We start from the raw sequence: 72089 nt of genomic DNA, 5'->3' as shown, positions 1-72089 counted from the left end.
TGACAATTTGGGCACTGCCCGAGCCCGAGGGCCCCATGCCACTAAGGGGCCCCATCAGGGTTGCCAGCCTCAATAAAACCAGGGTCAGTATGTCAAAATCGGCTTTTTTTTTTTTTTAAATCCCAAGATTATACATGCCCGGCCTCTCCGGTACCTTTTCAGTGTGTGTGTGTGTGTGTGGGCCCCATAATCTCCTATTTCCAGGGGCCCCATAATCTTCTCCTATTGCCCGGGGGCCCCATCAGTTCTCAGTCCGCCCTTGTATGGGATATTTATTAAAGTTTCTAAAGGTGCTTTTACGCAGGCATGGTGCTCCTTGAGTATGAACAACATGCTTACAAATATTTACCAACAATGACTGTGTTCATAGTTACATAGTTGATAAGGTTGAATAAAGACACCAGTCCATCCAGTTCAACCTTTATGGATGTGTGTTTGTGTGTGTGTGTGTGTTTATGTCAATACCATTTCCCATATGCCTGTATTTCGCACTCGCTAAGTTTTTTTTTTCCAAACTATTCCCACTTCCACCACCAATTCTGGAAGGGAGTTCCACATCCTTACCACTCTGGCAGTAAAGAACCCTCTACACAGTTTAAGGTTAAACCATTTCTCTTCCAATTTCATTGAGTGGCCACGTGTCTTTCTAAGCTCCCTGAAACTAAATAGTTTTTCCCTATGCTAGAATCACCATTGAGGTATTTGTATACCGCTATCATGTCTTGTCAAGCATCCCTTCTGCTGGGAGAATACGTTTAATATTTGTAGTTGTTCCTCGTAACTGAGGTACTCCAGTCCCCTTATTAGTTTTGTTTCTCTTTCTGGACTTTCTCAAGTTCCAGCACATCCTTCCTGCGGACTGGTGACCAGAACTGAACAGCATACTCAAGATGCAGCCAGACCAGAGCTTTTGTTAAGCGCTGCGACAACTGTTGGCGCTATATCAATCCTGTATAGTAAATACCATTTTTAGTGCATGCTTATATTCTGCTTTCTTTGTTGCAGCTTGGCATACTATATCTTAAAGGATCTATCATTTATGATAAAGAACAGTGGTCCACTCACTGCCATTAAAGCGGGAGTCTGCCGGGAGTTCCGCCGGTTTGTTTTTTTTAAAAGCCAGCAGCTACAAATACTGCAGCTGCTGACTTTTAAAATAATGACACTTACCCGCCCAGCGCGCCCGCGATGTCTGCACCCGAAGCCGATCTCTCGATCGTCTCTCGGGTGCTGCCGCCGCCATCTTGGGTATGGGAATCAGGAAGTGGAGCCTTTTGGCTTAATTTCCCGGTTCCCTACTGCGCATGCACGAGTCGCACTGCGCAATAAGGATGGTCCCCGCTATCTCTGGGATCCGTATGTTTCCCAGCAGGCAGCGGGAGACTTTCGGAAAGGGGCGTACCTTCTGCAGAATCTACGCCGGAAGTGGGTGCAGATACCTGTACAGGTACCTGCACCCCCCTCCCCCCTGAAAAGGTGCCAATTGTGGCGCTGGAGAGGGGGAGGATTCCAATGAGCGGAAGGTCCACTTTAGGGTGGACCTCCGCTTTAAGGTATTTTAAAAAACCTGTAAGACAAAGGGATAGATAATTCATTATGAAATACTTACCTTAGAACGATGCCCTGCAGTGCTGCCTGCACTTGGCTCCCACGGCCGACATCTTTCACCAGAGTTACTTTTGGGTTTGTGAGCTTCGGCACGGTCATTAGCCAGAGCCACGATGACGACACTTCTGCGCATGGCACCAGTCACGGCATGGGTAATGAAGAAACTGCATGATGTCGGCAGCAGCACATATAGTAATTATTTCCTAAACCAGGGATATGCAATTTTCGGACTTCCAGCTGTTGCAGAACTACAAGTTCCATGAGACATGGCAAGACTCTGACAGCCACAAGCATGACACCCAAAGGCAGAGGCATGATGGGACTTTGCAACAGCTGGAGGTCCTCTAACTTCATATCCCTGTCCTAAACTGTGCAAGTTTAGGAGATATTTACAGTACCTACAGGTAAGCCTTATTATAGGCCCACCTGTAGGTACAAGTGGTGTAACAGTTTACAACCACTTTTAACTGGTAAATGTTTGCAGGTATGGATCTCACAGACCTTCAAGTCTGTGAAAGGGCATAATTCTTTGTATTAGAAGGAGAAATTGTAACCACAGCTACATGTGCTGAGGCATGCACATGGCTCCTGGACTTGGCCACTTTCCGTGTCCTTGTTCCTTCTCCAGACATAGGCCCAATTTGGCAGTCTTTGTATGGAAAGAGAACTTTCATATCCCCTGTTACAACTATGATGGCGAAAAGACAATGGAAGATGTTGTGTTGGATAATTAAAGTACAACCTAAGGGTGCCTGCATAGCAAACAATGGCATGGTGTCCTTGCTGCTGGCTTCCTAGTACCCAATGCCACCCTGGGGCATGGCTGCCAATGTCCTAGCAACCAATATACTGTAGTTGTGCAGACCAACCTCAGCATCCTAACATCTAACAATGAAGAGGCAAAAATGGCTGCCTCAGGCAGCATTGACCCTGTCTGCATGATCTCATAGGCCAGGGTTCTCAGTTATTCCTTTCTTGTCTTGGAGTTTTACAAAGTTACATCTTCTGTAATATAGAATAAACTAATATGTCTACTGAGATTTTAGACTACTAATGGGTGAAAAATGCAGTTAGATTTGGATACTTAAAGTGATTGTAAGGGTTTGTTTTTTTGTTTTGTTTTTTTCATTTAAACTAACAAACATATCATCATACTTACCTCCACTGTGCAACCCGTTTTGCACAGAGTGGCCCCGAACCTGCTCTTCTGGGGTCCCCCTGGCGGCTGTCATGGCTCCTCCCTGCATCAGATAACCCCCAAGGGGAAACGCTTCCCCAAAGGGGGTTACCTTGTGGGCGTGCTCCTGAGTCCAGCATTCGGCTTCCATAGCCGCCCCCCAGTCCCCGCATCATTGGATTTGCTTGACAGCAGCAGGAGCCAATATCTGAACTATCAATATATCCAATCAAGAGCTGGGAATCCCGGGCAGAGAGACAGCACGTCCCCAGCGGGTCAAGTTCCAGGGCTCAGGTAAGTAAAACGGGGCTGGGGGGCGGTCACTGCCAGGTGTTTTTTCACCTTAATGCATAGGTTGCATTAAGGTGAAAAAAAAACGAGGGTTTACAGTTCCTTTAAGGTCTCACCACTAGAGTTCTAGGTGTCGGTATCATTAGATACTTGCATTATTATGTTGAGGAATTTTTGTTTTAATTTTCTTGTGGAAAAAAAAAAATCAATTACATGTAGTAAGGCTGCATGTATAAAGCCTATATTTTAATGGTCTATATTCTGCAATACTCACCACCTCTCTGGTGCGGTCCCCTGCAGTAATGCCATTCTGCCTCAAGATGTCATCAGTCTTCTGAATTGAATGAATGACATCCATCGCCATTCAAAATAAAAGACTAGGGAGTCTCTGAGTGTGGGTTTTTATGGGCTCTGCCCCCTGAGGGAGTATCACCACAGTGCCCTGCACTCAGTCTAATGATGCTGATCAACCACCCAGCATCAGAGAAGACTAATGCCATGTACACACGATCAGACTATCCGGCGGACAATGTGATCGTGTGTTCGCTCAGGAACATGTCCCGGTCACAGTGTGTTGAACACCCTGTGACCGGGACCCCTCACGGGGCTACCCCGGTCCTGGAACCAGACCAGACCACACGGGTCTCAAGAAACAACTCCGGAACCCCAAACACACGACCCACACCTCTTTTAAGTACCCCTTCCCAGACTCCTCAGTGGGCCCCGGCACTCCCACTGATACCTAAACATCCAACCAGACCGGGTTCTGGCCTGTTATGTGCACCTCACCGTTCAAATGACCAGGCACAACTTCCAAACACAGCCTGGCCAGACTGTTGTTAAGGCCTACCTACACAATTAACCCTCAGAACCGTTATTGTTCTGAGGCCAAAAACTAAATTTGCATGCGTATGACATTTGATCCCAAATGTCATCCGCTACACTTACAAAAGTAAAAACAAAATATATACAGGTAATGGGGATTGGCTGGTGGGGAGGGGCAGGAGTTGGGGAAAACCCTAGTGAATGGGATAAAATCTAGGCATGTTTACGGGCCTTGATTCAAGCTAAGGTTTGTAAATATACCCTTATGTTTCTTTAGCCACCAGGTAAAATCTGTCTCTTGCTGCTGCTATATATGTAATTAATAAGAACTCTACAGTTCACATGAATACTTCTGTGCCATATGAGTCGCTCTCCCCTTTCTTGGCACATGCTTGTGATAAAGCGTGCATTTTCCTGATGTAGCTGTACTGCATACCAGGGTTTCGTAACGAATAAGAATAAATGGCTTTTGTCTGCAACAAAATATAATACCAGTCCATAGGATACAGGGTGTACTGCCATCAGTAAGTCTGGTTTTAGCTGGAACATGTCATTTTGGACTCTAATGCTAATATCTTAATCAATGTAATAGTGTGAAAGTAAACAAATCAAATAATTGATGACAGTTTATTTGGCATTTAATTTACATTTAGGTCTATGGTTTAATTGGAAGCCTGGAAATAATCCTGGTTTCAACAAAGGGTTTATTCGGTCTATAAATCATTTTCTTTACTGGGATGACATGGCAGCATGCAGCAAATATTCCCCACAGCCAAAGTCTTTCAAGTCATGGCCTTAAGAAAATCCATTTATGGTCAAATATGGCTACAAACACAGGCCCAGATTACAGGTCCGATCACCCTAATGCCACTAAAATGATGCTACTCTAATGCTTTAAGTAGATATGTGATGGTATGTCGCTGTCTGCAGCCCATCTTTACATTAACACTGGATGGTAAGCTGACCATGGGCGCTGTTGAAAAATGTAACTGAAATTATGTTGTTTGGTCACTAATATTGGATACACTTACCCTGGTCTGTAGAAGTTGTCCACTAATGATTATGTTGTACTAGATCCAAGCCTGTGATGCCGCATACACACGACCGGACTTTCCGGCAGACTAGGTCCGATGGAATCAGTCCATCGGACAATCCGATCGTGTGTGGGCTAATCCAACCGTTTTGCATAAAAAAACTAATCGGACGGACCTAGAAATAGAACATGTTTCAAATCTGTCCGGACTCAATTCCGGGAATCGGGAAAACCGTTTGTATGCTGGTCCAACGGACCAAATACAATGCAAGGGAAGCTATTGGCTACTGGCTAGTGTACTTCCTTTTTTAGTCCTGTCTTACGTCATCGCATTCAAAACAAACGGACTTAGTCCGTTCCTGTGTGAGCAAGTCCGTTTGGAAGGAAGGAACTCCGCCGAAAGTCCGTTAGGAAGACCGTCGGACCTAGTCTGCCAGAAAGTCCGGTCGTGTGTACGTGGCCTAAGGCCTGCTGACAAATTTCTGCTCTGAAATTCCAAGGTTCCTCACTTTCTTGCAACAACGGAAATGGTTTCAATTGCCAGACTAATTTTGTTAGAAGTTCGGAGAATCTCAACTTTACTGTTCATTGTGTTCAAGTCTAAGGAGGAAGGGAGCACAAATCATAATAGAAAATTATCTTCATTTCAGGATGAATAGGCAAGCAATTGTTAAAAATTTTTTTAGGATGTACTTTCATGGATGACCTGTGGCAATGTCAAAAATTTTAAAAAAATGTGTTCTATATAGCAAGAAAAGGGTGCATGCATGCAGGTGTAGGAGAGTGGTGGTGGGATCTAAGGTGGAAGTGTGCAGGTACAATGGTGGGCACAGAGGATATGGGCAGGCAGGCAGGCATTGGATGAGAGTTTGTGGGTGTTATACGGGTGCATGAAGGAAAGCTGGGTAGGGGGTGTGCAGCCATTGGGTGTGAGTGTGCACAGGCACCATGGTAAAGGAGGGGCTTGCTGCAGGTGCATTGTTAAATAGTTACAAGTACATGGTTGGTAAGGAATAAAGACACCACTCCACACGTGTGTGTGTCACTGTTATTTTCAATATCCATGTACAATCACTAAGTGTGTTAGATGTGTTCTAAGAAACACATCTTAGCCCTTGTACACACAGTCGGACATTCCGACGGAAAATGTCCGATCGGACCGTGTTGTCGGATAATCCGACTGTGTGTGGGCTCCATCGCACTGTTTTCATCGGAAAATACGACGGACAAAGTTTTTTTTTTTAGAGCTGGGTTATAAAACTTTCCGACAACATGATCCGATCGGACTTTGTCCGATTGTGTGTAGAGAATTCCGATTGGACAAAGTGCCACGCATGCTCAGATCAAATTCCTAGCCCAATCTATTGGCTACTAGCCTGAACGTACGATCGGATTTTCCGACAACTTTGTCCGACCGTGTGTATCCAACACAAGTTTCGGACAAAATCCGACGGATTTTGTTGTCGGAATGTCCGACCGTGTGTACAAGGGCTAAGAGTTTTTAAATTTAATTACACTCTCTGCTGACACCACCAATTTTAGAAAGGAGTTTCAAGTTGTCCAATTTCATTGTGACCTTATGTCTTCACGTCCGGCTTCTGTCGAAAGGGCATGCTGAAAAAGCAGCAGTCAATAGGCATCCGATCAGCGCAGGCAGCCAATGGCTGACTGTTGTGTTTTGGCTGGTGGGGGGGGACAGTCACCCTGTCAGAACACAGTAGCTCAGCAGGAGGATCGTTTTACTAACATTGCATAGTTAGTACAGCAAGCTCCCCGTGAGCTCCCTCGTTTTGTTTGTTCAACCAACTGGGTTGAATTAAAAAAAAAAAAAAAAAAAAAAAAATGGCCTGTGTACACCAGACATAAGTTTAATGTTTGTAGACATTTCTCATAACTAAGATCTTCCAACCCCCTTATTAGCTTTGTTGCCCTTCTCTGGACTCTCTGCAGTTCAAGCACATCTTTGCTGAGGATTGGTGACCAGAACTGGACTTCATACTCAAGATGTGGCTAGACCAGAGTTTTGTGGAATCATGGTTTTATTGAGTAGATACCCTGTTGCATTCTAATAGTCTGCTGGCCTTGTTTGCTGCAGCTTGGCATTGTATGATATTCCTAAGCCTGTGATCTACTAGGACCCCCAGATCATATGCCATTTCTGATTCCCACAGAGGTTCTCCCCCTAGCAAGTAACTTGAATTCATATATTAAGCTCCAAAGTGCATTACTGTCACGATCAAGGGGTCAGTCTCAAAGACCAGTTGCTATAGGAGTGAGAAGCTAACACAGAAACCATCAAGATAGGAACACAATAGACCAATGACACACTTTTAAAACTTGTGCTTTACGGGTTCCCTGATAGCAAAGTCAACGTCCCTGATGTATGCCACTTTACACAATGCCAGTGGCACGGGGCACCAGGGAGCCAGAGTGTTATGGGATACTGCCTTTGGCATGACTATTACGGATAAGCAATGGCGACAAGCCACTATTTTTGCTCCTAAATGCTCTATTGGTACCAAACTACAGGAAATGTCTTACAAGGTCCTCACGCAATGGTATGCCACACCCGTTAAAGTGAAGAAATGGTTCCCGATGTCCTCAGACCTTTGCTGGAGGTGTGAACAAGATAGAGGCACAATGTTACATGTGTGGTGGGACTGCCCCAGGCTGAGACCTTTCTGGGATGGGGTGTGTGGGTTAATTAAATTATCACCGCCACGTCTCTTTCCCTAAGTCCCCTATGTTGTTTCTTACATATTACTGACCACTCCATTAAAAGTTACAAAAAGTCGTTGGTAAGGCACTGCTGAATGCGGCAAAAAATTTGATTCCTAGACACTGGAAACCAAATATTGCCCCATCCATATCAGAATGGCTTCATTCTGTGACAGCTATATACCACATGGAAGAAACAGTTGCCATTGCGAATGAATCCATTGAAAAATTCGACTCTATCTGCTCCTCATGGGTGGCTTTTTGCTACTCAAACCGCTATAAATTACTAGACACAGGTTAAGGATGGTCGGACTCAGTGGCGGAATTATAGGGGTCGCCAAGATCGCCATGGCGATCGGGCCCCTTGCTGCAGGGGGCCCTTGAGGGCCCCCTGTACTCTTCGTTAGGAGGGAAGGCTGAGAGGAGCTCCCCGATCATCAGCCGAACTGAAATCGGCACTGTGCAGGGAGCTCCTCACATTAGGCTTAGTGAAAGCCGTGTGTGCTCTTTGTCTCCCCCTAGAGTGCAGTACCTGGCAGGAAGAGCAAAGGTAAATGTCTGCCATTTTTTTTTAATAAGACTATCTACTGTATTTGTGTTTGTATGTGAGCATGCTTGTATATGCTTGTGTGTGAGCATGCTTGTGTGTGAGCATGCTTGTGTGTGTGTGTGAGCATGCGTGTGTGTGTGAGCATGCGTGTGTGTGTGTGTGAGCATGCGTGTGTGTGTGAGCATGCGTGTGTGTGTGAGCATGCGTGTGTGTGTGTGTGTGTGAGCATGCGTGTGTGTGTGTGAGCATGCGTGTGTGTGTGTGTGTGTGTGTGTGTGTGTGAGCATGCTTGTGTGTGTGTGTGTGTGTGTGTGAGCATGCGTGTGGGTGTGTGTGTGTGTGTGTGTGAGCATGCGTGTGTGTGTGTGTGTGTGTGTGTGTGTGTGTGTGTGTAAGCATGCTTGTGTGTGTGTGTGTGTGTGTGTGTGTGAGCATGCTTGTGTGTGTGTGTGTGTGTGAGCATGCTTGTGTGTGTGTGTGTGTGTGAGCATGCTTGTGTGTGTGTGTGTGTGTGTGTGTGTGTGTGAGCATGCTTGTGTGTGTGTGTGTGTGTGTGTGTGTGTGTGTGTGTGTGAGCATGCTTGTGTGTGTGAGCATGCTTGTGTGTGCGCGTGTGTGTGTGTGAGCATGCATGTATGTGTGTGTTCATATATGTATGTGTATGTATTCATGTGTGTGTGCATGTGTTTATCAGTGGCGGTGCATCCAAAAGGGTGCACAGGTTCCACCCCCTCTATGACCAATGGATAGATCTATGCATAGCATAGCATGAATCTATCCATGGCCACTGCTGCCATCCCCATATTTAGGTGTTTGGTCCCTTTTGGGGTGCCGGGTGCCTGAATTACAGCGGCTGTTTTTTTTTTTTTTGCAGCACCTGATTAGAGCCATGGGCTATAATAGGCTTCAAAATAGGTGAACTGCGAGCGCCATGCTTGACGCTCAGTCTACCCAGGTGTGTTAGAAAAGTGAATTAATATTCACTTTCCTAACACTGAACCGCCTCTCCACCAATCAGGTGTGCGGGTCTTTTACCCATCACCCGATTGGCTGAAACGACAGACACAGCTATTGGACGCCCATCAGGAGGAGAGGACGGGAGATGAGGATGGCAGTAGATGCATGGAGGACCCCGCTCATAGCCGTTACCCGCTGCCCCACCAAGACAGGGTAAGTGGCGGGCAGACAGGGATTCACAGTGGCAACACTTGATGGGCACAGCGGTGGCATTTGATGGGCACAGCGGCAGAGCTTGATGGGCACAGCAGCAGAGTTTGATGGGCATAGAAGTGACATTTGATGGTACAGTGGTGGCGTTTGGTGGGCACAGTGGCTGTAATTGATGTTTTTTAAATCGGTTCCTTTATATGCGGCCACCCACTTGGGACTGGGCCCTGGTGTTCCACCATCGGGCTCTGAGAAAAGAGCCCTGTCCGGGGGCCAGGGGGCTCGCCATTGTTTCCTGCATCGGGGCCCTGAAGGTTCTAGTTAAGTCACTGGTCGGACTCATGATCATCTGGGCTATACTCTATTTTCTATGTAGTCTGAACAGTTGGTTGCTTTTTCGCTGTTTGAGATGTTATTCATGTAATACCTTATATGATGTCTGAATGTCATAACTGTCAATACCCAGGCGGGATATCTCCACTTTTGAAAGTTCCCTTTCAACTCTCATCTCTCCCCCCCCCCCCCCCCCCCCCCCTCCTTAACAGTCCCCGCTCCTTCGTCTTCCCAATTAAATATGCAGGTCATGCTGACTTTGCAGAAGTCATTTCTGGCTGTGATGCGTAATCTGTTTGGAGATGTTGCTGCGGTTATGCCAGTCCACAGTCATTGTTATTCTCACTTTGCTCTTGTATCTTTACCTTTTTATGTTAAATTTCTTTACAGTTGCATGATATATTTGAGCTTAAGCGAACTGTCGATCTCTATAATCTGTAACTGTTGCCTAATAAAATTCTATTGATATAAAAAAAAAGATAGGAACACAAGCAGGTCAGCCTGGGCTCATCTTAGGTACGGCATCTACAGTGCCTTGAAAAAGTATTCATACTTCTAGAAATTTTCCACATTTTGTCATGTTACACCCAAAAATGTAAATGTACTTTTGGGGGATTTTATGTGAAAGACCAACACAAAGAACAGTGGTCCACTCACTGCCATTAAGGTATTTAAAGAGGTTTTGTACCTCTGGGGGAAAAAAAAACCTGTAAGACAAAGGGATAATTCATTATGGAATGCTGACCTTAGAACGATGCCCTGCAGTGCTGCCTGCACTCGGCTCCAACGGCCGACATCTTTCACCACAGTTACTTTTGGGTTTGTGAGCTCCGGTGCTGTCTTTGGCCAGAGCCACGATGACGACACTCCTGCGCATGTCACCAGTCACGGCATGGGTAATGAAGAAACTGCATGATGCCGGCAGCAGCACTTGTAGTGAATATTTCCTAAACCAGGGATATACAATTTTTGGACTTTCAGCTGTTGCAGAACTACAAGTTCCATGATACATAGCAAGACTCTGACAGCCACAAGCATGACACCCAAAGGCAGAGGCATGATGGGACTTTGCAACAGCTGGAGGTCTGCTAATTTCATATCCCTGTCCTAAACTGTGCAAGTTTAGGAGATATTTACAGTACTTACAGGTAAGCCTTATTATAGGCCCACCTGTAGGTACAAGTGGTGTAACAGTTTACAAGCTGGTAAATGTTTGCAGGTATGGATCTCACATACCTTCGAGTCTGTGAAAGGGCATAATTCTTTGTATTCGAAGGAGAAATTGTAACCACAGCTATGCACATGGCTCCTGGACTTGTTCCTTCTCCAGACATGGGCCCTCTTTGGCAGTCTTTGTATGGAAAGAGAACTTTCATATCCATTGTTGCAATTATGATGGAGAAAAGACAATGGAAGATGTTATGTTGGGTAATTTTAAAGTACAACCTAAGGCTGCCTGCATCCATCCTGCATAGCAAACAATGGCATGGTGTCCTTGCTGCTGGCTTCATAGTACCCAATGCCGCTCTGAGGCATGGCTGCCAATGTCCTAGCAACCAATATACTGTAGTTTTGCAGACCAACCTCAGCATCCTAACATCTAACAATGAAGAGGCAAAAATGGCTGCCTCAGGCAGCATTGGCCCTGTCTGCATGATCTCATGGGCCAGGGTTCTTAGCTATTCCTTTCTTGTCTTGGGGTTTTACAAAGCTACATCTTCTGTAATATAGAATAAACTAAAATGCCTACTGAGATTTTAGACTACTAATGGATGAAAAATGCAGTTAGATTTGGATACTTAAAGTGATTGTAAGGGTTTGGTGTGTTTTTAATTTAAAATAACAAACATATCATACTTGCCTCCACTGTGCAGCTCGTTTTGCACAGAGTGGCCCTGAACCTGCTCTTCCGGGGTCCCCGGGTGGCTCTCACGGCTCCTCCCCACATCAGATAACCCCCAAGGGGGAAAAGCTTCCCTGAATGGGTTACCTTGTGGGCGCGCTCCCGAGTCCAGCATAGCTGCCCCCTGGTCCCCGCATCATTGGACACTTGACAGCAGCAGGAGCCAATATCTGCACTGCTATCAATATATCCAATCAACAGCTGGCAATCCCGGGCAGAGAGACAGCACGTCCCAGGCCGGTCAAGTTCCAGGGCTCAGGTAAGTAAAACGGGGGGCTGGGGGGCCGGTCACTGCCAGGTGTTTTTTTACCTTAATGCATAGGTGGCATTAAGGTGAAAAAAACGCTAGGGTTTACAACCCCTTTAAGGTCTCACCACTAGAGTTCTAGGTGTCGGTATCATTAGGTACTTGCATTATTATGTTGAGGAATTTTTGTTTTAATTTTCATGTGGAAAAAAAAAATCAAATACATGTAGTAAGGCTGCATGTATAAAGCCTATATTTTAATGGTCTATATTCTACAATACTCACCACCTCCCTGGCGCTGTCCCCTGCAGTAATGCCATTCTGCCTCAAGATGTCATCAGTCTTCTGAATTGAATGACATCCATCTCCATTCAAAATAAAAGACTAAGGAGTCTCTGAGTGTGGGTTTTTATGGGCTCTACCCCCTGAGGGAGTATCACCACAGTGCCCTGCACTCAGTCTAATGATGCTATCGACCACCCAGCATCAGAAAAGACTAATGCCGCGTACACTCGATCGGACTATCCGGCGGACTTAGTCCAGTGGACAATTCGATAGTGTGTTGGCTCCAGCTGACTTTTTCTTCCCAAAAGTCCACCGGACTTGGCTTTTAGTGGACAACCCGTTTGTCTGTGTGCTAGTCGGCGGACTAAAACCAACGCTAGGGCAGCTATTGGCTATGAACTTCCTTTTTCTACATCATCGTGTTCGAATCCGGCTGACTTTTGGAGTGATCGTGTGTGTCCAAGTCCGTTCGCTTGAAAGTCCGGTGAACCTCAGCTGCAAAGTCAGCCGGATTGTCCCCCTGACTAAGTCCGCCGGATAGTCCGATCGTGTGTACGCGGCATAAGAGGACCCTGTGTGTTAAGTGACCAGTCTGAAGACATCTGGAAAAGGTAAGCTTATGTAGCGGCCATAACCCATTGCAGGGCAGCCTTGACCTTATGGGCTTACCAGTTACCTTCTCTTGGCCTGCTCTTCCACTTCTACGGGTTCCCAGGGTTGATACCCAATGACTTGAACACTGACACAGATGAAGTCCTCTTTAAAAGGTTTTATTTTGCAGTAAGAACTCTCAATTAACACAGTCTCTTAGGGAACAGAGGGCACGGGTGAAGAACTCAGGCACCTTGAACTGCAGGTCTAGCAAAGTGTATATTTCCACCCAGAGAGCAGCCACTCGCAGCTTGGCACTTCAAGGTTGAACAGATCTCTAGCCAGAGATCATGGCAGTCAGCATGTTGACTCAAACTTGAACAATCAACTAGAGGTGAATAGGAACCTTTTTCCTCGGTACCTGGAACGTTTCCCGTTTCCTCAATGGTACTGGAAAAGTGTGAATTCATCAATGTCCTTCTCAACTCGGTAACCAGGCACTTCTCAGGATGCCACTTGCTGGTCCTCCTCCAAAGAGCCCTCCCCGGTCACTTCCACGAGCTGCGGTGTCCCTCCAAGCCGAGAACACACCCGGACACTTTAAATCCTCCCTCAGTTACTGCGCCTCGGACCAGCATGTTTCGAAACTCTGGAACGGACGGATCCATACCCAGACCAAACAGGTCTATCAGGGGCCACTGACAGGAACATGTTGCGGGGTGTCGAATACCACGTGACCGGGACCCCTCACGGGGCTACCCCGGTCCTGGAACCAGACCAGACCACACGGGTCTCACGAACAACTCCGGAACCCCGAACATGTGACCCGTACCCCTTCCCAGACTCCTCAGTGGGCCCCGGCACTCCCACTGATTGGCTCCGAGAAGGCCAATACCTAAACATCCAACTAGACCTGGTTCTGGCCTGTCATGTGCACCTCACTATTCACATGACCAGGCAGAACTTCCAAACACAGCCTGGCCAGACTGTTGTTAAGGCCTACCTACACAATTAACCCTCGGAGCCTTTATTGTTCTAAGGCCAAAAACTAAATTTGCATGCGTATGACATTTGATCCCAAATGTCATCCGCTACACTTACAAAAGTAAAAACAAAATATATACAGGTAATGGTGATTGGCTGGTGGGGAGGGGCAGGAGTTGGGGAAAACCCTAGTGAATGGGATAAAATCTAGGCATGTTTATGGGCCTTGATTCAATCTAAGGTTTGTAAATATACCCTTATGTTTCTTTAGCCACCAGAGGTAAAATCTGTCTCTTGCTGCTGCTATATATGTAATTAATAAGAACTCTACAGTTCACATGAATACTTAAATGCCATATGAGTCGCTCTCCCCTTTCTTGGCACATGCCTCTGATAAAACGTGCATTTTCCTGATGTAGCTGTACTGCATACCAGGGTTTCGTAACGAATAAGAAAAAATGGCTTTTGTCTAAAACAAAATATAACACCAGTCCATAGGATACAGGGTGTACTGCCATCAGTAAGTCTGGTTTTAGCTGAAACATGTCATTTTGGACTGTAATGCTAATATCTTAATCAATGTATTAGTGTTAAAGTAAACAAATCAAATAATTGATGACAATTTATTTGGCATTTAATTTACATTTAGGTCTATGGTTTAATTGGAAGCCTGAAAATAATCCTGGTTTCAACAAACAGTTTATTTGGTCTATAAATCATTTTCTTTACTGGGATGACATGGCAGCTAGCAGCAAATATTCCACACAGCCAAAGTGTTTCAAGTCATGGCCTTAAGAAAATCCATTTATGGTCAAATATGGCTACAAACACAGGCCCAGATTACAGGTCCGATCACCCTAATGCCACTAAAATGATGCTACTCTAATGCTTTCAGTAGATATGTGATGGTATGTCGATGTCTGCAGCCCATCTTTGCATTAAAACTGGATGGTAAGCTGACTAGGGATGGCCGAACTGTTCGACCGGCAGTCGGTTCACGGCGAATTTTGCGTGTTCGCGATTCGCCCGCTCGGCGGACTATTGCCGCTGTTCGCCCGGCGGACATATGTGTTTACAGTGTGAAAGAACTTTGACCCATGATGACACATCCATCATGGGGTACAGGACAGCCAATTGAGACATTTCAGCACATGGACAATTGGACATACCCCCTACCTTATAAATAGACCTGATCTGGCGGCCATTTTATTATTCTTATGTCAGTGTAGGGACATGACGCTGTGTGGAGCAGGGACAGCCTGTAGTGACACAAATCGCTAGCTATTAGGTCCACAAAAGTCCTTTTAAGGACTGGTATAGGTGTAATACAGTATATAGGGTTCAGTGCACTGCTGTGCTGGTGATTGCAGCTGTCTTTTGTCAGTGTAGGGACAGGACGCTGTGTGCAGCAGGGACAGTCAGTTTAATCGCTAGCTATTACTATTAGGTCCACAAAGGTCCTTTTAAGGACTGGTATAGGTGTACAATATATAGGGTTGTGATGCACTGCTGCTGACTTCTGCGCTATTCTGCAGCAGTCTTTTATCAGTGTAGGGACTGAGGTACAGTCTGCAAATCACTAGCTACTACCCTGTTTCCCCTAAAATAAGACCTAGCGTGATTGTCTGTGTTGGCTACAATATAAGCCCTACCCCCCAAATAAGCCCTACCCTGAAAATAAGACCTACAAGGACTTTTACTAGGGCTTATTTGGGGGGTAGGGCTTATATTGTAGCCATCATCGACAATCACGCTAGGTCTTATTTTAGGGGAAACAGGGTAGGTCCACAAAGGTCCTTGTAAGGACTGGTATAGGTGTACTATTTGGTGTGCAGTATATAGGTGTGTAATAAACGTATAAAATACTTGCACATATAGAAAGCATAGTATAGTGCATTTCCACTGTGCAGCATTGGGACTGCTGAGCAGTTCTGCAGCGATACTGCAAAGAGTGACAAATGCAATCCAAAAAAAAGTATAACTGGTGTGATAGACCAGTGGCCCCCAAAAAGGACAGATTGAATCAGGGTGTTATATACCTTCTTCCACATACATACTGCACTTCTCTAGAGACTTTTGTCACAGGGTCATTTAAAAAATGACAGGCAGAGGAAGAGGCAGGCCCTTCCGCAGGAGTGGTAGGGGTAGGGCAAGAGCAACAGGCTTGAGCCAAAGTGGCAAATTGCAGAAGGTGCGTGCGATTATGTCAAAGGACGCACCAGACTGGGTTGAGTGGCTCACTCAGCCTTACTCTTCTGCACCTTCCTCATCCTCTCGATCTGCACCCTCTTCTTCACTCTCTGCTGTGTGCACCCCCAAAGACACTACCACCAACACCACCACCACCATATACCTTCCGCTTGAGTCACAGGAATTATTTTCCTATCCATATCAAGACATTTCCGATGCGCAGCCACTCTTGGTATTGGATCAGGAAGAGGAGGTAGCAACAACCGCCACTCAGCAATCTGACGACAGTACCCAGATCAGCCCAAGGAGGAGGTTGGTCCCCGCTGTTGCTGCCTACTCCGAGATCTCGAATTATAGCGGTGGGAAAGGTGACATAGATGATGACGTGTCTAGTGATGTCACGTGGGTGCCCACAAGAGAGGAAGAGGAGGGGAGTTCAGAGGGAGATATGGACCAGCAGATAGGGAGGAGAAGCAGGAAGAACTTGCATTGCACAGGAGGGACAAAGCAGACTGCTAATGTATCAGGAGCAAGGCATCAACCATGTACGGTCACATCTGGCGCTCCCAGGATGCCGACACATGGCTCCGCAGTGTGGGCTTTTTTTAACGTGTCCACTGCTGACAATAGTGTTGCCATCTGCAATCTTTGCAGTCAACGTATAAGTCGCAGTAAGCCCAACACTCACCTAGGGACAACCGCCTTAAGAAGGCACATGAGCTGCCATCACCGAGCCCAGTTGGAGCAACGGAACACGCAAAGCCACACTCCAGGCTCTCACCGTCCAGCGTCGTCTTCTACTTCTCCTTTCTCCTCACAATTATCCTCCACTCCACCTTCCATCACGCCGTCCTCACGTTTTTCTGCAAAAAGGCAGGCTTCCATGGGCCAAATGTTGGAGCGTGAAAAAAATGATGACGCCGGATAACCCTCTTGCCCAACGGTTGACGGCTGGTTTGTCAGAACTGATAGCCCGTCAACTACTGCCATATAAACTGGTGGACTCGGAGGCCTTTCGAAAATTTGTGCCCATTGGAACACCACAATGGAAGGTCCCAGGAAGGAAGTATTTCTCACAGAAGGGCATCCCAGAGCTATATGGCCATGTTCAGCGGCAAGTGAATGTATCTCTGGCATACTGTGTCGGTGCCAAGATACATCTGACCACAGACACGTGGTCTAGCAAACATGGGCAGGGAAGGTATATCACTCTTACTGCCCACTGGGTGAACCTTCTGACGGCTGTCAAGCATGTAACCTGTGGCACCCGTGTAAATTTGGTTTTACCGCCTTGGATTGCATGCAGGCCTGCCTCTTCTTCTCCTCCTCCAACTCCATCCTCCTCCCTCTCCTCCTCGGCTGACTCCTCCTTTTCCGCTGCTAGCGTCTCTTCCGCTGCGCCGTCCAAGCTCCCCAGAACCTATTCGACATGCCAGGTGAGACGTTGCCATGCTGTGCTGCGTCTGTTGTGCCTAGAAGCCAAGAGCCACACTGGCCCTGCACTCCTTTCAACTTTGCGTCCACAGGCAGATCAGTGGATAACACCGCTCAATTTGACAGTTGGTAAAGTGGTGTGTGACAACGGTGCCAATCTGCTTAGCGCATTGAAACAGGGAAAAATTACGCATGTGCCATGCATGGCACACGTCTTAAACTTGGTCGTGCAGCGATTTGTTGTCAAATACCCTAGGGTCCAGGACATCTTGCGGCAGGCAAGGAAAATCTCGCCCCATTTCAGAAGATCTTACACTTGCTGACATTGAGCGGCGACACAATCTGCCGGTCAGACATCTTATTTGCGATTGCCCGACGCGATGGAACTCGCCCTTCTATATGCTTGATAGGCTGCTCCAGCAGAAACGTGCAGTTAACGTCTACCTGTACCAACTCTGCGGCAGAACAGGTTCTGGGGAGCTTGTGTTTTTTTTTTTTTTGTTTTTTTTCACCGCGCCAGTGGCTGCTCATGCGCGACGCATGCGGACTTCTGCGACCATTTGATGAGATCACCAAACTGGTCAGTCGCAGCCATGGCACCATCAGTGACATCATACCTTATGCCTTCTTTATGGAGCGTGCATTGCATCGTGTCATTGATCAAGCCATGGAGGAGCAGGAGCAGGAAGATGAGGAAGTAGCAATGCTGGATGAATTCCCAGGTGAGGCTACTCTATCTGAGACAAGTCAACAACAGGAGTCTGAAGAGGAGTCAGAGGAGGATGGTGCTGGGGCGGATGAGGAGGAGCAAGAAGAGCATGCTTTAAACCTTTCTGGGATCCTTGTTGTTGTGCGTGGATGGGGAGTGGAGGACGACATTATCCTGGATGTTGAGCAGGAGCCAGGCCACCACACCGCTTCCAGTTTGGAGCATGAAGGCCCCCATTTGCACTAGTGTTTTAATAGGGACCCCGTATAAAAAGCATAAGGGTCAAGGACCAGTACTGGGTGGCAACGTACTTAGACCCCCAGGTACAAACACAAAATGGCGGAAATGTTACCACCGTCACAGAGGGCTGTCAAAATGGAGCATTTCCAGGCCTTGCTTTGAGAAATGCTGCATTCTGCTTTTGCGTGCGCTGGCAGAGGAGGAATTCCCACTCCTAGTGAGAGTTGCGGGTACCAATCCAACAGCGCCTGCAAGAAGAGGGTGGTTTGAAGATGCGTTGGTGACTTCTGATATGAGGTCATTCTTTCAGCCGACCCATCAACAGGTCTCATCCAGATCCAGCATCAGGGAACGCATAGACCGACCAGTGTCCGACTACATCGGGTTAACGGCCGATGTGGATGCTCTGAGGAGTGATGAACCCCTGGACTACTGGGTGGGCAGGCTTGCCCTCTGGCCTAAGATTGCCCAATTTGGCTCACTTCCTTGAAAAAAAAAAAGCACACTGTACTATATACCCGTACCCTCCTGTTTGAAGAGGTTGAGCGGTGTCATATTTTTGGGGCCCAGCAGCGAGTTGCTGGTATCAGTGCTGCTGTCAATGCTCTAAATCACGGTGCTGGTGTCGGTGCTCTATATCACGGCGCTGGTGTCGGTGCTCTATATCTCGGCGCTCTATATCTCGGCGCTGGGGTCGGTGCTCTATATCTCGGCGCTGGGGTCGGTGCTCTATATCTCGGCGCTGGGGTCGGTGCTCTCTATCCCGGTGCTGGTGTTCATCTCACCCACCCTCTTCATAGCCTTCCCTGACCTTTCCTCTCCTCCATTGCCTCCATGCGCTCCTGAGTCCTGAATTGTCAAAATTTCACAGATAAAAAAAGAATGCTTGTAGTTGTCAATCCCAGATTCACTTCATACATGTGTTATGCCAGTGGCCATGTGGTGGGACTATGTGTGCACAGCTAGTAAGTATTTTGTGGCTGAAAATATGACCTGTAGGTTTTTAAGGTTCGCCTGCCATTGAAGTCAATGGGGCCCGCCGCAAACTTTGTGGTCCGCAAATTTTTGGCTGCATTCGCGGTTCGCGTTCGCGAAACGTCCCATCAGAAGTTCGTCCATCTATAAAGCTGACCATGGGCGCTGTTGAAAAATGTAACTGAAATTATGTTGTTTGGCCACTAATATTGGATACACTTGCCCTGGTCTGTAGAAGTTGTCCACCAATGATTATGGTGCACTAGTTTCAAACCTGTGATGCCGCATACACATGACTGTACTTTCCAGCAGACTAGGTCCGACGGAATCAGTCCATCGGACAATCCGATCATGTGTGGGCAAATCCGACCGTTTGTCATAAAAAAAATAAAATAAAATCAAACGGACCTAGAAATAGAACATGTTTCAAATGTTTCTGGAAAACTGTTCGTCTGTATGCTGGTCCAACGGAACTAAATACGATGCAAGGGAAGCTATTGGCTACTGGCTAGTGTACTTCCTTTTTTAGTCCCGTCTTACGTCATCACGTTCAAAACGAGCGGACTTTCAAACGGACTTAGTCTGTTCGTGTGTGAGCAAGTCCGTTCGTTCGGAAGGTCCGTTGGAACTCCATCGAAAGTCAATCGGGAAGACCGTCGGATCTAGTCTGCCAGAAAGTCCGGTCGCGTGTACGCGGTATAAGGCCTGCTGACAAATTTCTAGTCTGAAATTCCAAGGTTCCTCACTTTCTTGCAACAATGGAAATGGTTTGAATTGTCAGACTAATTTTGTTAGAAGTTTGGAGAACCTCAACTTTACTGTTCATTGTGTTCAAGTCTAAGGAGGAAGGGAGCGCAAATCATAATAGAAAATTATCTTAATTTCAGGACAAATAGACAAGCAATTGTTAAAAAAAAATTTTTAGGATGTACTTTCATGCATGACCTGTGGCAATGTCAAAAAAAAAAAAAATGGTTCTATATAGCAAGGAAAGGGTGCTTGCATGCAGGTGTAGGGGAGTGGTGGTAGGATCTAAGGTGGAAGTGTGCAGGTACAATGGTGGGCACAGAGGATATGTGCATGCAGGCGGGCTTTGGATGAGAGTTTGTGGGTGTTATACGGGTGCATGAAGGAAAGCTGGGTAGGGGGTGTGCAGCCATTGGGTGTGAGTGTGCACAGGCACCATGGTAAAGGAGGGGCTTGCCGCAGGTGCATTGTTAAATAGTTACAAGTACATGGTTGGTAAGGAATAAAGACACCACTCCACACACGTGTGTGTGTGTGTGTGTGTGTGTGTGTGTGTGTGTGTATCACTGCTATTTTCAATATCCCTGTACAATCACCAAGTGTGTTAGATGTGTTCTAAGAAACACATCTAAGCCCTTGTACACACGGTCAGAGATTCCGACAGAATGTGTCTGATTGGACCGTTTTGTCGAATATTCCGACTGTGTGTGGTCTACATCGGACTGTTTCCGTCGGAGTATCCGACGGACCAAGTTTTCTAACTTGTTGGTCAAATTTTCCGACAAAATGCTCCGATCGGACATACTCCAATCATGTGTAGAGAATTTCGGACAAAGTGCCACGCATGCTCAGATCAAATTCCTACACCAAAGCTATTGGCTACTAGCGTGAACGTAGTCCCGTCGTAACCAAATAACGTCATCGGATTTTCTGACAACTTCGTCCGACCGTGTGTATGCAACAGTTTCGGACAAAATCCGACGGACAATATCTGATGGATTTGGTTGTCGGAATCTCCAACCGTGTGTACAAGGGCTTAGAGTTTTTTTAATTTAATTACACCCTCCGCTGACACCACCAACTGTAGAAAGTAGTTTCAAGTTGTCCAATTTAATTGTGACCTTATGTCTTCACGTCCCAGCTTCTGTCGAAAGGGCAAGCTGAAAAAGCAGCAGTCAATCGGCATCCGATCAGCGCAGGCAGCCAGTGGCTGACTGTTGTGTTTTGGCTGGTGGAGGGGGAGGGGGGCAGTCACCCTGTCAGAACACAGTAGCTCAGCAGGAGGATCGTTTTACTAACATCGCATAGTTAGTACAGCAAGCTCCTCGTGAGCTCCCTCGTTTTTTGTTTGTTCAACCAACTGGGTTGAATGAAAAAAAAAATGGCCTGTGTACACCAGACATAAGTTTAATGTTTGTAGACATTTCTCATAACTAAGATCTTCCAACCCCCTTATTAGCTTTGCTGCCCTTCTCTGGACTCTCTGCAGTTCAAGCACATCTTTGCTGAGGATTGGTGACCAGAACTGGACTTCATACTTAAGATGTGGCTAGACCAGAGTTTTGTGGAGTTGTGAAATTATGGTTTTATTGAGTAAATGATTGAGCAGATACCCTGCTGCATTCTAATAGTCTGCTGGCCTTGTTTCCTGCATATTGGTATTGTATATTCCTAAGCCTGTGATCTACTAGGACCCCCAGATCCTATTCCATTTCTGATTCCCACAGAGGTTCTCCCCCTAGCGAGTAACTTGCATTCATATGTTAAGCCTCAAAGTGCATTACTGTCACGATCAAGGGGTCAGTCTCAAAGACCAGTTGCTATAGGAGTGAGAAGCTAACACAGAAACCATCAAGATAGGAACACAAGCAGGCCAGCCTGGGCTCATCGTAGGTGCGGCATCTACAGTGAAAGGTATTCATACTTCTAGAAATTTTCCACATTTTGTCATGTTACAACCAAAAATGTAAATGTACTTTTGGGGGATTTTATGTGAAAGACCAACACAAAGTGGCACGTAATTGTAAAGTATAAGGAAAATATTATAAATGGTTTTCAATTTTTCTTTTTTACAAATATCTGAAAAGTCTTCTTTGCAAAATATCTCAAGCTCTGTCAGATTGGTCAGTCTTGTCAAAGAATCTCAATTGGAGAAAATCTCTCATCAGTCTTTAGCTGGCCGAAATTCCGATCGTGTGTACCCGGCATAACAGGTTTTCTTAAACCTTAACCGCTTAAGGACTGCCGCATGGCAATGTACGTCGGCACAATGGCACCGACAGGTACAAGCATGTACATGTACATGCTTGCCTTCCAGTGGGTGGGGGGTTGGATCAGACCCCTCCCGCTGGCTGCGGTGGTGCGTTTCGCTTCAGGAGCGATCCGGGATGAGTGGATGGCCGTTGGTTTCTGGCCATGCCCTGTCGATCGCTCCTGGCGAATGAGAAGCTTCCCCCCTGCCTGTGTAGTGTAAACACAGGCAGGGAGAAAGTGATATAATTCCCCTCGGGGGGGGGGGTCTTTTTGACCGGACTGCGAGGAGAACACCTAGTAAGTGCACCAAACACTACACTGACATGTAGGTACACATAGGCACACAAATCACCCCCCCTCCCCCTCCCAGTCACAGTGTCACTGATTGCAGTGTTCATTTATTTACTGGTCACTGCATTTAGTGTCAGTTGTGACAGTAAAAAACTGTCAGGGCAGTTAGGTCCAGGGTAGCCCCTTACCCCCCCCAATAAAGGTTTTAACCCCCTGATTGCCCCTAGTTAACCCTTTCACCCCCTTTTGCCAGTGTCACTAAGCGATCGTTTTTCTGAACGCTGCATTAGTGTCACTGGTGCCGCTAGGTAGCTAATTATTTTTTATGTTCACCGCCAGGTTTTTATAATGTTAGGTACCCCCATATACTACCTAATATAGATTTTAACCCCCTGATTGCCCCTAGAGTTAACCCCTTTCACCAGCGATCACCGTATAAGTGCCACTGGTGACGCTGGTTAGCTGTTTTTTTTTTTTTTGTGTCATTATTCAATCACTTGGGACAAAAAAAAAATATTCAATGGGCTCAACATGCCCCTCAGCAATTTCCTTGGGGTGTCTACTTTCCAAAATTGAGTCATTTGGGGGGGGGGGGGTTTGTACTGCCCTGCCATTTTAGCACCTCAAGAAATGAGATAGGCAGTCATAAATTGAAAGCTGTGTAAATTCCAGAAAATGTACTCTAGTTTGTAGACGCTATAACTTTTGCGCAAACCAATAAATATACGCTTATTGACATTATACGCCTAAAGACATGTGGCTGAATACATTTTGCCCTAAATGTATGATTAAAATTTAGTTTATTTGATTTTTCTTATAACAAAAAGTAGAAAATATCTTTTTATTTTTTATTTTTTTCAGTCTTTTTCCTTTTTATATCGTAAAAAATAAATATCGCAGAGGCAATCAAATACCATCAAAAGAAAGCTCTATTTGTGGGAAGAAAAGGACGCAAATTTCGTTTGGGTACAACATTGCATGACCGCGCAATTACCAGTTAAAGCAGTGCAGTGCGAAATTGTAAAAAGACCTCTGGTCCTTAGGCTGACAATTGGTCCGGGGCCTAAGTGGTTAAAAACATACAAAAGGTGCAGCGCTAAAAACTGACAAAGTCCTTGACAAGAAATTCCACAAAGAGTCCAATAAGTGTGGGGTCTGAAATAGAAAATCTTGTGAGATTCTCCACCGACAGATGCGCACACACACTGACTGTTACCATACAGAGTGGACCACTACATACAGTGGTCGAATGCACTTGTTACAGAATCAAAATGATCGAACAACAGCACTCTTGCACCCTTGTACAGACTACTTCTACTTCATATGGCCCTTAAAGGATCTATCGTTCCACCGTAGAAAAAAAGCATGTCATAGTGTAATACGTTCAATGTAACGTTTATTAACCACTTCAGCCCTGGAAGGATATACCCCCTTCCCGACCAAGCCCTTTTTTGCGATAAAAATAACAAAATATACCGTGCTGTCTACACGATAGCAGCCAGCACAAAAGTGAAAAATAAATAGAAATATATATGGAAAATGTTCAGCGCTAAGCAAATAATGATCAATATCAAACATAAAATTGACATATGGAAAAAATGCAATATAAATAGTGACAAGTGTTCCATTAAAAATTTATGTCCAACGTGTAAACAAAAAAAGGGGGACACAGACCAGTCCCAAATGCATAGCGTAATTCCGTAAGGAATATTTATTGTTGTAAACCTAAGAGTTGCACTTACATTTAGAGTAAAAACAAGCACTTCAAAATAGTAACCAGGTGATCAGTGTATCAACCCGGGGTGTTTCGCCTAAATAAACTCCCCAGATGATGCCTATTTAGGCGAAACGCGCCTAAACGCTGCACCTTTTAAGTTTACCGTATACACATACTGAGCATGAATTCCCTGGTCATTCTGTAAAGCCTGTTTGACCCATAGGGTGTACACCTGTATGAGTCTATCCTTTCTGGTAAGCGACTGGTGCTTTTGGTGGCGGATCTTCTATGTTACCTCTGTCACATTTTGGATGTTCACTCAGGATTTCTGTGACTGTTTCCCCTTTTTACGTTTTGAACTTCACCCTTTTGGAATACATTTGGGACTTGTCTGTGTCCCCCTCTTTTTGTTAACACGTGTCACTATTTATATTGCATTTTTATTTTTGATATTGATCATTATTTGCTTAGCGCTGCACATTTTCCATACATATTTATTTTTTTGCAAAAACAGCACTGCATAAATTTAACTGACAATTGCGTGCTCGTGTGAAGTTGTACCCAATCAAAATTGTCCCTTTTTTTTTCCCACAAATAGTGCTTTATTTTGGTGGTATTTGATCAGCTCTGTGTTTTTTTTTTTCGTTTTTTTTGTTTTGTTTTTTAGGGGGTTTTTGCGTTCTTAACAAAAAAAGAGCGCCAATTTTTTAAAAAAAAGCTGTATTTTTTTGCTATAATAAATATCCCCAAAAAAATATAAAACAAATTTCTTCTTCAGTTTAGGCCCATATGTATTCTACATATTTTTGGTAAAAATCACAATAAGCGTCTATTGATTGGTTTGCGCAAAAGTAATCGTGTCTACAAAATATGGGATAGATTTATGGCATTTTTTTTATATATTTTTATCAGTAATGGTGACGATCTATGATTTTTATCGTGACTGCGACATTGCGGCGGACAAATTGGACACTTTTGACACTATTTTGGAACCATTGACATTTGTACACCGATCAGTGCTGTAAAAATGCACTGATTACTATGTAAATGTCACTGGCAGGCAAGGGGTTAAAGACAAGGGGGCAATCAAGGGGTTTGTGTCCCCCTCCCCAGCATGTTCTAACTGTAGGGGGGGGTTGGGCTCACTAGAACATTGGGAGCAGTAGATCCCTGTCATGTTGCTAGGCAGAACAGGGAAATGCCTTTTTTACATAGGCATCTCCCCGTTCTGCCTCTCTGTGCCACGAAGACTGCGGGTACGCTCCCGCTAGCCGCTGATGACAGAGTGACGTACAGATTTTAATAAATTTTACTTTGAATGTATTACACTATGAAGTGCTTTTTTATTTTTTTATTTTTTTTTATCTATGGTGGGACGAAACATGCATTGGGGTCCATATGAAGTGGAATCTGTTCAAGGGTGCAAGAGTGCTGTTGTTCGATCATTTGGATTCTGTAACAAGTGCATTCGACTGTATGCAGAATCAGTGTGGGTGCTTCTGTAGGTGGAGAATCTCTCACAAGATTTTCTATTTCAGACCCCAGACTTATTGGACTATTTTTGTTGAATTTCTTGTCAAGGACTTTGTCAGTTTTAAGTGCGGCACTATTTGTATGTTTTTATTTTAATATTCGCCACCAGTGAATTGTGTCAGCTGCCCATCTTGGCATTGAATCGAACCAGCTTCCCTGTACCTGCTCAAGAGTATCCCCACAATATGACGCTGCCACCACTGTTTTCACGATGGGGATGGTGTGTTCGGGGTAATGTGCAATGTTAGTTTTCCGCCACAAATAGGCCAGAAAGTTAGTTAGATTTTGGTCTCATCTGACCAGAGTACCTTCTTCCACATGTTTGCTGTGCTCCCAAATAGTTTCTCGCAAACTACAAATAGGACTTCTTATGGATTTCTTTCAACAATGGCTTTCTTCTTGCCACTCTTCCATAAAGGTCAGATTTGTGGAGAGCACGACTAGTTGTCCTGTGGACAGATTCTCCTACCTGAGCTGTGGATCTCTGCAGCTCCTCCAGAGTTACCATGGGCCTCTTGGCTGCTTCTCTGATTAATGCTCTCCTTGCCTGGCCTGTCAGTTTAGGTGGATAGCTGTGTCTTGGTAGGTTTGCTGTTGTGCCATACTTTTTCCATTTTCAGATGATGGATTGAACTGTGCTTTGTGAGATGTTCAAAGCTCGGGCTATTTTTTTTTATTTTTTATTTTTTTATAACCTAACCCTGCTTTAACCACTTGCCGACCGGGCCATAGCCGAATGATGGCTACAGTGTGGTCGTATAATTTTCGGAGGGTGTACTAGGACGTTGCCCCCCTGGGGCAGGCACCCAAGAATGTCAGTGACCGTCTGGTCTCCCAGATCTGACGGGCCACACCCATGCCACTTCCATGCCACATCGGGACTAGAAAAAGGAAGTTCAATAGCCAGTAGCCAATAGCTTCCGTCTCGTAGTTGGATCTGAGCATGTGTGCGTTTTTGCGCATCGGAATTGCATTCACACAATCTGAATTTCCGATGGAAAGTTTTTCCGTCCGGAAAATTAAGAACATGCTCTCAGATTTTTTTCTGGAGGGAATTCAGCCAGCTAAATTCCGATGGAGCATACACACTGTCACATTTTCCGGTGAAAAGCTCTCATCGGTCTTTTGCTGGCCGAAATTCCGATCGTGTGTACGCGGCATAACAGGTTTTCTTAAACCTTAAAAGCATACAAAAGGTTCAGCGCTAAAAACTGGAAAAGACCTTGACAAAAAATTCAACAAAGAGTCCAATAAGTGTGGGGTCTGAAATAGAAAATCTTGTGAGATTCTCCACCGACAGATGCGCACACACACACTGACTGTTACCATACAGAGTGGACCACTACATACAGTGGTCGAATGCACTTGTTACAGAATCCAAATGATCGAACAGCACTCTTGCACCCTTGTACAGACTCTACTTCATATGGCCCTGATGGCTACAGTGTGGTCGTATAATTCTGGGAGGACGTACTATGATGTCCTCCCAGAATCTAGCTTCCGCGTGCCCTCCTGGGGCACGCACCCAAGAATTTCAGTGACCGTGGGGTCTCCATCTGGCGTGCCACACTCATGCCACTTCCATGCCACATCAGTGCTTGTCCATGCCACTACAGTGCTGCTACAGTCACTCACAAATTTTGTAATAGGTAGTCAAATTAGATTTGAAATGTATGTCCCTATTCACCTGATGGTGCTCCCTGCATCTGTGTAAGTCTCGCACATGCTATCGCCATACTCAGGACTAGTAGTAAAATATATTTTGCGGTGTCATTTTTGCTATGTGCATGCTATGTGTTAGAAATATCTTATAAATGGACTTATGTAAAAGAATATGCATTTTCGTTTTATTTCCACATTTTCTAAAAACTCGTGGAAAAAAATCACATTAAAAAGACTCATTATGCCTCAGAATATATGTTGGGGTAATTTTTTGGGAGTTTCCATTGTCCTGGTGCTCCAGGGCCTTCAAAAGTGTAAGGTGTAGAAATTAGATGTGTAATTTATGCTCCTAGAACGCCTGATGGTGTACCTTGCATGTTGGAGCTCCGTATGTGGCCAGTCTGTGTAAAAGCCTCACACATGTGGTATTGCTATACTTGGGAGAAATAGCAGAATGTATTTTGGGGTGTAATTTGTGATATGCATATGCTGTGTGAGAGAAATAACTTGTTAATATGACAATTTTGGTAAAAAAGAAATCTTACTTTTGCAAAGAATTGTGGGGGAAAAAATCATAACTTCAAAAAAAAAATCACAATGCCTTCTTACTAAATACCTTGGAATGTCTACTTTCTAAAAAGGGGTCATGAAGAAAAATGACTAATTTGCAACATTTTGTAACAGACAAAAATATTTTATTTTTTTATAGCGCAAAAAAAAAAAACCCAGAGTTGATCAAATACCACCAAAAGAAAGCTCTATTTGTGTGTGGGGAAAAAATGACAAAAATTGCATATTGGTACAGTGTGGCATGACTATTTGTCTATCAAAATGTGAGAACACCGAAAGCTGAAAATTGGCCTGGTTAGGAAGGGGGTTTAAGTGCCAATGGCAAATGGTTAAACTTCTCCAAAACGTTATCCCTGACCTGTCTGGTGTATTCCTTGGCCTTCATGATGTTGTTTTGCTCACTAAGGTTCTCTAACAAACCTCTGAGGGCTTCACAGAACAGCTGTCTTTATACTGAGATTAAATTACACACAGGTGGATTCTATTTATTTACTAATTATGTGACTTATGAAGGCAATTGGTTCCACTAGATTTTAGTTAGGGTTATCAGAGTAAAGGGAGCTTAATACAAATGCATGCCACACTTTTCAGATATTCGTAAAAAAAAAAATTAAAAGCATTTATGTGCCACTTTGTTTTGGTCTATCACATAAAATCCTATTTAAAATACATTTACATTTTTGGTTGTAATATGACAGTTTCAAAGGGTGTGAATACCTTTTTTAAGGCACTGTAAGATCACAAGTAAGACAAATTGTCTAACAACATATATTATCTGGGGGTGGGACTACTCCAATTCTTGATGCATTTCCCGCAAACAAGTTCTGCTTCTTCAGGAGTCAGGATGGAGTATTGATTGTATGTAAGGTATTGAGGATGCTGGGGAATTAAAAATGATTGTCATCCTAAGACCAAGGCTGTTTCACATTGTAAATGGGAGGAAAGGACCTCAGGGGGACCATTACTAATATGTGCATTGGTAACACCCTCTGTACCTCTGTAGAACATCAGCACTTCCAATAGCGAGCGTTTATCTCTATAGATGAGCAAATCAAATAACTCTGAATCTGAGCAAATATAGTATAATAGAGGGTATTCAATAACAAGGGCACGTGTAAAGGAACTCTCTCCACTAGGTGGCTATTCACCCATTAAAGGGGATAACCTTTTAGCCCTTGTACACACGGTCGGACATTCCGACAACCAAATCCGTCGGATTTTGCCCGAAACTGTTGCATACACACAGTCGGACAAAGTTGTCAGAAAATCCGATCGCACTAAATGTGATGACGTTATTTCGTTAGGACGGGACTACGTTCAGGCTAGTAGCCAATAGCTTTGGTCTAGGAAATTGATCGGAGCATGCGTGGCACTTTGTCCGATCGGAATTCTCTACACACAATCGGACAAAGTCCGATCGGATCATAGTGTCGGAAAATGTTATAGCCCAGCTGGAAAACTTGGTCCGTCGGATACTCCGACGGAAACAGTCCAATGGAGCCCACACACTGTCGGATTATCCGACAACACGGTCCTATCGGACATTGTCCATCGAAATGTCTGACCGTGTGTACAAGGGCTAAGACATCAGCACTTGAAATAGGGGTCAACCATCTCAGTATAGGAGCAAGTATAGCGCTTGAGAAAACATTTAATACTGATAAGGGTATTATCAATGAACCCACTCCACCGGATCGCTATTTACTCCCTCATATGATGTGCACTGGTAACTTCATCCCTCACGTAGGCATCTTGTTGGTGGTAAAAGTGGCATATACTAGAGGGAGCAGGTGTTTTAAAAGTCTGCTTGGTATATTGTTTTTGGGTTCTCTATACATGTTTAAATCTGATTTAAAATATAAACATCTAAATGCAGGAAAAGGTGATCTGTGAGTGTTGTTTTTACTTCCCAGAGAACTTCTCCTGCATTTAGGAAAGCTGAACGCAGGCATGCCAGTTTGCATGGGGGGGCAGGTTCTTGCGCTACATACTTGTTAATAAATCCAAAGCAATTTGTGTAATCGGGTTGCAATGTGTGTGGTGAGCTTAAGTGCTTCTCTGCTCCTGTTTCAGCCATCTCCTCAGCTTGCCTGCTCTCAGATCCTTGACTATACTTTGCAAACTGCCAGGGCTCAGGCAGTAGGCTGATGAGAAGACAGCTGAAGCAGCAAAAAAAGCCCTTGTGCTGGATCTCCAGCTTTGTGACCAGGGAAGGAGATGGGTTCTATGCAGGGTGCCAGCAATCCTGTGACTCATCCAGGTTTGCTGGCAGCTATATCAGTAAGGGAAAGAAGAGATTTATGGAGTGTGTGAGGGAGTGCAGCAGGTGAAGGGATGTTCCAATCTCTGATTGCTTCTAAGCTCTATAACCTGGCCAGAGTGATCAGATTTTACAGAGGAGAGCAGACTGCTATTGTTGTGGACCTCTCGGCTTCCTGGGCCCAATCCAAAATATGGCCTCCAAGCAAGAGGCTGGAGTGAATACTGGATTTCTGGAGAGTGGTAGGGGCAGAACTGTTAGCTGATTGGCCAATAGAGAGGAAGAGGTGGAGAGTGGAAGATGGGGAAAACTCTCTACTAGAGGCAGGAAAAGAAACTCGGAGTAAGACATTATCCTTAATGAGACAGTGAAGCTGGGCAGAGGGGAAAAAAAAACTCCAATTTAGCTTTATATTAAATATTAGGGATGAGAATAGTACAGTGTGTGAAAGGGAGAGCAGGTAGGTTTTGTAGTATTCATTTAGTTTAGTGCATAAACACAAGCTAGAGTCAGTGGTGGTAAAGTGTCTATATCCTATTTAAAGAGGGATTCCACCAAAAAAAATAAATATTAAAAGCCATATAAATGGACACTCACCTGTCCCGGGTTCCAGCGATGCCGAGGCCGATCGATCGCTCGGCTCTCGGCTGCTGCCGCCACCATTCTAGGTGAGGGAATCAGGAAGTGAAGCGAATCGGCTTCACTTCCCGGTTCCCTACTGCGCATGCGCGAGTCGCGCCGCGCAATAGGAAATCTCTGCGCTGTCACTGGGAACCGTGTGTGTCCCAGCAGACAGCGCGGCAGGGCAGGAAATGGCGTAGACTCCCACGGGAGTCTATGCCCGGAAGTGGGTGTAAATACCTGTCTTTGACAGGTATCTCCACCCCCCTCCCCCCTGAAAGGTGTCAATTGTGACACCGGAGGGGGGGGAGGGATCCGATCAGCGGAGGTTCCACTTTAGGGTGGAATCCCGCTTTAATCTCCAACACTGTTTGCTGTGAAAGAGCATTGGTTGTCAATGGATAATCCCCACGCAAGACACTTCTGAATATGATTTACAAGTGTTCATATGAACAGCCCCCCCCCCCCCCCCCTTAATTCATTAAGATATTTCTAATGCAGAAAATTGTCAACCAAGTAATCTTTATTGAATATCTCCATGACTTCATATTTTATTGCAAAGAGAAAATAAGTCCCAGCGTGCAATACTGGGCAAGCTAAGTTTAGAGTATCTGTTACATTAACTCCAAAAATGTGTGGTCCCAAAGACAAGACCCCGTGTTAAATACATTTTTTTACTCAAAAACAGAAACTGTAAAAACAAAAGCACCAATCGTCATACATTTTACATGCCATAATGTGGCACCAATATATTATATATTTGACTCCGATGACTTGTAGGAATTATTTAGCCTATGAGGTGTGTCCTTGTCTTGAGATGAAGCTTTGATCAGGGCACTGATGGTGTAGGCCTCCAGCTCAGCACAGAGATTTTCCTGCACGTGCATATTCAGCACAGGTGCGGCCCAAGTTAACTCCTTGCAGCAGCAAGTCTGTCACCTTATCCAATCCAATACAAGTGGTTAGGGGTGCCAGGAATCCATATAGACCACCAAGGAAGATGCTCAATGGCCAAGCCAAGAAAATCAAGACCACAATCCAAAATATGCACCATAGAACACATGTACAGGTAGCCATTGTGTACCTACAGGGGGAAAAAAAGCATAACATGATAAATACTCAACTAATCAAAAGTATTTAACATAACAGATGTTTGAATAATTCTGAGCTCAAATCTGAGAAAATCACAGCAAGAAAAATTAACAATGACAAATACTTCACATGCATGTGGTATAATAAAACCACCTTTATTTAAGGCTTTGTTAAATACTGAAAAAAATGTGGTGAATAAAAAAAAAAAAGGAAAATAGATTTAAATAAACATGCATAGTTTCTTTTCTTCCTCCTAGATAAAATCACATGGAACCAGCTACGCAGACCACAGAGGTCTAGAAAACAGAAGTACCTCATAACTGACTTTTATGACTCTTGTAATGGTGAAATGTTTACAACACAGTCAACGCATGACCCTGCAAATGGAACAGCGCTGTCAGTCATAATCCTACTGTGAACAGATACTGGAGCTCCCAATGTGTATAGTATGGTAATTCTCTGAGACAATATAATTGACCAATTTTAACTGCATGTATGAATTGGTAGAGAAGACATAAAGATCACATTGCCCTAAAGCCATTTAGTGAGCATATCTTGAACTAATTAACATGGGTTCTAAGTTTTTGATGGAGTTTGGGAGTGCAGTCATCCACTAGCTTTTTTTTTTTGGAAAACTGACAAATTTATACATTTTTCAAAATTTTCCAACAGAAAATATAAGAAGACATGCATTTGTTGCTGAAAGCATAGACCTGGCAGATTGTCAACAAACATTATGGCCAGTGATAAAACTCAGTTAAAGAGGAAGTAAACCATGATTGGCTTACTTCCTCTTTGTTTCCCTGCAAAGGTAAAGCATAATGGGCTACTATGCATCGCATAGTAGCCCATTATGTGTCACTTACCTGACACAGGAGCCAGCGATGTCACTGCTGTCCCCTCTTCCACGGAGCGTCCATCTTCTTTCCAGGTATCGTGGCTCCGGCGCTGTGATTGGCCAGAGTCGCGATGACTTCACTCCCGTGCATGTGCACGGGAGCCACCACTAACTGCATATGCTCAGTGCGCCTGTGCACTGCTGTCTACGGCGCATATGACGTAGACAGCGGTGCCTGTCTATTTGCAAATATCTCCTAAACCGTGTAGGTTTAGGAAATATTTCTTGGACCTACAGGTAAGCCTTAATCTAGGCTTACCTGTAGGTCAAAGTGGTCTGTAAGGGTTTACAACCACAAATCGTATAGCCAAAGACAGTATATGGTTTACCCTCTACAAATCTGCCCTTCTCAAATACAACTCCTGCCTTCACACTGCTAAACAAACCTATTACAACACTCTCATAAAAACCCTCTCATCCAAATCTCATCAACTCTTTTCTACCCTTAATTTCTTACTTCACCCCCCACTGCCCCCACCCACTAACTTGCTTACCGCTCAACAGATTGCCAACCATTTCAATAGCAAAATTTACACAATTTACAAGGAGATATCCAGCATTCAACTTCCTCCCCTACCCAACACAACAGGTCCAACACCGCGCTCGATACTCTCCTCTTTTTGCCCAGTTACCACAGATGAAGTTAATAAACTCCTCTCCACGGCCCACCTCACTACCTGCTCCCTGGACCCTGTCCCCTCACAATTACTGCTACCACTTTCCCACTTTCCCACATATCAGTATGGATGTCACACCACTTCCTCAAACTCAATCTTTCTAAAACTGAGCTTGTTATATTTCCTCCTTCACGATCTCCCCCCCCCCCCCATAACTTCACCATTAATATCAACAACACATCCATTGGTCCCTCCACACATGCCATGGTCCTGGATGTAATCCTTGACTCTGACCTCTCCTTCAGCCCCCATATCCAATCACTGGCTAAATCCTGTCGCCTTCCCCTCTGCAACATCTCCAGAATTCGACCCTTTCTGACTAATGACCCCACAAAGCAACTTGTTCACTTCTTGATTATTTCCCGCCTTGACTACTGCAACTCTCTCCCTAATGACCTACCCTTAAGCAGGCTAACCCCCCCCCCCCCCCCCCTTCAGTCTATTATGAATGCTGCTGCTAGACTAATACACCTCACTAATTGTTCTGTGACTGCTGCCCCTCTCTGCCAATCCCGTCACTGGCTTCCCCTACCCCACCATATAAAATTCAAAATGCTAACCATAACATATACAAAGCAATCAACAAAATCGCCCCCATCTACATCACCAACCTCATCTGCAGATATCGCCCAAATCGTCCCCTCCGCTCCTCCGAGGACCTCCTGCTTTCTAGCTCCCTTGTTACCTCCTCTCATGCTCACCTTCAAGACTTCTCCAGAGCCTCTCCCATCCTCTGGAACTCCCTGCCCCAGTCTGTCCGATCAGCCCCTACCCTGTCCACCTTTAGGAGTTCCCTGAAAACTCATTTATTCAGGGAAGCCTATCCCACACCCACTTAACTGTCCCCGAGCCACCCCATCAAATCATTCTCTGCAGCTATTGCCTTTTGTACCACCACCCCCTCCCTTTTAGAATGCAAGCTCTACGAGCAGGGCCCCCCTGTACCTTTTGTATTGCACTGTAATTGTGTTGTCCCCCCTGCCAGGTCTACATTGTAAAGCGCTGCGTAAACTGTTGGCGCTATATAAATCATGAAGAATAATAATAATAATAATATCAGATTGAGTAAGATTCAGAACTTCTGTATCACAACAGAATCTAACCTGCAAAAGTGCATGTTGGCAAATGTAGGAGAAGGTAAATATAGTGAGGGTAGGGAGAATCAGAAAAGCAAGAAGAGCGGAGATGGGCAGATAGAAAGTAGTGGAGAGAAAAGATAGGAGAGGACAACCACCAGCCCTAGGACTTCTTCACCGCCCGAGGACACCAACCACATGCGACCTCCCAGAGGTCAAGGTTCATCAGGATATCAGGTTGTAGGGGCGTCCAGCATATCCCACAGCTCCCACACTTGATTGTGTGTATCGAGGGTGTTATTTAGGGAAGCTGTCAGATATTCCATCCATTTAACATCTCTGATCCTGGAGTGCAGTTCAAACAATGAGGGGATTCCCTCCTTTTCCATTTCAGGGCTACCAAACATCACACAGCCTTTGGCACCTGGACTAAGAGCTTTTTAGACAGTTTATAAATAGAGGGGGGTGGGTGGCCCAGGAGGAAAGTATTTTTTTTTTTTTTTTTTTTTTTAGGGTTGAACGGCACCCAGGAACCAAAGATGGAGTGAAGTAAGGAGTGCACTGTCTGCCAGTAGGGGGCGATCGGAGGGCAGGTCCAATAGGTATGATATAGCGTCCCCACATCTTTACAACAGTGTCAACAGTGGGGATCGGCAGAGGGGTATATGGAGTGGAGCAGGTCAGGGTTTTGGTACCAGTGGAATAAAATCTTGTATTGGTTTTCTTTGTAGAGCATGCAGATGGAGCTCTTATAGGCCTGCGACCCCCCCACTAGCTTTTTAAAGCTCACCTGCACATGTGAGAATGCATTGATGGTGATGTTTTTACAAAGCAAGAAGATTTTGCAGGCTCTCATAAGTGACAGATCAGACAGAGATTTGGTAAGGGAGATTTCCTAGTTTCCCCAACTAGAATCTACTCAAAACTGAATAATACAAATAGGTTTACACCTCACCAATAATAATAATAATAAATATACAGTTTTCTTTACAACATGTTTAATATTTAACTCGTATTAGCTGAGAAATGAGCTTAAAGTGATATTAAATCCTCCTGTTTTTTTATATCTTGGTAAGCTTAACATTCAAAATCATAATTGATATGGCCCCTCTTACTTTTCCCAGTGATACCTTCCTTCTAATATTCTCATCTGTAGACCTTTCTTTTATGCCCAATAGAGGGTGTCTCTATATCCTGAAAGGTTCCATCTGGAAACACCCAAGCGTGCATTCTCCCAGCTGGTGCTGTGTACTTCCATAGATAATCATAGTGCCTGACAAACCATGTCCCTGCTTTCTCCTCCCAGAATTTTGATGGCAGCAAGAGCCTATCGCTCAGCTGCCCTCAATACCCAGCTCTATAGCCCAGAAATCAGGGAAGCAGCACTGGTGTCCTGACTAACATTTAGTACCACTTTAACAAAAGGGGATTTTTTATTTTTTTGTCTCCTACCCGACATGGATTTGAATTGGCCCACTAGTTCCACAGGCAGAGATGTACATGTTTATACCAGCCACAAATACAGTACAGAATATCTGGTGGTAGCACTAAGTACCTTGCAGCCTATTTCTAAAGATCCCACCATCCTCTAGACTCCCGGTGCTCAATACTTGGCCAACTGGCTCTGTATGCAATATGCTGGGGCCTGGGCTGGGTCCACCACCTGTTGGGCACTTTGCAGATCGACAGTGTGGTTCTAAGTACTGGACCATTCTCTGTTTTCTAGCACTGGGCACTAAAACAAGGTAGGTACTCTCAGGCAAAGTGATTTCCACCCAACTATAAAAGTATATTTCCATTTGGAAGCAGGGAAGAAAGTGGCACCGGGCATGTGATCCAGTAAGTAACCACTGGCCTTTTTTATGCAGTTTAGCACTGTTTTTTTGCCTGAATCATGAGAATGAGATCCCTATAAAAATACCATTTTGCAATTTATATACATACCTGTCTGTTGCCCTATATTTGTGGAATTTGGCCATATTTTTATATTTTAAAGGGAGATGCATATGAGACTAATAACAAAAAGCTATTTGCAAAGATAAAAAAAGCATTTTATGGTGGAAACAATTTCACAGTACATTGAGATTTACTTTAGCAACACAGTTGACTGAAGTCTAATAAATATGTCAGATACTTTGACAATGATATGGGCAAGTCTGACAACACAGCTAATGCTACTAAATGTCTAGGATTAGAAAGCTGAAGAGAACCTACAGTGTATGTGAGGTTATCTTGGTAGCCTTAAGGACAGTGTGACCTTGGGGAGCAAACACATGATAAGGTTACCAGGAAACTGAGAAATAAGCTATTTTCAGAGACAAGGGAAGTCCTTACTTTAGCCTCACGTAACATGCACTCATTGTCTTGTAATACTATGCTATTTTCTACATGCATCAAACTGCAATCCTTGGGAATGCACTCATGCTTCATAGCACTAAATTGTACTAAATACATTAAAGGCCAAGTTAAAATTTTGTAAAAATATTAAATGCACATATTTGTGCTATTTTACCACAGGAGTCTGCAAAGAATTGTACCTGTGATCAATGGATCGCAGACGCAATGTCAGACTGCTGTAGACTCTTACTCCAGTTCTCTGCCTGTACAGAGATACACACTTTCAGTTCTAGAGATGAAGTGTCAATGGACTACTACTGGACTAATTGCAGTTATTAGCATACTTGAGAACTACAACCCGGTCTGCCGGAAATATGGGGATATAAGCATGGCTCACTAGTTGAAGGGTTTTCAGCAAAAAAGGGACAATTACATTTTTTCTAAAATGTTAGATGGAAGCTCGAGGCAGCTCCAAAATGTAACAATTATCACTGCTTTATAGAAAATTTGGTGTTAACACATGGACAACAGAAGGGTAAAACTCTTTAAACTCGAGTTGGGGTGGCCTTATTGCAGTGAGAATTTAATTTACTGGCAGCAGAAATATTTATCTCGTTCTGTATTTGAAATATATATTTCACTACAACTAGCAATAGATCAATTTAAAATATTAGTCCATTCAAAACTATTTGAGTTTTAGTCGAGTATGGGGAGTCACATACTGTCTTCTTAAATCATTTGAGTTCCTGGGACTGTGCCTCCAAATCCTTGTAGTTTAGAGCATTAATCCATCCTTGGGTTTTCATCCAGACAGGGGTTCCTGCTCTTTTTGCATTCTCCATAACACGGAATGGATTACTACTACCCATGGGGAAAGTAGAATCCCCTCACGATGACTGTGGCTAGGGTGTGAACCTAGAACCTCAAAAACAGTGATCTTACCAACAGAATCTCTGAGAGATAAGGAAAGCCACTAGATAGTTTACCTCCTCAGTAGGGATGAGCCGAACACCCCCCCGGTTTGCTTTGCACCAGAACCTTCGAATGGACCAAAAATTTATACGAACTTTAGAACCCTATTAAAGTCTATGGGACTCGAACATTCGAAATCAAAAGTGCTAATTTTAAAGGCTAATATGCAAGATATGCAACAGACAACACCAGCAATAAGGGGTATCTTCAGGTGTATACTGTGCTGGAGGCACACAACACCCACTTTAACTTCTGCAGATGCCTGTATTACAGAACACCAGCAATAAAGGGTAGATACAGGTGTATACTGTGCTGTGCTGGAAGCACACGCCACCCACTAACTCTTGCAGATGCCTGTATTAGAGAACACCAGCATAAAAGGGTAGAGACAAGTGTATACTGTGCTGGAGGCACACAACACCCACTTTAACTCCTGCAGATGCCTGAGAAAAGAACACACTGTCCCTGCCTATCTAGCTCTTTCCCTGCACGCCAGAACACACTACACAAGGCCGCAGTGCTGGCGGTCTTATATAGTGTGGTACGTGTACTAAACCCCCCTGAGCTATAATTGGCCCCAGGCATCCTGCCTATGGCCAATTATGGCTCTCCTCGCTGCCGGCGCTGTGATTGTCATGCGGGGTCAGAGTGCATGCCTGGCCAATCATGAGCCAGCAATGCACTGCGATGGCGTAGTGCATTGTGGGCCGTTCGTGCCACACGAATTTGGTGCAAAATGGTCCACAAAGTTCTGAATTCGCCGAACAGACGAACGGCCTATGTTCGAGTCGAAAACAGAGTTCATCCCTACTCCTCAGCATCAACCAAAAGTTAAAATGTCTGTTCTTGGAAAAGATGATGAGCTTTAAGTAAGAGATACCAGAAACAACTAGCGTCAGATTTTTTTAAAGGACCAGCATAATATTGCATGACATATACGTGTTGACATTTTTGCATGTTTATGAATCCAAGTGTGACAACCTGCATACCATGTAAGGGTCTGAGTGAGAGGAGGTAAGAGAGAGCAAAGGACAAGGAAATGCTTTCTTAAGGAACCAGTTCTTTGGTCTGAGCATTGAAATTCCAGTCTAACAATCAAATTTTAAGCAGTGATGTGCCTTGTGCTGAGCAGCAATGCCTTGCTGAAAAATATCAGCATTGGATACTATGTTGTGGCCAATGTATGCATTAAATACCTTTTTTATTAAAATTTTTTTGTTATTAAATTGTCCACAGAGCCAGAATATTTATTGAGAAACAAGGGCCCTAGAGGCAGATTTTCCTCATAGGATTATCGGACAACTGTTTCCCTTCAGATGCTTGTTGACATATACTTTGATGCTTTTCCATTGATTTCAGTGGGGAATCCATCAGGGGGAAAATGCTTACACTCCTAGCAGCAAGGTAATTCCTTTGTTAAGCTGGCCATACACCATGCAAAAATTTCAGGCAGTTCCTGAGGAACTGTACAAAATTTGCACAGTGGATGGATCTGCTGGCATGTTTGAGACTGTTGGGAAATGTTTGGCCGAATGACAGCATCCAATCTCATGCATTTGCTGGTGAGGTATTTTGAAAGCCAACGGAACTATCTGTCAAACTGCAATAGCCATACAATGGCAAAATACAATTGCCCTAGATGTAGGTAACTATTGGTGTATGGCCAACTTTAAGTTCACAAAGCTTGCTTAGCTGATGCAATGTCGTAATTTCCTGCGTGTTTCCCAGGTGGACTATAAGTTGCCGTGCTATTGCATAGTGCACTGGGACGTTCAGTCTTAAAGTAGTATTAAACCCTCATGTTAACTTCCTTTGTTCTTCCCTAGTCTTACTTTTTAGCTGCCACTGTTAACTTTCTCCTGCCTTCCTCCAACACTTCCCCAAACATCCGGTCTGGAGAGCCCCCTTGGCATATCAGTGATCTTCATGGCTTCATGTCCCATTAATCCTTGTGGGCCTCCATATTGCACATGTGCCCATACACAACACCAGAGAGCTGCCTGCACTGCTGTGTTTTGAGCCCATACACATTGCTAGCAGTGCTCTGGTGCTGTGTTTAGGCACAAGCACGGTACAGACAGGACCAGAGATTGTTAATCCAAGGTTTCTAACCCATCCTACTCTCCAAAACTTAAAAAGATTTGGCTGGACTTTCACTTTAACCTGAACTGGCCACAGCCATTCCCAGTGCTCACAGCACTATGACAAAAAAAATAACCAAGCCAGTGCTGACTAATGATTTGCTAAACGTTCCATTAACTTTGATTTGTTCCCTTAAGTATACAGATAAAACCTGTGAACATGATTCCTATAGACAGTATCAGCTCCTGTCAGTCGTATTTATAAATAGTCCCCAAGTAAAGGCAAAAGTAATAGTTATAAAGCTCTAGCATTTATGTAACATGGTGAGGATTTTTAGTATGTGACACTAACTTCTTTGTACTTTCTATTTATTCTTATGACAAAAATATGTTGAAATTAAGTGGGCAGTAAACGGAGCTTGACCTTAAGGCCTCTTTCACACTGACGTCCCGTTCAGGCCCGCCTGTCAGTTTTTCAGGCGGACCTGAACGGGTGCTCCATAGAGGTCTATGGAGCGTTGGATGTCAGCGGTGACATGTCCGCTGACATCCGACCCGCTCCGATCCGAAAAAGTGTAACGGAAGAAAAAGCTATTTTTCCATCCGTCTGCGGATCGGATCGGGTGACGACGGGCACTGCGGTCCGTCGTCATCCGATCTCCCATAGGGGAGAGCGGCGCTGTGACAGGTCCGTCCCTGCGCAGTGTGCAGAGACGGAGCTGTCATCTCCCTGCTCAGCGGGGATCGGCGGAGTGATCCCCGCTGAGCAAACGGACATCCACGGGGCGGATCAGAACTGATCCGCCCCGTGTGAAAGGACCCTAAGTATTTTAAGTGGGAGAAGGCATGTTGTTACAAATTTGACTTTTAAGGTCTTTTGAGGACTTTTCTTTAGGATAGGTAAAATATCTTATTTAGACCCCTTTCACACTGATGCGGCATGGTTTGATGGCACCAATGGTGCAGCACAGTGTACCTGCGGGTTGCGGGTTATCTGCACTTTCCCATTGACTCCTATTATCTCCCACAGTTTTAATGCCTTTTCTGAAAGCGCACCAAAGTCCTACATACAGAACTTTTGATGTGGCCTCAAAGCATACCAAAACCACTGGACATAATGGATGTCAATGGGAAAGCGCATCTAACCTGCACCAAACCAGCAGGTGCACTGCACCCGCATTAGTTCTTTACCTTTTAAGTATTTTACCCAATCCTGAAATCTGCTGTATGAAAATCCTGAGCTTGCAACCCTAGGTGAGCTGTGACACACCCCTGTATAAGGCTGGGTCCACACTGCCATGGGGAGCGGGTCACAGCAGGGGTCCAGTGCGTCCCCTGTTCACCGTTTCTGGTCTGATTTTGGTCTGATTTTTTGGCTGAATTTGGACCTGAAACAGACCAGAAGATGCACAGGACTGCTGTGAATTGGATGCGGAGAAACCCTCATCCAATTTCAATAGTGTGAACCGAGCCTCACGCAATTCAAAGTATGCTACCTTCCTGTAGGTTGTGGTCTTGGATAGGAAGAACCACACATTGTGGCATGTCAGGATGTGCCACAAAGTTTCACAGTAAGACCCCTTTCACACTGGGGCGTTTTTCAAGCGCTTTAGCGTTAAAAAAAGCGCCCATAAAGCGCTTGAAAGAAGCCTCAGCTGCAATCCCAATGTGAAAGCCCAAGTGCTTTAAGAGCCCTTTCACAATGTCAGTGCCCAAAAAACGCGCGTAAAGCGCCGCATAAACTAGCAGTGCTTTACCAGCGTTTTTTTAGCGCTATTGGGGCGCTTTTAACCCCTGCTAGTGGCCAAATAAAGGGTTAAAAGCGCTCACAAAACGCTGCTGCCAAAGGCGTTTTTCAGGCGCTTCTCATTGATTTCAATGGGAAGGGGCGATTTGGAAGTGTTGTATTCACCGCTCCAAAAGCACTGCAAAGAAGCTGCTTGCAGGACTTTTTTTGACGCCCTGCCAGCGCAGCGCCTCAGTGTGAAAGCACTCGGGCTTTTACATTGGGATTGCAGTTGCAGCTTCTTTCAGGCGCTTTTTTTTTAACACTAAAGCGTCTGAAAAACGCCCCAGTGTGAAAGGGATCTCAGTGTGAAAGCACTCTGGCTTTTACATTGGGATTGCAGTTGCAGCTTCTTTCAAGCGCTTTACAGGCGCTTTTTTTTTTAACGCTAAAGCGCCTGAAAAACGCCTTTTAGCACATGCAGGAGGATCAGCACCATCAAGAAAAATTTATGTGCAGCTACTTCAACTGGAATGCTATCCAGCAAGTAATAAACATTGCTGTATTAGATCTGGGACAGATGGCAAAAGGACCTATTAGATATCTATTAGATACAGTCCACAAAATTTCTAGTTAAATCCATTCTACCACATACCATAGATCAGTTTTATAGAACGTTTCGGAACAATATAGAAATGATTCCTGCTGGCTTTGCCAAGTATTTAGAGGAAACTCTCAATTTAGCACTTTCTTTTTTCATTCCTTGACACTCTAATCTAAAGAATCATAGACTCGCAAGCCTTTAACATTATTCTGTCAATTATTTACAAATGGATATACCTGTAATGAATCTATCATTACAATTTAGAATTTTAAATTCTAATCCTAAAGAAAAAAGAGAAATTGTTAACCTTCGCTTGGGGAAAATGCTGGTTATTTTGCTGCTTTCATTCTAATGCTGCGTACACACAACCGGACTTTTCAACGGACTTAGTCCGGCGGACAATCCGACGGACTTTGCAGCTGAGGTCCGCCGGACTTTCAAATGAATGGATTTGGCCACACACGATCACTAAAAAAAGTCTGACGGATTCGGACGTGATGTAGAATAAGGAAGTTCATAGCCAGTAGCCAATAGCTGCCCTAGCATCGGTTTTAGTCCATCGGACTATCACACAGACGACCGGATTTTAAACCGGACTCGAGTCCGTTGGAGGATTTGAAGCAAGATTTATTTCTTATATATATATATATATATATATATATATATATATATATATAATATATAATCTCTCTCCGTTCTTTAACCAGTTCCCAACCAGCGCCGTGATCGTCTCACGGGGCGGCTGAACGGAGAGATGATGTTTTAAACAGCATCTCCCCGTTCTGCCTAGCAACAAGTGACACTGATCTCTGCTCTGTGTGACTGGAGCAGAGATCAGGGTTCACTAAATGAAAGCCCAGCCCCCCAAAGTTAGTAACACACCCCTAGGAACACTTAACCCCTACACTGTCACCCACTGGGTAACCCCTTCACTGTCAGTGTCATTTACACAGGAATCACTGCATTTGTGTAGCAGTGATTGCTGTATAAATGACAATGGTCCCAAAAATGTGTCAAAAATGTCCGATGTGTCCGCCATAATGTCGCAGTCACAATAAAAATCACTGATCGCTGCCATTACTAGTAAAAAAAAAAATGTATTAATAAAAATGCCATAAAACTATCCCCTCTTTTATAAACGCTATAACTTTTGCGCAAACCAATCAATAATCGCTTATTGCGATTTTTTATTTTATTTTTATTTTTTTTACCAAAAATATGTAGAATACGTATTGGCCTAAACTGAGGGAAAAAAATGTTGTTTTTTTTATATATTTTTGGGGGATATTTATTATAATAAAAAGTAAAAAATAATGCGTTTTTTTTTTTTCAAAATTGTCGCTCTATTTTTGTTTATAGCGCAAAAAATAAAAACCGCAGGGGTGATCAAATACCACCAAAAGAAAGCTCTATTTGTGGGAAAAAAAGGCTGTCAATTTTGTGTGGGAGCCACGTCGCATGACCGTGCAATTTTCAGTTAAAGCGACGCAGTGCCGAATCGCAAAAAGTGGTCTGGGGCTGAAGTGGTTAAGTGTCTTAGTTGCAAGGCCTCTGTTTTGCAATTAGCAGCAGCATTGTCAGCTTGTTGTGCAAGTTTCTTCAGTTTGCCGTGGTATTTTGATAGACTTGATGGGCAGCCTAATGGCCAAGTGAAGAAATGCAGTGGTTTAGTGCTGTCAACTTGCAACAAGAAGTGCTGTTACTGGCAGAATCTATAGGTAGGAGACTGAAAAAAATTTGAAAAAAGGTTGGCTTAAGAATACTTTATATACACTATATTACCAAATGTATCGGGACGTCTGCCTTTGCACGCACATGAACTTTAATGGCATCCTAGTCTTAGTCGGTAGGATTCAATATTAAGTTGACCCACCCTTTGCAGCTATACTAGCCTCGACTCTTCTGGGAAGGCTGTCCACAAGGTTTAGGAGTGCGACTATGGTAATTGTTTGACCATTCTGCCAGAAGCGCATTTGTGAGGTAAGGCAGTGAACTGGACAACGAGGCCTGGCTTGCAGTCTCCGCTCTAATTCATCCCAAGGGTGTTCTATTGGGTTGAGGTCTGGACTCTGTGCAGGCCAGTCAAGTTCCTCCACTCCAAACTCGCTCATCCATGTTTTTATGTACCTTTCTTTGTGCACTGTTGCTCAGTCATGTTGGAACAGGAAGCGGCCTTCCCCAAATTGTTCCCACAAAGTTGGGAGCATGAAATTGTCCAAAATGTCTTAGTATGCTGACACCTTAATGCCCTGTACACGTGATCAGACTTTCCAACAACAAAACCGTGGATTTTTGTTCAACGGATGTTGGCTCCAACTTGTCTTGCATGCACACGGTTACACAAATGTTGGCCAACAATTATGAACGTAGTGACGTACAAGACGTCAACTTGAACTTGACTGACCTGCACAGAGTTCTGACCTTAACCTGATAGAACACCTTTGGGATGAATTATAGCAGAGATTTCTCATCCACATCAGTGTCTGACCTCACAAATGTGCTTCTGAAAGAATGGTAAAGCATTCCATAGACACACTTCTAAACCTTGTGGACAGCCTTCCCAGAAGAGTTGAAGCTGTTAAAGTTTCAAAGGGTGGGCAAACTTAATATTGATCCCTGTGGACTAACACTTAGATCCCATTAGTGTTCATGTGCGTGTGAAGGCAGGTGTCCCAATACTTTTGGTAATATAGTGTATTTAGGCATGATGCACAAAATACTGGGGAATCAATTTTGAGTTTTTATACACTTTAAGGTTCAAAAGTACAGTTGCGCGTTAATTTTACTTTTTTACATTTTACGTGTTACTTTTTTAGGGCGGGCTTTCATTTAACTATGACGTGATAATGCTGCAGAATCACACTGATAAAAGACCATAAAAGCCATATTAGAGAATGGCTTGCATAGTTCTGATGGTTCCCTGTGGCATTACCCTCTCAATTAACAGTAAAGGGATTTGTGAACTTTAATAGCTTTTCATTCACAATCTCGTTAGGGATTGGTGGTGATATAACTATTGTTCAGGTCTGCTACCTACATGCATTAGGTTGCTTTGCATATTATTTTAGAATTGTGCAGATAGCAAATCAGCTTCCTAAACACATTCTCCTGCCTTGATACACTTGCCTGTGAACTCCTGTGTTAACCTTTTACATAAAGCATATGTCTCAACATCAGTAGTAGTGAAAAGGAGCAACATAGAAAGGAGAAAATCTGCAGCGCTTATGTAAGGGGTCACTCTCATTGGTTGGTGGTTCATGCCATGCTTCCCTCTGACCCACGCTGCTTTTTCTTGCATGGGACAGTCACCCACCTGTTTAAAAACATTTTCATCATTGCGTCACCTTCACCTGGTCTGAAGACGCCAGATATATTTTTTTTGGTCGGAGTCCTGTTACCCAGAATAATTGAATGTCCAGTCCAGTTGCATTTAAGTGCTTTACTGCACAAACCTTAACCCAGCATAATTCTTATATTACAGGCACTTTGTACTACAATTAACAGTACATGTCTCACTGATAGGTGTTCACAGTGCAGAACATTCTCTTATGTGATCACATAACTGCAGAACACCTTCAATTGCGCAGCCATCTTCCCCAGATGTTAAGAAGAGGGGAGCAAGAGAGTTGGGACTTTATATGAAGCACAGGATAGCGATTGAATGATTGAGGTTGAACGAGGGAATTTTTATTCACATCGATGGCTTGTAAATATACATATACTGTTCATATCAGAATAAATGGTAAATACAGTGACAAAAATATCCATAATAGTACAATTGTCTCAGAATATGACAACTAGTGTCAAATAGTCAAAAATTATACAAGGTAACAAAGCAGTAAATACAATCAAACAATTGTCATCCGTCATCCGTCAGTTAATGGTGTGATAATGGGGCGCCTCTGGTGGGTTGTCTGCCAGGGCTCCCGGATGGGGGTGGTATTTGATGCCTCGGCACCCCGTTATCACACCATTAACTGACGGATCTCCACTAGTAAGTATATATTTTGGGGCTGTTCTGGTTTTTACCCCATTCCCCTGAACCATTTTAAATTTTGACCATGTCCTCATTATCATTTTTACTTTAGACTATCACGTGCATGCTCCTGATGAGTGGCATGTCAGCCACGAAACGCGTAGAGCTATTTAATGCCGTGTTTCCATCTACATACATCCAGATTTTCAAGTTATGACACTACTATTACCCCTAACAGGCTCAGTGAGGCCTTAGGTCCTGCAAATTTTATCTTGTAATTATTAATTTATCTAACCCTGCCTTGGTGGAACTACGGAATTTTATTAGAGTTTTACTCATGACAATTGTTTGATTGTATTTACTGCTTTGTTACCTTGTATAATTTTTGACTATTTGACACTAGTTGTCATATTCTGAGACAATTGTACTATTATGGATATTTTTGTCACTGTATTTACCATTTATTCTGATATGAACAGTATATGTATATTTACAAGCCATCGATGTGAATAAAAATTCCCTCGTTCAACCTCAATCATTCAATCGCTATCCTGTGCTTCATATAAAGTCCCAACTCTCTTGCTCCCCTCTTCTCGATATAAGGGATGGAAATGCATGACCTTACTGGGTCATGATTTCATTCAAAGTCCCATAGGGATGGACATACGTGACCTTACCAGGTCTAGGTCTCCTAAAAGTCCCTAAATGTCTCTTTTGTTCTTTTTCCCCAGATGTTAGTCTATTCAGCAAAGGTGTTACTCATTCAGGATGTCCTTCCTCACACAAAGGAGATCTTCCATAGGCCAAAGCCACTCTAAACCAGGCCATAGTACCTGCTAGTTGAGGGTCAAGGTTTTTCTGTCTGCCCCTAAGTGCCCTCTCTCCTCACCCTTGCAGTTCAATAATGCAGAGAGCTCTTTAGTTCAGCTCCTGCTCAGTACTCCATCTCTGCAGATCAGGGGTATCCAGCTTCCATACCCCAAGTGCACTGGGCTCCACCCACAGCTGGCTTATAAAAGGGCACTACCTCCACTCATTACATCACTACAGGAGGGGCAACAGTTAAAGGGCAATAATTCTTGCCAATCCGCTCTGCATCAATAAATGTGGGTGTGGTTAAAATATGCTGAACATTGGGTGTGGCCTAAAGGAACATGGTTTAAAAAGTCTAAAGCCATGATCGGATTTTCCGCAGACACAACCTCTGACTTTTGTCCGAAGGCATTTGCCTGGATTTTTTCTTGCATACAAACAGCAACGAATTGTTGGCCAACAATCACGAACGTAGTGACATACTATGTGGTTTTCAGCTCTTTAGTGCCTTCTCCTTCTGCTAATTTCATGTTAGCAGATGTTTGGTCAGTGTTGATTTGCACTTTTCACTTCACGCTTTTCAGTTAGTTTCTGAATGGCCAGTCATCAACCAGACATGTTGCGGAATCAGAGATGATAATGTGTTATTTATTATTGCCCTTTTAGTTATTGCTTTGACCCAAGTCTAGTCCAGGAACAGGATTTCTTGGACCAAAAATTTATTGCTTTATTAATTGTGACCAATTATGTCATATGCCTTTTTGCTGCCGGAGCTCCAGGAGAATAATCCAGAATTATTTTAGGAATTTTAGGAATTGTCTCTGGATGACGGACCCCTACTTTCACCAACTCTTGGCATTGCTGACCCCCTATATTAAGAAGCTGGACAGATGCATGATGCTTTTATTTTATTTTTTGGTTGAATAATAATTAAATTTTGTTATATTCTATATTGTTGGATTCATAGAATGCACTTTTTGGTTAAGTTCTGTTGGCATTGGTCCTATTTAATCCACACTAAATTGTGGAGAATAATACTTGGCTATGTGTTTTACTTCAAATGACAGTTTGCGAGTAGGCAGTTTAATTTAAAAAAATTAAAATGTAAAATTGACAAGGGTTGTATCTTTTGATCTTAAAAACTACAGGATAATGGTGTTGTGGTAACTTGCCCCAAAAAACAAACAAAAAAAATAAAAATAAAGCATAATAATATTATTCTTTATTACTAGACTTGCGTACACACGCTCAGAAAATCTGACAACAAACATTTGTCTATGGAAAATTTTAAAGCCTGCCATCCAACATTTATATGGAAAATTCGACCATGATTGTCCGATGGAGCATACACGGACAGATTTTCCACCAACAGCCTGTCATCACACATTTCCCGTCGGAAAATCTGATCGTGTGTATGCAGCTTTAACCTGCTTACAGTAGATTGGAGATACACATGCTGCAGTCCTTCTAACTACCAAATACTCCTTAACTACTGTACCACATGTTTTACAGACACACATAAACCTAAAGAATCATCTTCAAAAATTAAAACAGAATATAAATAGAGAGCGAACACTGTCTAATCCTACCTTAATCACTTGAGTTCCTAGGCCAGTGCTGGGGAACCTTGGCACTCCAGATGTTTTGGAACTACACTTCCCATGATGCTCATGCACCCTGCAGTATAGTAGAGCATCATGGGAAATGTAGTTCCAAAACATCTGGGGTGCCAAGGTTCGCCATCACTGTCCTAGGCATTTTCTCCCCAAATCCCCTTGATTCCCAGAGCATTTTTTTTTTTTTTTTTTTAACAATGTCTCATTTCGACCCATTTATATCTTTTAGGTTTTATAGTTTACCATAATATATTATACTTGACTCATTATTGAACAGATTAAGCTTTGTTGGAAAATTGGCACACAATATGAATATTTTTTATTTTTTCGAGGGGGGGGGGGGGATAATTAGTAATTTGCATTTTCCTGTAATTTTTCCCAACGCAATGTTTTCGTAAGGCTGCTGTTTAACATGATATTACGTTAGTGTGACTTTTTTGTGTAATGTAGCAGAATGGTATAATTCTAAGTGGAAATATGCATGTTACTTTAGTAGGAATGCTTTTATTCCCCTTTCGACACTACCATAGGATACACAGGTGAAAAAACGTTTTTTGTAAATTGTTAGCGTAACGTTAACATAAGATTAAGGTATAACTAAAGGCTTTTATTTTTTTTATTTTTTTACATTTTGGATAGAGTGGGGATGGATTGTTGGAACACCTGTCAATTTTTATTGCTGTCTGTGCCCCTGTTAGGAAGATTCTCCCTCTCCAATTGCCCTGTTTACCATTATCATTGAAAGTGCAAAAAAAAAAAAATACCAATTTTGGGTTTTCCCAGAAAAGTAATAGAGGGGAAATCTTCAATGGGGGCACTAGTTCTGGTGACCTGGGGGTCGCCAAGGAATTCCCTTTAATTTGCAGGGATTTCTCCTCAATTACTGTTTGGCTTTGGGACAGGAAGTAAAAGGAAATCTCTGAAATGGGATACGGATGACAAAAAATCTGACAAAAATCTATCCAAAATGAAAAAAAAAAGTTCTGCTTATAGTTCTACTTAAAGTCAGATTGATGAGCACAGACTAGTACAATGGGACTTTTTCACAGGTTTACAGCCTGTACCTTCCTGACGAGGACCCCACCTCCACCCCCCGAGGTGCATTGGAACAGCAGCACTGACTTTATCTGCCTATGCCCCAAAAATTGAAAAAGTTCCAGTGCTCTTACCTCCTGGGCCCCCCTGTTGACATGATGGCACTCAGGGAAATGTAATCTAAGCCCTGGTAAGCAGGTAGGAGCAGAGGTGTGGTCTAGTAAAATCATTATATTCATGTAGGCAAAAAAGAACAATAAAGCTGCCCTGGGTCACTCTGTTTAGCTGATGAGGCCTGGGCCTAGTACCACAGGACCAGTTGTACTGCCTTATCAGCAGCCCTGGGCTTCACTCATGACCTCACTACACTTCCAGGCGATTCCATTCTTATGCAGTGCACTTCTATGTAGTGATCTGTAGAAGGATCGTAAGCCTAGGTGCTAATTGTTTCAGCTCCTTGGCTATAGTGTTGAATGCAGATCGTCACACAGCCAGCAATTATAATATGAAAACTGGGATCTGCAGGGGCCGCTAATTTCTAGTGCCATTTTAAAAAGGTGGTTGAAGAACCTCATTAAAAATAGCTGTAAAACACTTAGTAACCACCAATAGTTAAAATGGCAAACACTTTGGTCAGGGGCATGTCATGTACATCATCACTAAGTACCTCAATACAAACTACAAAATATATAGACAACAGTGGTCCCAAATAGTGATGGACGAACTTCCGACGGGACGTTTCGCGAACGCGAAATGCGAACGGACCCAAACGTTCGCGAAACAGAACGTTCGCCGCGGGCCCCATTGACTTCAATGGGAGGCGAACTTTGCAAACCTTCATGTCGAATTTGCGGCCACGTGGTAATTATTAGGGGGTAAAACGTAGTCCCACCATCTGGACAATGACATAATACATGTATGAGGTGAATTTGGGATCGATAACTACAAGCATTTTTATTTTATTTGGGAAATTGTTCTAACAATTCAGGACTATGGAGCTAATGAAGGCAATGGAGGAGAGGGAAGGTCAGGGACCAGGGTAGGCAAAGAAGAGGGTGCAGGAGATGATCACCAGCAGCGTGACATACCGGAATGACACATGCACCGTGATAGAGGCATCTGACAGCAGCACCGTAATACAGAGCACTGACAGCAGCACCGTGACATACAGCGCTGACAGCAGCACCGTGACATACAGCGCTGACAGCAGCACCGTGACATACAGCGCTGACAGCAGCACCGTGACATACAGCGCTGACAGCAGCACCGTGACATACAGCGCTGACAGCAGCACCGTGACATACAGCGCTGACAGCAGCACCGTGACATACAGCGCTGACAGCAGCACCGTGACATACAGCGCTGACAGCAGCACCGTGACATACAGCGCTGACAGCAGCACCGTGACATACAGCGCTGACAGCAGCACCGTGACATACAGCACTGACAGCAGCACCGTAAGCAGCCCCAGGAGGAAGTCAGCACAGCACAGGGATGGTGTGATCCCCTCATAATAAGAACCCCCAGGAGGAAGTCAGCACAGCACAGGGATAGTGTGATCCCTTCATAATAAGAACCCCCAGGAGGAAGTCAGCACAGCACAGGGATATCATAAGCAGCCCCAGTAGAAATATGACACCGCTCAACCTCTTCAAAGAGGAGGGTAGGGGCATATAGTACGGTGTGCTTTTTTGGGTCAAGGAAGTGAGCCAAATGAATTAAGAAGGTCTGTGTGCTTGATTAAAAAAATAGTTTATAGACATATACATGGTCTACTGGTCACATGTGTTGAATTCCTCCGAGATCCATGCCTCATTCATTTTTAGAAATGTGAGGTAGTTAACACTGTGGTGAGCTAGGCGAGTACGCTTATCGGTCACAATCCCCCCTGCTGCGCTGAACGTCCTTTCGGACAGGACACTGGATGAGGGGCAAGCCAACAGTTCGATTGCAAATTGGGCAAGCTCTGGCCAGAGGTCAAGCCTGCCCACCCAGTAGTCTAGGGGTTCATCACTCCTCAGAGCGTCCACATCGGCCGTTAACCCAATGTAGTCGGACACCTGACGGTCTAGGCGTTCCCTGATGCTGGATCCGGATGACACCTGTCGATGGGTCGGCTGAAAGAATGACCTCATATCCGAAGTCACCAACACATCTTCAAACCGGCCTCTTCTTGCAGGCGCTGTTGGATTGGTACCCGCAAATCCTTCTCTGGGAGTGGGAATTGCTCCTCTGCCAGCGCACGCAAAAGCAGAATGCAGCATTTCTCGAAGCAAGGCCTGGAAGTGCTGCATTCTGACAGCCCTCTGCGACGGCGGTAACATTTCCGCCATTTTGTGTTTGTACCGGGGGTCTAAGTACGTTGCCACCCAGTACTGGTCCTTGACCCTCATGCTTTTTATACGGGGGTCCCTATTAAAACACTGGAGCATGAAGGCCCCCATTTGCACTAAAGTGGAAGCGGTGTGGTGGCCTGGCTCCTGCTCATCATCCAGGATAATGTCGTCCTCTTCATTCTCCTCTCCCCATCCACGCACAACAGGGATCCCAGAAAGGTTTAAAGCATGCTCTTCTTGCTCCTGCTCATCCGCCCCGGCACCATCCTCCTCTGACTCCTCATCAGACTCCTGTTGTTGACTTGTCTCAGATAGAGTAGCCCCCCCTGGGAATTCATCCAGCATTGCGACTTCCTCATCTTCCCGCTCCTGCTCCTCCACAGCCTGATCAATGACACGACGCAATGCACGCTCCAGAAAGAAGGCATAAGGTACCATGTCACTGATGGCGCCATGGCTGCGACTGACCAGTTTGGTGATCTCCTCAAATGGCCGCAGAAGTCTGCATGTGTCGCGCATGAGCAGCCACTGGCGCGGTGAAAAAAAACCCAGCTCCCCAGAACCGTTTCTTTCGCAGAGTTCATACAGGTAGACGTTAACTGCACGTTTCTGCTGGAGCAGCCTATCAAGCATATAGAAGGTTGAGTTCCATCGCGTCGGGCAATCGCAAATAAGACGTCTGACCGGCAGATGGTGTCGCCGCTGAATGTCAGCAAGGCGAGCCATGGCCGTGTAAGATCTTCTGAAATGGGCCGAGATTTTCCTTGCCTGCCGCAAGATGTCCTGGACCCCAGGGTATTTGACAAGGAATCGCTGCACGACCAAGTTTAAGACGTGTGCCATGCACGGCACGTGCGTGATTTTGCCCTGTTTCAATGCGCTAAGCAGATTGGCACCGTTGTCACACACCACTTTACCAACTGTCAAATTGAGCGGTGTTAGCCACTCATCTGCCTGTGAACGCAAAGCTGAAAGGAGTGCCGGGCCAGTGTGGCTCTTTGCTTCCAGGCACAACAGACGCAGCACGGCATGGCAACGTCTCACCTGGCATGTGGAATAGGTTCTGGGGAGCTTGGGCGGTGCAGTGGAAGAGACGCTAGCAGCGGAAAAGGAGGAGGCAGCTGAGGAGGAGAGGGAGGAGGATGGAGTAGGAGGAGGAGAAGAAGAGTCAGGCCTGCATGCAATCCGTGGCGGTAAAACCAAATCTACACGGGTGCCACGGGTTACATGCTTGACGGCCGTCAGAAGGTTCACCCAGTGGGCAGTAAAACTGATATACCTTCCCTGCCCGTGTTTGCTAGACCACGTGTCTGTGGTCAGATGTATCTTGGCACCGACACTGTGTGCCAGAGATACATTCACTTGCCGCTGAACATGGCCATATAGCTCTGGGATGCCCTTCTCTGAGAAATACTTCCTTCCTGGGACCTTCCATTGTGGTGTTCCAATGGCCACAAATTTGCGAAAGGCCTCCGAGTCCACCAGTTTATATGGCAGTAGTTGGCGGGCTATGAGTTCTGACAAGCCAGCCGCCAACCGTTGGGCAAGAGGGTTATCCGGCATCATCATTTTTTTACGCTCAAACATTAGGCCCACGGAAGCCTGCCTTTTTGCAGAAAAATGTGAGCTTGGCGTGATGGAAGGTGGAGTGGAGGACAATTGTGAGGAGAGAGGAGAAGGAGAAGTAGAAGACGAGGCTGGACGGTGAGAGCCTGCAGTGTGGCTTTGTGTGTTCCGTTGCTCCCACTGGGCTCGGTGATGGCTGCTCATGTGCCTTCTTAAGGCGGTCGTCCCTAGGTGAGTATTGGGCTTACCGCGACTAACGCGTTGACTGCAAAGATTGCAGATGGCAACGCTATTGTCAGCAGCGGACACGTTAAAAAAAGCCCACACTGCGGAGCCATGTGCCGGTGTCCTGGGAGCGCCAGATGTGACCGTACATGGTCGATGACTCGCTCCTGATACATTTGCAGTCTGCTTTGTCCCTGCTGTGCAATGTAAGTCATTGCTGCTTCTCCTCCCTATCTGCTGGTCCATATCTCCCTCTGAACTCCCCTCCTCTTCCTCTCTTGTGGGCACCCACGTGACATCACTAGACACGTCATCATCAACGTCACCTTCCCCACCGCTATAAGTAGAGATCTCGGAGTAGGCAGCAACACCGGGGACCAACCTCCTCCTTGGGCTGATCTGGGTACTGGCGTCAGACTGCTGAGTAGCGCTTGTTGCTACCTCCTCTTCCTGATCCAATACCAAGAGTGGCTGCGCATCAGAAATGTCCTCTTGATATGGATCGGAAAATAATTCCAGTGACTCAAGCGGAAGGTATGTGGTGGTGGTGGTGGTGGTCGTGTTGTTGGTGGTAGTGTCTTTGGGGGTGCACATAGCAGAGAGTGAAGAAGAGGGTGCAGATCGAGAGGATGAGGAGGGTGCAGAAGAGTAAGGCTGAGCGAGCCACTCAACCAAGTCTGGTGCATCCTTTAAAGTAATTGAACGCACCTTCTGCAACTTCCCACTTTGGCTCAAGCCTGTTGCTCCTGCCCTACCCCTACCACCCCTGCGGAAGGGCCTGCCTCTTCCTCTGCATGTCATTTTTTAAATGACCCTGTGACAAAACTCTTAGTCCCTATACCGCTGAAGGACTGCTGCAGTATAGGTGAGCGGTCAGCAGTGGTGCACGTCAACCCTATCTATTGTGGACCTATAGCGGTCCTTACAGAACAGCAGACTGTACCGCACTCAAGCCTATGTACCGTAGCACCCTATACCAAGTTACCAGTCCTTATAAGAACTTTTGTGGACCAAGCAGGTTGTGTATTAGTGTTTAGCAGACTGTACGTCAGTCCCTATACCGCTGAAGGACTGCTGCAGTATAGGGCAGCGGTCAGCAGTGGTGCACGTCAACCCTATCTATTGTGGACCGATAGCGGTCCTTACAGAACAGCAGACTGTACCGCACTCAAGCCTATGTACCGTAGCACCCTATACCAAGTTACCAGTCCTTATAAGAACTTTTGTGGAACAAGCAGGTTGTGTGTTAGTGATTAGCAGACTGTACGTCAGTCCCTATACCGCTGAAGGACTGCTGCAGTATAGGGCAGCGGTCAGCAGTGGTGCACGTCAACCCTATCTATTGTGGACCGATAGCGGTCCTTACAGAACAGCAGACTGTACCGCACTCAAGCCTATGTACCGTAGCACCCTATACCAAGTTACCAGTCCTTATAAGAACTTTTGTGGAACAAGCAGGTTGTGTGTTAGTGATTAGCAGACTGTACGTCAGTCCCTATACCGCTGAAGGACTGCTGCAGTATAGGTGAGCGGTCAGCAGTGGTGCACGTCAACCCTATCTATTGTGGACCGATAGCGGTCCTTACAGAACAGCAGACTGTACCGCACTCAAGCCTATGTACCGTAGCACCCTATACCAAGTTACCAGTCCTTATAAGAACTTTTGTGGAACAAGCAGGTTGTGTGTTAGTGATTAGCAGACTGTACGTCAGTCCCTATACCGCTGAAGGACTGCTGCAGTATAGGGCAGCGGTCAGCAGTGGTGCACGTCAACCCTATCTATTGTGGACCGATAGCGGTCCTTACAGAACAGCAGACTGTACCGCACTCAAGCCTATGTACCGTAGCACCCTATACCAAGTTACCAGTCCTTATAAGAACTTTTGTGGAACAAGCAGGTTGTGTGTTAGTGATTAGCAGACTGTACGTCAGTCCCTATACCGCTGAAGGACTGCTGCAGTATAGGTGAGCGGTCAGCAGTGGTGCACGTCAACCCTATCTATTGTGGACCTATAGCGGTCCTTACAGAACAGCAGACTGTACCGCACTCAAGCCTATGTACCGTAGCACCCTATACCAAGTTACCAGTCCTTATAAGAACTTTTGTGGACCAAGCAGGTTGTGTATTAGTGTTTAGCAGACTGTACGTCAGTCCCTATACCGCTGAAGGACTGCTGCAGTATAGGGCAGCGGTCAGCAGTGGTGCACGTCAACCCTATCTATTGTGGACCGATAGCGGTCCTTACAGAACAGCAGACTGTACCGCACTCAAGCCTATGTACCGTAGCACCCTATACCAAGTTACCAGTCCTTATAAGAACTTTTGTGGAACAAGTGAGTTGTGAATGTTTAGCAGACTGCAGCAGAAGGGCAGCAGTCAAGTATAATATCCTTTCTATATTTGGAAGAAAGAATATTATACATGTACAAGCCTATTACTGTACCACTGATACCAGTCCTGAAAAGAACCTTTGTGGAACTAATAATAACAGCAAGTCTTTAAAATTACCCTCACTGCCTGACAACACTGCTTCCTTCCTGTCCCTATACAAATTGGCAAAAAAAGAGAACGATTAGTGGTTACTGGAACAGCTCTTTTGTGGACCTTGATAGTAACAGCTAATGATGATGATGATGATGATGATGATGATGAAAGACTAATCTGGCTGTCCCTGTAGCATACACCGTCCTTTCCCTTTCTCTAAACTAACAAAAGACACTCAGGCTGCTGCAAGAATCAGCAGCACAGCAAACCTATCAACACCTAACACCTATACCAGTCCTGAAAAGAACTTTTGTGTACCAAATAGCTAGTGGTTTATCTCTCCCTACTCCACACAGGAACCTGTCCCTATCGTAACAGAAGAAAGAATGTAAAATGGCCACCGGATCGGGTGTATTTATAGGTTAGGGGGAATGTACAAGTGTCCATGTGCTGTCATGTCTCAATTGGCTGTCCTGTATCACATGATAAACGTGTCACCAAAGGTTAAAGTTCTTGTATACATTAAACACGTAAGTCCGCCGCGGCGAACGACGGAAAAAGGCGTTCGAACGTGCGGACCGCGAATGTCGGAAATTCGCCGCGAAACGACCGCCGGGCGAACCGTTCGGCCATCACTAGTCCCAAATGTATGTGTAATGGTGCCCCTGATATTGCTAGTCAGCTGGAGGAAAAAATGGCAAACATCTATGGTCAATGAAAATAAAAAAGAAAGGTCCAGGATGAAAAAAACACTTCTTATGGGCCAGCAGGAGAACAAAAAAACTGCTATTAATAGTTACCAGGAGGAAAAAAGGAAATAACTCTTGTGCTGTAAAAATACATTAGGACTGCCATTCCTAACCAACCAAAAATGTTACCTGGTAATATCTGGTATCAGTACATTTGTCAGTTAGAATAGGCCTAAAGCTAGATGACATTTTGTTTAAGTATTGTGTGCCATAAACAATTGCTATGATTTTTTGATACCCTATAGCAGGGATATGCAATTAGTGGATCCTATAACAGTGAACAAGGACCTTCAGGCAAACCTCATAACTTTTTAAGATGTAAACGAGGGACACCTATTAGCAAAAGTATGTAGGCATAGGACACACCCTGCCAAAGGCCCCTTAACCAATTAAGCCCCAGACCATTTTTCTGGCCAAAGACCAGAGCACTTTTTGCAATTCTGCGCTGCGTCGCTTTAACTGACAATTGCGCATTCATGCGACGTGGCTCCCAAACAAAATTGACATATTTTTTCCCACAAATAGAGCTTTCTTTTGATGGTATTTGATCACCCTTGCAGTTTTTATTTTTTGTGCTATAAACAAAAAAAAGCGCCAATTTTGAAAAAAAAACACATTATTTTTTACATTTTGCTATAATAAATATCCCCCAAAAATATATACAAAAACATTTTTTTCCTCAGTTTAGGCCAATACGTATTCTTCTACATATTTTTGTTCGTAAAATCGCAATAAGCATTTATTGATTTGTGCAAAAGTTATAGCATTTACAAAAAAGGGAAGGGAATTTTATAAATTTTTTTTAATGGCGGCTATAAGCGTTTTTTTTTTTTTTTTGTTTTTTTTTGCGACATTATGGCGGACACATGGGACATTTTTGACATATTTTTGGGACCATTGTCATTTATACAGCAATCAGTGCTATACAAATTCCTGTGTAAATGACACTGGCAGTGAAGGGGCTAACCACTAGGGGGCAGTGTAGGGGTTAAATATGTCCTGGGGAGTGATTCTAAATGTGGGGGCGTGGCTATGTGTGACACGTCACTGATCTCTGCTCCCGATCACAGGGAGCAGAGATCAGTGACACTGTCACTAGGCAGAATGGAGAGATGCTTGTTTACATTAGCATCTCCCCATTCTTCCTCTCTGTGAGGCAATCAAGGGTATCCCCGCGGACATCGAGTCCGTGGGACCCCGGGACCCGACTTACGGAGCTTGCCGAGGGCACGCCCACAGGCTGCCTCTTAAAGGGCAATGTACAGGTACGTTAGTTTGCCTGTACGAGCCCTTCTGCCGCCGTATATCGGTGTGAGGTGGTCAGCAAACGGTTAAAGAAAAATTATACAAAAACATTTAGTTAAACCCACAAGTGCTTTTTTTTTTTTTTTTTTTTTTTTTACCACTACTATTCCTTTGTTAGCTTTTGCAATTTACAAATGCAGAAATTTAGAAATTGGATGAAAGGTTTAGCACTGGGAAACACTTTTTGAAAGATAAATAATGCATTTTATACACAACTATATAGATCAGACCAAAATGAGGGACCAACGAGGAGAAAAGAGGGACTTTGCTCCAAATCAGGGACAGTCCCTCGAAATCAGTTATCACATGATAACCAGGCACACTTAGCTCTTTAAGAATTAGAGGGGTCATAGTCATGAGTGGCATCCTTGTGGTGTTTCAGCACAGGTTTCCTTCATGTACTGGTTAATGGTATACACAAACATAGGACAGAAGACTACATGTATAAATAGTTTTCTAATTTGACCAAGCTGGATGCATACCACTGCAAGAAGGCCCTCAGTACTGAAATGTCATTGTCATATTTCACTCCTAATCTAGTCCACAAAGTACAAAATAGATTTGAGGAGGGCTCTCAGTTGCCACCTAGAGATCAAATTTGGTTATAATATTCTTGAAACATTTGATAGAGAACTTCTTGTAGCAGGATTGATCAATTTTCAGAAATATACCATAGTTAGTGGACTCTCTAACTTTCATACAGACTAAATATTATACATGGATTTGGGTTAGTTTCACAAAAGAAATGTAGCAGAATTTTGGCCTAAATTCATGAAGAAAAATTTTATTTGCAAAATTTTATAACAAACAAAACTTTTTTTTGTTTTTCAAAATTTTTGAGCTTTTCTTACTTATTTAGCAGAAAATAAAAAACCCAGCGGTGAACAAATACCATCAAAATAAAGCTCTATTTGTGTGAATGAAATGATCAAAAATGTATTTGGTTACAGTGTTGCATGACCGCGCAATTAAATAAAAGTGCCTGACAATTAAAGTGGTTAAACTAGTTTCTTCTTTAAATACATAACATAAACATTGCTTTGAATTAATTTTTTTTTTTTTTTTTTTTTTTAATAATTCAAAGAAACAAAAATGTAATGAGCCCATATGTATTACATTTCACCCTGGTCATGTAGCTATGGATCTAGAATCTGTCACTTTTCACTCCCCCCAAATTGTACAATGAATATTTGTATTCCCAACAGCTGTGGTGACACAGAATAAAATGGCAAGGCAGAGCAGTGCACTTTGACCAATCTAAGTACTTCTTTAATACACACACTCCTCGTACACATGATGAGAATATCGGAGGAATGTTCGTCTTTTTTTTTTTTTTTTTGCATGCTAGTCCCATATTGAAAACGAAGAGGTTGTGAAAAATCTCATATGACAGAATACAACTTCGGAAGTGATATTGTATTGTCCCTTCGTATAATCTTGAATGAACTGTCATAATCGGCTTTCACAAGCTGTGTACTAACAATCAGATTATCATACGATCAATTCGAAAGCAGTATTTTTTTTGTCCAATTTTCTGAATGTGTATACTAGGCATTATCTGGCCAGTCCTACAGCATTGGGTGGATATCTAATTTGGATCTTTTCCTGCAAACAGTGATGACTTGAATTGGATAATTTCATGTTCAGAGTTTATGTACACTGACTTTGTCCATTGCATTTGAGCAACAACTCATCTTTTCAAAATCTCGATGGTTCTCAGCCACATGTCCAACAAAGGGCCACTGACCCAAAGTGACCCTAACTGTGACCCTGACCTTGTTCTGATTTGACACGACTGTTTAGTTGCCAGTAGGGATGGTCCCGATGTTCAGGTCAAACGTAAGTTCGACTCGAACATCGGGTATTCGTCTGTTCACTGAATAGCGAAGAATTTGGGGTGTTCGCAGCAAATTCGAAAGCCGCAGAACACCCTTTAAAAGTCTATGGGAGAAATCAAATGAGCTAATTTGTAAAGGCTTGTATGCATGGTATTGTCATAAAAAGTGTTTGGGGACCTGGGTACTGCCCCAAGGGACATGTATCAATGCAAAAAAAGTTTTAAAAACTGATGTTTTTTTTTCGGGAGCAGTGACTTTAATAATGCTTAAAGTGAAACAATAAAAGTGTAGTATTCCTTTAAATTTCGTACCTGGGGGGGTGTCTATAGTATGCCTGTAAAGTGGCGACTGTTTCCCGTGTTTACACAGTCCAAGAGCAAAATTACATTTCTAAAGGAAAAAGGTAATTTAAAAGTACTCAAATGATTTGTGGTCCCAGCAATACACAGAAAAGTTAATTGATAAAAATAGCATGGTATTCCCCCACAGGGTAACCCCAAACCAAAATTTACAAAAAAAAATGCGTGGGGGTCCCCACAAATTCCACACTGGGTCTTCAGGTCTGGTATGGATATTAAGGGGAACACCATGCCAAAATATAAAAAATGGCATGGGGGTCCCCCCAAAAATCCATACCCCAGACCCTTATCCAGGCACACAGCCTGGCAGGCCGCAGGTAAAGAGGGGGGACAAGAGAACGCCCCCCTCCTGAACTGTACCATGCCACATGCCCTCAACATTGGGAGGGTGCTTTGGGGTAGACCCCCAAAGCACCTTGTCCCCATGTTGATGGGGAGAAGGGCCTTATCCCCACAACCCTTGCCCGGTAGTTGTGGGGGTCTGTGGGTGGGGGGCTTATCAGAATCTGAAAGCCCCCTTTAACAAGGGGCCCCCCAGATCCCGCCCCCCGTGTGAAATGGTAACTGGTACAAATGTACCCCTGCCATTTCACAAAAATTGTGTGAAAATGTAAAAAAAAAGACAATACATGCCTTGGCACAAGTCCTTTTTATTAAAAATAAATAAAACTGTCCCACAAAGTCCATTGATCTTCTCTCACTCTGGACCGAAAAAGAAATGTAAAAAAAGCCGCAAGCCACCTACGATCTGCCTCCATGGGAGGCACCCGCTGTAATGACAGGCCTCTCGGGTTACAGTTCTTTTATAACTGAGGGTGGGGCCACACAATGACATCGCTGGGTGACTCTGCCCCCCTCTGATGCACGGGGACATCCCTATGGCTTTCCCGTAGCATCAGTGAGGGCGGGGTCGCTCTGTTACGCAACAGGGTGACTCCTTCCGCTTTGACGCCATAGGGATGTCCCCGTGCATCGGGAGGGTGGCAGTCACCTGGTGATGTCATTGTGTAGCCACACCCTCAGTTATAAAAGAGCTGACACCTGAGAGCGGCCGGTCATTACAGACTCCCAAGGAGGAAGATCGTAGGAGACGTGCAGCTCTTTTATTTAATTTTTATTTTTTTTGCTTTTTCGGTCCGTCGGAGCATGAGAAGACTGGCACATTTTTATTTTTAATAAAGGACTTGTCCCAAGGCGTGGTGTGTGTGTGTGTGTGTGTGTGTGTGTGTGTGTGTGTGTGTGTGTGTGTGTTTGTTTGGTAAAAAAAAAAAAAAAATTTCACACATTTTTTGTGAAATGGTAGGGGGGTACATTTGTACCCCGTTTACCATTTCACACAGGGGGGCCTGGATCTGGGGGTCCCCCACCCACAGACCTCCACAACCACCAGGCAAGGGTTGTGGGGATGAGGCTCTTCTCCCCATCAACATGGGGACAAGGTGCTTTGGGGGGCTACCCCAAAGCACCCTCCCAATGTTGAGGGCATGTGGCCTGGTACAGTTCAGGGGGGGGGCGCTCTCTCGTCGTCCCCTCTTTTCCTGCGGCCTGCCAAATTGCATGCTCAGATAAGGTCTGTTATGGATTTTGGGGGGACCCCACGCCATTTTTTTTTATTTTGGTGCGGTGTTTCCCTTAAAATCCATACCAGTCTTGAAGGGTCTGGTATGGATTTTGAGGGGGACCCCACGCCATTTTTTTATTTATTTTTTTGTAGCTGGGGTTCCCCTTAATAGCCATACCAGACCTGAAGGGCCGGGTATGGAATTTGGGGGATCCCCACGTACTTTTATAAAAAAAAAAAAAAAATTAAATTTTAGTTTGGGGTTATCCCATGCCGTTTTTTTTTTTTATCAATTAACTTTTATATGTATTGCCGGACCAACAATTCATTATAGCTGTGAGTAGTTTTAAATTACTCTTTTTCCTTTAGAAATGTCATTTTTCATGTTCTAAACATGGGAGACATGCGCCGATTTACAGGCATACTATAGACACCCCCCAGGTATGAAATTTAAAGGAATATTACAATTTTTTTTTTTCACTTTAAGCATTATTAAAATCACTGCTCCCGGGAAAAACTTCAGTTTTTTAAAACTTTTTTTGCATTGATACATGTCCCCTGGGGCAGGACCCAGGTCCCCCAAAAACTTTTGAAGACAATACCATGCATATAAGCTATTAAAATGAGCACTTTTCAAATTTTTTTAATGTTCGTGTTCCATAGACTTTAATGGTGTTCACATGTTCGAACAAATTTTTGGCCTGTTTGCATGTTCTGGTGCGAACCAAACGGGGGTGTGTTCAGCCTATCCCTAGTTGCAAGTTCTGATAAAACATAAAGAGATTCATTATAGCTCACATAAGAAAAACTCTGTGCACTTGGGACTGCCCAAAATTGGATGGGTCATCGTACTTGGCACTGGTTTCCCTGTTATTCATTCTCCAGTACAGTATGGATAATATGTCATTTTTAGGGTAACAAAAATGCTGTCAAGAAGCAGAACTGTTGGAAATTAGTCCATAATGCTAACTAAACATAAAGGGTTAAGGGAGGTGTTTATACACTATTACAGAATATGTAATGTGTTAAGGGAGTGCTTAAAGGGAATGTTTAACTTTTTATAACACAGGCTAAAAGGATCTGGATGTTGGTTGTTTAACCATAGCAGTATGGACTGAAAAGCACTCAGGGTGTGTCGACTGTGGGGGAGTCCAAGAATGTGCTTAAAAAGAACAAAACAAATGCATCTTGGAGTATATGTGTAATCAGTGGTGATGACGGATCATCTTCCAGGGCGTGACATATCGGCATTAAGTTAGTCCTGTGTGTAATTTGTGCATAAAAGGAGATAGATATATATATATATATCTCTATCTCTATCTCTCTCTCTCAAAAAAATAAATAAATATATATATATATATATATATATATATATATATATATATATATATATATATATATATATATATTCTCTCTTTAGTGATTAAAAGCAGTTAATTGGAGCTTAGACATGAAAGGGTCACTTGCATTGTTTGCTCATTGGGGTCTCATGGTCCAAGTGGTAATTGGGAAAACCATTTTTCACTGGCAACACAAAAACTGAAAATCAACTATCATTTAAATGTTTATGATGAACAGTTGCTCTGTAGCATCCAGCCAAATAAACATTTTAGACCACTTTTGAAAATGTAGTTTTCTTACAATGCCCCGTTCTTGCCTGTAAACCACTTAGTCATCGTTATCATACTGTAAATTGCTTCATGGGTTTAGTACACCTTAATCTTAGTCTGAATTCATAGAAATTGATATTCCTATTAGACACAGCACACTATATAAAAGCAATTCTGCTGACTATAATTAACAAACATTTGGCATGTCAAACATAAGAGGGTTGTATTCACGTTATAGCCTACCTTAGGCGTTTTTACAGAGCACGCCCTTTTAATTGACAGCCCCAAAAGTTCCTCTTGTATAGAATTTTAAATGAAAATATAGATGGTGTGAAAAGACAAGGGAGTTAAAAAGAACATTTAAAGGCAAAGGATGTAGGAATATAAAACCATTTTATAAAGGCACTTGAACACAGCCACCTAATAGTATATAATAGAGAGCCTTAAAGAAGATGAGAAGTTGTATGGACATGGACAGAGAATTAGCAAGGAGTAACAGCCAGACTTAGAGAGAGAATCCAGATGTGTGAAGACTCACTCCAGATTATACTTACTAGTTTTTCTCTCTCTCTTTCCAGTAAATTAACGCCTCACAAATTTAGAGCCACAATAAACACACTTGTAAACCCAGTCCCAGGGTATAAGGACACTAAAATGAAGTGCTCGTCTCGCAGCTCCAGGATACGTTTCTTCTAATACTTCCGTCCCTTGACTTGTAAATATTTCCTCTCCTACAACGTGCAGCTAATTTCCTTCTTTGGCTGAGTCCCAGAGAAGTGAGTGTGACCAGCATAGGGTGTAACGTCCCTCTCTGCACAATGACAGCTCAAACAGAGCTCACACTGTTGCAATCAAATACTTATCTCAACTAACTGTTTCCCTGTTGCCTGTCTGTAGCCGCCTACAACTTATATTATGACTAGCTGGCTTTTCTGGCAAGCTGTAACAATGCAGAGCATCAAATATGCTTAACTGGTCCTATTGATGCACCTTGTTTTCATGATATTGGGTAAAAATGCAAAGCCTTGGGTTATCCAAAAAAAAATTACACTGCATTTTCTCCATTTTAAAAGTAATTTTCTTGTTTTTTTAAAACGTACACTGATTTCTACAGAATACTATCTAAATCCAGTGTTGAGTATATTGCAACAGAGCAGAGGTATAACTAAAAACAGATGTCTAAAATTCAAATATAATAAAAGCAGTAGGACATTGTGCAGGAAAATAGAACACAGGATATGGTTCTTTGAATTTATTCATTTTTTTTTATTTCGATTCTTGAGATTTACATGTCAGGCCTCAACTTGATAATGAATTACATTTACAATGCAATCAGAATTGGAAATCTAGCAGTATCCAGATGAATATATAAAAAATGTTACTTGTTATGATAGACATCAGGTACCACGGCTTGTTGCTGTGGTATAGCGTGGTAGAACTGCAAGGGCACAGAGCGAGTCCAATGTGTACCAAGTCTTTAGGTAAAATTATGATTCAAGATGAGGGGGTATCTTACTATGGGGGGGGGGGGGGGGGGTCGATAAGGAGTTTTAATGGTAAGTAGTGAAAAAGGGGAGGGGGAAGATGGCAGGAAAAAATAGGGCAGAGAGGGGGAGGAAGTGCCTCCAGAATGTAGACAAACGTAAAAAAAAAGATCAAAAAAAGGTTAATTAGAATTGCAAGTATTCATTAGACAGTCAGAACTTTTCCCAATAGAACCATCTGGTCATGTGAGCTTTATTTTTATCTCTCAAGGCCAAAGTTAAATGTGAGACAAATCAATAGGTGGGTGTGTAGGTCTTCAGTAAACCCTTCTGCCCAGGGGAATCCATGCAGGGGGGTATAAATGCAGGGCCGTTTTTAAGGCAGGGCAAAAGGGGCAGCTGCCCTGGGCCCTGTCATTGTTGTGGGGCCCAAAGCAGCTGCCTCATACTTGCCAACTATCCCGGTTTAAATTCCCTTGCCCCTTGAAGTTTTAGACCCGTTCTGTGTCCTGATATCTCAGTATGAAGTGCTGCTACTAATGCTGCCTAGCTCTGCCCTATTGTTTTGTACAAATTACTCACCTACAGACCCTGCGTTTACATGTAAATAGCGGCGACATTCATATGTAAATAGCTGCAGCCGGCGGCATAGATATGTAAATAAAGGCGGCATTCATATGTTTATCATGCTCCCTACAGTAAGGAGATGATGTGCTGCAACCTCTAGCAACCAATTAGTGAGCAGTATTACTGTACAGTAATCTCTAGCAACCAATCAATAAGCAGAAATCATGTGCTGTAACCTCTAGGAACCAGTCAGTGAGCGGTAATGATATGTAACCTCTGGCAACCAAACGCAGTCGCTGCCTGATCTGATACAGTAAACTGATTTTAAGTCCAGCTGCTATTTATTGTATGTCTCAGAGCAGGTGGAGAGCTAAATTGTATGGGGGGGGGGCCTCAAGAAACGTTTGCCCAGGGTCCAATCAATATTAAAGACGGCCCTGGAGAAATGTCTAGTTCCATGGACACCGAGAGTTGTTTTGGTCCATGCCTACACCAATTTTCTTGCAATGTGAATCACTGTGTAATATAGAGCCGAGACCAAGAATCCTAATTCACTACCAGGTTTTGATTTGAGGAAAATGGTTCTACTAACATGGGCTGCCTTAACCCACCAAATATATTTGTTAAAGGTGGCTTGAATAGATGAGAAGGAGGCTTACGAGAGTCGAATAGGTAAGGTTTGGAGAATGAATGATAGGCAAGGCATTTTTAGAACGTTACATATGCTGAGCCAGAAAATAACCAAATTTGTCCCGCGTTCAAGGTCTTCTTGTAGAGATACGATTGGTTAAAAAAAATAGTTTAGTATATCCCACTGCAGATGACAGATGCTGGAGATATAAGAATAGTCTGGGAACGCTCCAACATATTTACTGGTCATGCTCACTCAGGCAGTATATGTCCTTACTAATCAAGTCTTTGGCTCCTGGAACTCATTCACTCATAAAACTTTTCTCTGGGTTTACCCATTTTCATTTCTCTAAAAAATCCAAGCAGCTGCTACCACACTTCCTTGTGGCAGCATGATATTTAGCAGCTCTTAAAGTGGTTGAAACACTAAAAAAAATCATAAAAAAAAAAAAAATCCTGTTTTCTTATAGCAGGTTGAACAGCACAGCACAGTGCTTGTGCTGTCTATCTTGTCCTTCTGGAAGCTGTAAAAAACATGGCTGTTTCTACCCTTCCCTCTGTAAACTGACCACGTTTTATCATGGCTACAGAGCTTCATGCTAGAATCCAGGATGTGCAAAGGGTGGAATTATGTAATGACTGCTCTAAATGACTCCCTGGATAGACATTCTCAAGGGAGAAGGGAAACAGGAGGAGGTCCAATGTCCTCTGACTGAATGAAACTCACAGGCCCTTACCCATCCCTTGGGCAGAAAAAGGAAAGGGTACATATAGCAATAACTGGGAATAGTCAAAGAGAGTATTCTATGGGTTTGGGAGTTGTGGCATACCATAGAATACTCTTTGACTATTCCCAGTTATTGCTATATGTACCCTTTCCTTTTCTGCCCAAGGGATGGGTAAGGGCCTGTGGGTTCCATTCAGTCAGAGGACATTGGACCTCCTCCTCTTTCCCTTCTTCCTTGATCTTTCTTTTGCTTCTCCCCTTTTTGGCATCCACTTGTATTTTCATTAAAGACCTAATGAATAATACCAATTCTATGTGTTCCTGATTAAGAGGAATCGCAGATGTGTCTCTTCCTGTCTGCCAGAAGGACGGTCTGCCTCGTTTACATAGATGGAAGAAATCACGTACAGGTACGTGATTTTGTGCTTACTGCGGCAGGGCAGGCCTTATATGTACATGGGGTGGTCCTTAAGTGGTTAAAACTTTGTATCTGCAAAGTGACCATGAGCAATACCATGTGACTTGTAAACCAATCTTTGGCCATTAACTCACAGAATGCATATGGTAAGCTCTCCATAGTGAGTTGTGCAGTATTTGTGAGTTGTTGGTTTTTTTCAACGTGATACATTTATTTCATAAAGTTTTATTGCATTGGCCAGGTTTACCATGTGTTATTCTTTCTTGTTAGGTGATCCATTATTTGTCTGTTGTAATATCACCAGCATCTAACTGCCTTTTGTTGTTTGAGGAGTAGAAAATTAAGCAATTCTGTCAGTGAGAGAATCATTTTTCATACAAGAAATCTATTTATGTGAGATAAACAAAGGCAGTAGTTACAACCTAGGCAAATGACCACTTCATGTAAAAAAACAAGTGTACAACAATGTAATATGTTGGTACATGAATTAAACATTTTAAAAGAAAAAAATATTATTAGATATAAAGCTTATTAAATTGAAGATTTATAGTATTATCATGTTTTCTTTCAAGTTCTGATGAAATAATCATGCTGAAATAATTTTAGAAGCATAGAATAAAGGCTGCTAAACAGGTCTGTTTCTACAATAATAGAAACTGAACAAAACTAGTATATATCAGACACTGAAAAGCATTAAAGGAGAAGTCCACCTGAGCTCGTTTGGCTGTCCTATGGGTCACAGCAGTGCAATTCGTTTTGCACTCCTGTGACTCGTTTTCAGCAGAGAACGGTCTGAAGTCCACTCTCTGCTGACGTCACACAGATCAGTCCAGGAACCGCATCATCACAACAATAAAGTCTGGATCCGCTAGGTGCCTGGACTAATGCTCGTCTCAGCCTCTAATCGAAGAGAGCCTGAGACAGCCGATCCCCGCCCCTCAACAGCTCAGAGCTCCAGTGAGCACAGGAGGGGCAGAGCAGAGAGATGCTAACTGACCCGCAGCAGCTCTCTGCTCGGGGAGCTGCGAGAACCGAGTCATCGGCGATGTTCGATCACTCGGTTCTCAGTGCAGAGGTGCCGGGGGACAGATGCAGCATTGTTTCCAGTACTGTGAAGGGTAGGTATAATTTCTACACAGAGTATTTCATATGAACCACACTACTGCACTGAATGTAGCCAGACACACACCAGTACTGTATATGTCCACGTTGCTGTGGCAGTGCAATACAAAACTAAAGCCTCATCAACCAATTATGCATAACGCATACCAGGAAAAATGGGCATCAAGCAGGGCTCTTAACCATATGAGCAAAAGGAAAGGGCAGCTTTTGTGTGCCCCTTTTTAAAAGAGGAGCTGCTAGATTAGGGATTTGTTACACACACGCACAAAAAAGCAATCACCAGTGAACATAGGAAATACAATAATGCTTACCGCATGGCAATGTAAAAAAAGTCCTCGCATGCACACTTGGATGTCCCAGTAATGCTCTCTATTTTATTCTGTTTTATATTGTCCGGATTTTATGTTTGGAGGATAAAAAGATAGGATGGAGTCCAGATGAGATATTTTCCCTGGGCCCACAGATGCCTGCTACAATATGTGATGGGGAAACTTTTTTTCTCTTGTGTTGTTAAATTAGGGATGAGCCGAACACCCCCCGGTTCGGTTCGCACCAGAACTTGCGAACGACCCCCGCGTTCGGTACGAACGTTAGAACCCCATTGAAGTCTATGGGACTCGAACGTTCGAATTGGAAAGTGCTAATTTTAATGGCTAATATGCAAGATAGTGTCCTAAAAAGGGTTTGGCGACCTGCCTCCTGCCTCAGGGGACATGGGTCACTGCAAAAAAAAGTTTTAAAAACTACCGTTTTGGCGGGAGCACTGATTTTAATGACGATTAAAGTGAAAAAAAAAAGTGAAATATTCCTTTAAATATGGTGCCTGCGGGGTGTCTGTAGTATGCCTGTGAAGTGCCACGTGTTTCCCGTGTTTAGAACAGTCCCTGCACAAAATGACATTAAACGGAAATAACACCATTTAAAACTGCTTGCGGTTTTAATGTTATATCTGGTTCCTGCAATATGGTTGAAAATCATTGAGAAACATGGCATGGGTAGCCCTCCCTGCCCATTACCAGCCTATTTGGGTCTTGTACGCATATTAAGGGGAACCCCGTACCCATATTAAAAAAAGGAAATGCGTGTGGCCCCCAGGCCCTATATACTCAGAACAGCAGTATACAGGCGGTGCAAACAAGACAGGGACTGTGTAGGTTTGTTGTGTTAAGTTGAATCTGTTTGTCATTTTCAACCGGTACATTTTTAAAGTGTAGCTCCAGTCAAAAAAACTATCTTTAAGCTTTTTGGAAAACATAGGGAAGGGTTATCACCCCTGTATAATTTGTTTTGTCGTCCATCTTTTTTCATCTCACTTGCTGCTGTCTCCTTGCGTTTGCAAGTAGGAGATGTTTGTAAGTTGGATGTTTGAAAGTAGGGGCCTGCCCTATATTATAGCGGTATGTACTGGGTACAGAGCACGCAGACAGCACGCACTATCTCCTAACACTACTGACTGCAAGCTCTATTATTAACCACTTGTTAGCCCAATGTTTGCATAAAGTGAAAGATGAAGTTATGCTGAGTAAATAGATATCAAACATGTCACTCTTCAAAATTGCACATACCCGTGGAATGGCGCCAAACGTCGCTACTTAAAAAATCCCCATAGGCGACGCTTTAAATATTTTTTTACTGGTTACATGTTTTGAGTTGCAGAGGAGGTCTAGGACTAGAATTATTGCTCTCGCTCTAACATTCTCGGCGATACCTCACATGTGTGGCACATGCGAGCACATGGGGACATGGGCGCTTTAATTTTTATTTTATTTTTTTATTGTTCATTTTACTTTATTTATTTTAGTTTGACATTTTTTTTCCCAAAAATATATTTTTGATCACTTTTATTCCTATTACAAGAAATGTAAACATCCCTTGTAATAGGAATATGGGGTGACAGGTCCTCTTTACAGTGAAATCTGGGGGGTCAATATGACCCCACATCTCACCTCTAGGCTGGGAAGCCTGAAATAAAAAATAAAAAAAAGATTCTGGCTTTGATCGTACTGGCGAGTTGGTAGAAGCACCGGAGGGCGGTGAGGGGTGGGGGGCGTCTATGGCTGGGTATTTCAGGGTATCACCGAGTATGGCTGGGTATCTCTGAGTATGGCTGGGTATGGCAATTTATGGCAGGGTATTACAGAGTATTGGCGGGGTATTGGCGGGGTACTACAGAGTAATAGCAGGGTACTGCAGAGTATTGGGGGTACTGCAGAGTAATGGCGGGTACTGCAGAGTATTGGGGGGTACTGCAGAGTAATGGGGGTTACTGCAGAGTAATGGGGGGTACTGCAGAGTAATGGCAGGGTACTGCACTGCAGAGTAATGGCGGGGTACTGCACTGCAGAGTAATGGCGGGGTACTGCACTGCAGAGTAATGGCGGGGTACTGCAGAGTAATGGCGGGGTACTGCAGAGTAATGGCGGGGTACTGCACTGCAGAGTAATGGCGGGGTACTGCACTGCAGAGTAATGGCGGGGTACTGCAGAGTAATGGCGGGGTACTGCAGAGTAATGGCGGGGTACTGCAGAGTAATGGCGGGGTACTGCAGAGTAATGGCAGGGTACTGCACTGCAGAGTAATGGCGGGGTACTGCACTGCAGAGTAATGGCGGGGTACTGCAGAGTAATGGCGGGGTACTGCAGAGTAATTTCAGGGTACTGCACTGCAGAGTAATGGCGGGGTACTGCACTGCAGAGTAATGGCGGGGTACTGCAGAGTAATGGCGGGGTACTGCAGAGTAATGGCAGGGTACTGCACTGCAGAGTAATGGCAGGGTACTGCACTGCAGAGTAATGGCGGGGTACTGCACTGCAGAGTAATGGCGGGGTACTGCAGAGTAATGGCGGGGTACTGCAGAGTAATGGCAGGGTACTGCACTGCAGAGTAATGGCAGGGTACTGCACTTCAGAGTAATGGCAGGGTACTGCACTGCAGAGTAATGGCGGGGTACTGCACTGCAGAGTAATGGCGGGGTACTGCAGAGTAATGGCGGGGTACTGCAGAGTAATGGCGGGGTACTGCAGAGTATGCACTGGTATTGCAGAGTATTGGCAGGGAATTGAGGGGTTAAATTCGGTGAGCAGCGATGTGGGCACTGCAGATGCAGCCCACATCGCTGCTGACACCGATCTCTTTCCCCTCCGCTGTACCGATCGGTACAGAAAGGGGAGGGAGGAACAGGCGTCATAACATGACGCCGGTTTGTTTCCAAGTGATCACTCCGTCATTTGACGGAGCAATCACGTGGTAAACGGCCGCTATGAGCGGCCGTTTACCGTGATGCGCCGGGT

The 72089-nt window shown here is 44.0% G+C and overlaps 1 long non-coding RNA gene across 1 annotated transcript; it reads right to left on the bottom strand.

Moving 5' to 3' along the window:
- Window positions 1-31419: 31419 nt before the first annotated feature.
- LOC143943177 (uncharacterized) lies at window positions 31420-64921 on the bottom strand. The gene is made up of 2 exons (XR_013264885.1): window positions 64406-64921; window positions 31420-31998 (listed from the first exon to the last, which is right to left on the bottom strand). It is a non-coding gene; the product is annotated as an uncharacterized LOC143943177 (long non-coding RNA).
- Window positions 64922-72089: the final 7168 nt, after the last annotated feature.

Source organism: Lithobates pipiens, unplaced genomic scaffold (genome assembly GCF_037356315.1).
Source record: "Lithobates pipiens isolate NorthernLeopardFrog02 unplaced genomic scaffold, aLitPip1_a1.2 Scaffold_30, whole genome shotgun sequence".
Taxonomy (NCBI): Eukaryota; Metazoa; Chordata; class Amphibia; order Anura; family Ranidae; genus Lithobates; species Lithobates pipiens.
The sequence above is the reverse complement of the archived record's forward strand: the minus strand, read 5'-3'. Positions and strand labels throughout refer to the sequence as shown.